The sequence below is a fragment of the Cryptomeria japonica genome, chromosome 9, assembly GCF_030272615.1.
Source record: "Cryptomeria japonica chromosome 9, Sugi_1.0, whole genome shotgun sequence".
Taxonomy (NCBI): domain Eukaryota; kingdom Viridiplantae; phylum Streptophyta; class Pinopsida; order Cupressales; family Cupressaceae; genus Cryptomeria; species Cryptomeria japonica.
In genome coordinates this window covers 214,595,915-214,668,003 of record NC_081413.1, presented here as the reverse complement: position 1 = coordinate 214,668,003, position 72,089 = coordinate 214,595,915, and positions in this window count along the sequence as shown.

Sequence of the window (72,089 nt, the reverse complement as noted above, 5' to 3'; positions counted from 1 at the left end):
TTAAAGTTTTTCATCCAACCAAATTTGAATATTTTAAAACTAAAAGGCAAACAGATTTATTTCTTTCCCAAAAATAATAATTCTTTCCAATGATTAAATTAAAAAGGCCAAATGGAAAAATAAAAAAGGGAAGCTTTCATTTATTTCTTTTTCCACAAATACTTCCTTCAACATAAGCATTCTACCTTTTTAAATGGCTAGGCAATTTATTTATTTCACAAAAATATCAATGCAACTTTACACAATAAATTAAACCATTCAATCATTTAATCTAGCAAATCATCAATTTAAATAAATCAATAATCACAGAGCATATTAATTAAATGATTTCACCAACACAAGATAGCATCATCCATTTAAATTAAATAACCATTTAAATAAACGGAAACACGCAAAACCAAGATAGATCAAATGATGACTCTCAAATGACCAAACCAAGGCACCATGACACGCATAACAGGTAGACGGGGAAAACACAACCGACTGACAACACTCACACGAGTGTAACTGTGGTCAAGCTAGGGTACAACAACTATCTCCTCTACTCCCATCGGATATATAAGGCATGCTCAGACCTGCGAAACCAGGTGGAGTCAATACCCCGTACCTACCCGGTACTAGTACCTGCAATGTCTTGCACCAAAGAACCACACGTGCATATAGACCAATATATATACAGATACGGTAAACACACCGATGAAGGAGAATTGTGACGCTCCCTGTCTCAATGGAGTGAGTGAAGGAAAATCATCCCCTCGCATCCCAATACACTTGCAAACACGCAACATATAAATAACGCATCGCAATAGAAGGGAAAAGTGTCAGTCCATGATAATGATCCATAAAATAACATTAATCATAAGCACTGGAATACTGCATAGATCATACACCATAAATCTAGATAAAGCATGAAATAACGTCGCATAATATCCTAATCAAAATACAATAATGTTCCACAGAACAGTCACCGAAGTAACTCAAAACATACAAAAGAGGTTGATCGAGGAGGGGTACTACATGCATTATATTGAACAATATGCCAACATAAAGAAATGTAATCTCTTAAGAACAAGAAATTACATAATGAATCCAAAACAATCTAAGTATAGTTTGTCGAGAATGAAGCAATGTACACTAAAGAGTAAGATAATCTATCTATGTAACATAACATGCTTTAAAGAGATGAAAATTCTATCATACCATTCAATAAAGGGATAGAAATAAAGGAGTAAATTAGGCATAATATCTATGTTATAGGTTCATAGCATTAATGAATCCTTGAGAGGTGTACCTTCTACATCTAATATTTTGTAAGCACCTGATCCATAGACTTTAGTGATGATGTATGGTCCAAGTGAATCATACTAAACTTCCATTTTTCTTTTGGTAGAGAATTTACATTGTGTTGATTCTCATAAAGCACTAAGTAACCAATTGAAAAAGATCATTGGATTACTTTATCATTATAGCTTATTTGCATAGCCTTTTGGTAAGCTTGAATGCGTTCAAGAGTATTTATACGCTATTCATCAAACATTTCAAGTTATTGAAGGAATTATTATCTATAAGAATTGTTGTCAAGGATGCCCTTGAGAGAAATTCACAATAAAGGAATCTCTAACTCTAAAGGCATAATTGCATCATCACTATAAATGAGGTTATAAGGAGTAGTACCCATAGTTGTATGAATACTAGCTTGGTAAGCCCATAGAGCGTAAGATAATTGATTATTCCAATCCTTACCATGTTTATTAAAAATTTTATGAGTAATTTTCTCAATTATCTTATTAGAAGCTTTGGCTCGACTATTTTATTGAGGATAGTAGGGAGTAGAAAAATGATGTTGAATGTGATATTTCTTGAGAAACCTCTTCACATATATGTTCATAAATGAAGTACCTTTTGTGGAAACTAAAGTGGGAGGTATACCAAATCGAGAAATAATGTTGTATAAGATGAATTGACAAATTACTTCTGCATTTGTGGATCCAAGGAGAACTACTTTAACCCCATTTAATAAAGTAATATATAGTTGTGATGATGAAAGTATGTCCTTGATAAGAAGGAGATATTGTGCCTATAAGATCCAAATTCCATAAGGAAAATGGCCAAGGAGCGACTTCATCTCTAAGTTCATGGGAAAGGGCATGAGTCAAATTGTTATGTTGTTGACACCGATGACACTTTTTGATAAAGGTAAAGGAATATTTTTTCATAATTTGCCAATAGTATGCCATTGAGAGAAAATTTTGGAGCAAAGACTTACCACCAAAATCCCCCCAACAAGAACTTGAATGTGCTTCATCAAGAGAAATAGGGATCTCTAATTTTTTAAGATAAAGAATAAGGAGACCATTATAGCCTCTACTATAAGAACATTGGATAAAATGATGTAATGTACAACAAGTTTGCAGATTAGAGTTCTAGTGTACTTACTTGTAGGATTAGGAAAGGTACCATCATGCAAATATCAAATAATATGAAAGTACCATTCGTCAAAATCCATGTTATGATAACAGGAAATCTCATTAAAATTGTCAAAAACAATAGGAGAGGTAAGGTTATGAATGATAAATTAGTAATCCACAAAAGGGTCTTCAAGTGATATAAGGGAAACAATGGTTGCCATTGCATCCTCATGTAAATTATCTTTATATGGAATAGGATGTATGGTGGAAGACTAAAACTTCTTTAACAATGGAAAGACCAAGTCAAGATATTGAGAGAGCTTAGTTTGTTTTGCTTGATATGTTCCCCTAACTTGTCTTATAATAAATTATAAATCACCAAAGATATGTAGGTGTTGAATATTGAAAGATAGAGCCACACACAAAATAACGATAAGAGCTTCATACTTAGCTATATTATTGGTACATAGGGAGTTTAGATAATAGGATATAAGAATCATCTTTCTTGAAGGAGGTACTAATATGAAACCAACACTGGAGCCAACTCGACATCTAGATCCATCAAAGAACAAATCCCAAGCTTTTTTTACATCCAAAAGATGGACAAGATCATCAAGAAATGAGTCTTGATTAGGAAGAGTGAAAGGTGAAGGAGCATCGGCTAAATAGTCGGTTAAAGCTTGGCCTTTAATCTCTTTTTGAGAAACAAACACTAAGGTCAAACTAAGTTAATAACTTAACCCATTTTGCTAAACACTATGAAACATTAGTCTTAGAGAAAAGATCCTTTAGCCGATCAAATTTAATGATAACATGTGTTTCAACATTAAGGAGGTAATGTCTTAACTTTTGAGTGGAAAAAAAGAGAGCAAGACATTGTTTTTCTATTGTAATATATCGAACTTCATATTTGAGTAAGGTTCAACTTATGTAACACAAAGGACATTCTTTACCGTCACTATCATGTTTTGCCAATAAGATCACAACAGTATTAGAAGAAGCAATAGTATAGAGAAGAAAAGAATGATTAGGAACAACTAATTGTAATATAGGATGATTAGCTAAGTAACGTTTCAATTCATCAACAGATTTTTGACAATCCACATTCCAGTTAAAAGTATTATCCTTCTTGAGAAATTGAGTGAAACAAAGAGCGCAATCCATGAGTCGTGAAACAAATCAACAAATATCCTAAATTTTTCCTTGTAAGCTGTGAAGTTGGGAAATGTTTCTAAGAGGTGGCTTGTTGGCAACGACATTATTTGTATCCACCTCTTGACCATGATGCAAAACAATGAAGCCTAATAGTTTTTCTTTATCAACACCAGAAAAATACACTTTTGGGGATTCAAGCGCATGTTATATTTACCAATACGTTCAAAGATTTAATAAAGGAATTTGACATCATCTTAGAATGAAATAGATTTAGCTAAGATATCATCAACATAGTCTTCCAAAAATTTATGCTTATAGTCACGAAAGATAAGAGTCACAACACGTCGATAAGTTTCACGATCTTTTTTAAATCTAAAAGGAATGACAACTCAATAAAACATACCCCAAGTTATTATGAAAGCTATTTTTTATTGATAGTGAGGATTGATAAATATTTGGTTGTATCTAGAAAAACCATCTGTAGAATAAATTATCATATCAATATTTGGAAGAGAAAAATCATCTTTCAAAGAAGCCTTGTTGAGGTCACGAAAATTAGTAAACATTATGATCTTGTTTTTTGGTTTAGCAACAACAACAATGTTTGAAATCCAGGGAGAATAATCAATAGGTTGATTAAAACTAGCTTTTAATAAATTTTCAATCTCAACTTTAATGAGTGACACAATATTGGGATTCATCTTTCTAATCTTTTGCTTAAAAGGCTTAGCGTCAACAAGCAACACAATGTTATGAGTGACAATTTTAGGATCAATGCCAAGAATGTCTGAATAATTCCAAGCAAAGGGTTCATGAAATTTATGTAAGAGAGAAGAATAATCACGTTGTTCATCAACTTCTAAGTGTTTTCAAAGTTTAGTAACCTTTTCATCGTTATGGGGATCCATTTTGACATCAATAATATCTCCTACAAGGAGGTTGTTTTGTTGAGGAACATCCATCGGTTGAGGGAATTATTGACTCATCTCTATAGTACCATTTGGTAATTCAACATCTTTACCAAAGTATGCTTTAGTATTTAAACAATAGGTAAATCCACGATTATGGTGATATTGAGGAAGATTATCATAAACCCCTAAGAACTCGCTAAGGAATCATCGGTAGAAAAGATGTCAAATGAAGGTGTACTAGAAGCATAATAAATGTTAATTAGGTTAGGATTGAAAATAGGAAAATATTTGGAGGAAAAAATGATATTCACATTGAGGGATGGTCCATGGGATGGTTTGGTGGGATTTGAAGGATTCTATTCAAGTCCAAATGAAGCTTCTCCTGTATATATTTCTAATGGAACTTTAATCCCTTATTTGTTTGCACCACAACCCTTGCCTTTATATCCACTCTTAGCTAAGATGTGAAAATCAAGACCATAAAGAGATGCCATTTCAAAAAGAGACGGTGGAGCCTCACACACCTCAATGTCATAAGTAGATGAAGTAGAAGAAATATTTAAAGAATTAGAAGAATTAGCAGCCACAAAGTTAGTATTACGTTGCTTTTAAAGAGAAATTGGTCCTTTTGTATATATCACCATGTCACCCTCTTTAGTCTTAAGTTCTATTGAAGAGATTTTATATTTTCCCACAAAGGAAGGTTTAAAATCTAACGACCTTCAAACATCTTCTAAGAGTACATCTTTGGGAGAAAGGGGTATCTTTAGAAGGAGATTATACTTTTTGTTATATATTTTATAAAAGATTATGAAAATCTCCTTCTAAAGATACCCCTTCTCCCAAAGATGTACTCTTAGAAGATGTTTGAAGGTCGTTAGATTTTAAACCTTCCTTTGTGGGAAAATATAAAATCTCTTCAATAGAACCTAAGACTAAAGAGGGTGACATGGTGATATATACAAAAGGACCAATTTATCTTTAAAAGCAACGTAATACTAACTTTGTGGCTGCTAATTTTTCTAATTCTTTAAATATTTCTTCTACTTCATCTACTTATGACATTGAGGTGTGTGAGGCTCCACCGTCTCTTTTTGAAATGGCATCTCTTTATGGTCTTGATTTTCACATCTTAGCTAAGAGTGGATATAAAGGCAAGGGTTGTGGTGCAAACAAATAAGGGATTAAAGTTCCATTAGAAATATATACAAGAGAAGCTTCATTTGGACTTGAATAGAATCCTTCAAATCCCACCAAACCATCCCATGGACCATCCCTCAATGTGAATATCATTTTTTACTCCAAATATTTTCCTATTTTCAATCCTAACCTAATTAACATTGATTATGCTTCTAGTACACCTTCATTTGACATCTTTTCTACCGATGATTCCTTAGCGAGTTCTTAGGGGTTTATGATAATCTTCCTCAATATCACCATAATCGTGGATTTACCTATTGTTTAAATACTAAAGCATACTTTGGTAAAGATGTTGAATTACCAAATGGTACTATAGAGATGAGTCAATAATTCCCTCAACCGATGGATGTTCCTCAACAAAACAACCTCCTTGTAGGAGATATTATTGATGTCAAAATGGATCCCCATAACGATGAAAAGGTTACTAAACTTTGAAAACACTTAGAAGTTGATGAACAACGTGATTATTCTTCTCTCTTACATAAATTTCATGAACCCTTTGCTTGGAATTATTCAGACATTCTTGGCATTGATCCTAAAATTGTCACTCATAACATTGTGTTGCTTGTTGACGCTAAGCCTTTTAAGCAAAAGATTAGAAAGATGAATCCCAATATTGTGTCACTCATTAAAGTTGAGATTGAAAATTTATTAAAAGCTAGTTTTAATCAACCTATTGATTATTCTCCCTGGATTTCAAACATTGTTGTTGTTGCTAAACCAAAAAACAAGATCATAATGTTTACTAATTTTCGTGACCTCAACAAGGCTTCTTTGAAAGATGATTTTTCTCTTCCAAATATTGATATGATAATTTATTCTACAGATGGTTTTTCTAGATACAACCAAATATTTATCAATCCTCACTATCAATAAAAAATAGCTTTCATAATAACTTGGGGTATGTTTTATTGAGTTGTCATTCCTTTTAGATTTAAAAAAGATCGTGAAACTTATCGACGTGTTGTGACTCTTATCTTTCGTGACTATAAGCATAAATTTTTGGAAGACTATGTTGATGATATCTTAGCTAAATCTATTTCATTCTAAGATGATGTCAAATTCCTTTATTAAATCTTTGAACGTATTGGTAAATATAACATGCGCTTGAATCCCCAAAAGTGTATTTTTCTGGTGTTGATAAAGAAAAACTATTAGGCTTCATTGTTTTGCATCATGGTCAAGAGGTGGATACAAATAATGTCGTTGCCAACAAGCCACCTCTTAGAAACATTTCCCAACTTCACAGCTTACAAGGAAAAATTTAGGATATTTGTTGATTTGTTTCACGACTCATGGATTGCGCTCTTTGTTTCACTCAATTTCTCAAGAAGGATAATACTTTTAACTGGAATGTGGATTGTCAAAAATCTGTTGATGAATTGAAACGTTACTTAGCTAATCATCCTATATTACAATTAGTTGTTCCTAATCATTCTTTTCTTCTCTATACTATTGCTTCTTCTAATACTGTTGTGATCTTATTGGCAAAACATGATAGTGACGGTAAAGAATGTCCTTTGTGTTACATAAGTTGAACCTTACTCAAATATGAAGTTCGATATATTACAATAGAAAAACAATGTCTTGCTCTCTTTTTTTCCACTCAAAAGTTAAGACATTACCTCCTTAATGTTGAAACACATGTTATCATTAAATTTGATCGGCTAAAGGATCTTTTCTCTAAGACTAATGTTTCATAGTGTTTAGCAAAATGGGTTAAGTTATTAACTTAGTTTGACCTTAGTGTTTGTTTCTCAAAAAGAGATTAAAGGCCAAGCTTTAACCGACTATTTAGCCGATGCTCCTTCACCTTTCACTCTTCCTAATCAAGACTCATTTCTTGATGATCTTGTCCATCTTTTGGATGTAAAAAAAGCTTGGGATTTGTTCTTTGATGGATCTAGATGTCGAGTTGGCTCCAGTGTTGGTTTCATATTAGTACCTCCTTCAAGAAAGATGATTCTTATATCCTATTATCTAAACTCCCTATGTACCAATAATATAGCTAAGTATGAAGCTCTTATCGTTATTTTGTGTGTGGCTCTATCTTTCAATATTCAACACCTACATATCTTTGGTGATTTATAATTTATTATAAGACAAGTTAGGGGAACATATCAAGCAAAACAAACTAAGCTCTCTCAATATCTTGACTTGGTCTTTCCATTGTTAAAGAAGTTTTAGTCTTCCACCATACATCCTATTCCATATAAAGATAATTTACATGAGGATGCAATGGCAACCATTGTTTCCCTTATATCACTTGAAGACCCTTTTGTGGATTACTAATTTATCATTCATAACCTTACCTCTCCTATTGTTTTTGACAATTTTAATGAGATTTCCTGTTATCATAACATGGATTTTGACGAATGGTACTTTCATATTATTTGATATTTGCATGATGGTACCTTTCCTAATCCTACAAGTAAGTACACTAGAACTCTAATCTGCAAACTTGTTGTACATTACATCATTTTATCCAATGTTCTTATAGTAGAGGCTATAATGGTCTCCTTATTCTTTATCTTAAAAAATTAGAGATCCCTATTTCTCTTGATGAAGCACATTCAAGTTCTTGTTGGGGGGATTTTGGTGGTAAGTCTTTGCTCCAAAATTTTCTCTCAATGGCATACTATTGGCAAATTATGAAAAAATATTCCTTTACCTTTATCAAAAAGTGTCATCGGTGTCAACAACATAACAATTTGACTCATGCCCTTTCCCATGAACTTAGAGATGAAGTCGCTCCTTGGCCATTTTCCTTATGGAATTTGGATCTTATAGGCACAATATCTCCTTCTTATCAAGGACATACTTTCATCATCACAACTATATATTACTTTATTAAATGGGGTTAAAGTAGTTCTCCTTGGATCCACAAATGCAGAAGTAATTTGTCAATTCATCTTATACAACATTATTTCTCGATTTGGTATACCTCCCACTTTAGTTTCCACAAAAGGTACTTCATTTATGAACATATATGTGAAGAGGTTTCTCAAGAAATATCACATTCAACATCATTTTTCTACTCCCTACTATCCTCAATAAAATAGTCGAGCCAAAGCTTCTAATAAGATAATTGAGAAAATTACTCATAAAATTTTTAATAAACATGGTAAGGATTGGAATAATCAATTATCTTACGCTCTATGGGCTTACCAAGCTAGTATTCATACAACTATGGGTACTACTCCTTATAACCTCATTTATAGTGATGATGCAATTATGCCTTTAGAGTTAGAGATTCCTTTATTGTGAATTTCTCTCAAGGGCATCCTTGACAACAATTCTTATAGATAATAATTCCTTCAATAACTTGAAATGTTTGATGAATAGCGTATAAATACTCTTGAACGCATTCAAGCTTACCAAAAGGCTATGCAAATAAGCTATAATGATAAAGTAATCCAATGATCTTTTTCAATTGGTTACTTAGTGCTTTATGAGAATCAACACAATGTAAATTCTCTACCAAAAGAAAAATGGAAGTTTAGTATGATTCACTTGGACCATACATCATCACTAAAGTCTATGGATCAGGTGCTTACAAAATATTAGATGTAGAAGGTACACCTCTCAAGGATTCATTAATGCTATGAACCTATAACATAGATATTATGCCTAATTTACTCCTTTATTTCTATCCCTTTATTGAATGGTATGATAGAATTTTCATCTCTTTAAAGCATGTTATGTTACATAGATAGATTATCTTACTATTTAGTGTACATTGCTTCATTCTCGACAAACTATACTTAGATTGTTTTGGATTCATTATGTAATTTCTTGTTCTTAAGAGATTACATTTCTTTATGTTGGCATATTGTTCAATATAATGCATGTAGTACCCCTCCTCGATCAACCTCTTTTGTATGTTTTGAGTTACTTCGGTGACTGTTCTGTGGAACATTATTGTATTTTGATTAGGATATTATGCGACGTTATTTCATGCTTTATCTAGATTTATGGTGTATGATCTATGCAGTATTCCAGTGCTTATGATTAATGTTATTTTATGGATCATTATCATGGACTGACACTTTTCCCTTCTATTGCGATGCGTTATTTATATGTTGCGTGTTTGCAAGTGTATTGGGATGCGAGGGGATGATTTTCCTTCACTCACTCCATTGAGACAGGGAGCGTCACAATTCTCCTTCATCGGTGTGTTTACCGTATCTGTATATATATTGGTCTATATGCACGTGTGGTTCTTTGGTGCAAGACATTGCAGGTACTAGTACCGGGTAGGTACGGGGTATTGACTCCACCTGGTTTCGCAGGTCTGAGCATGCCTTATATATCCGATGGGAGTAGAGGAGATAGTTGTTGTACCCTAGCTTGACCACAGTTACACTCGTGTGAGTGTTGTCAGTCGGTTGTGTTTTCCCCGTCTACCTGTTATGCGTGTCATGGTGCCTTTGTTTGGTCATTTGAGAGTCATCATTTGATCTATCTTGGTTTTGCGTGTTTCCGTTTATTTAAATGGTTATTTAATTTAAATGGATGATGCTATCTTGTGTTGGTGAAATCATTTAATTAATATGCTCTGTGATTATTGATTTATTTAAATTGATGATTTGCTAGATTAAATGATTGAATGGTTTAATTTATTGTGTAAAGTTGCATTGATATTTTTGTGAAATAAATAAATTGCCTAGCCATTTAAAAAGGTAGAATGCTTATGTTGAAGGAAGTATTTGTGGAAAAAGAAATAAATGAAAGCTTCCCTTTTTTATTTTTCCATTTGGCCTTTTTAATTTAATCATTGGAAAGAATTATTATTTTTGGGAAAGAAATAAATCTGTTTGCCTTTTAGTTTTAAAATATTCAAATTTGGTTGGATGAAAAACTTTAACGTAGAAGCTTGGGTTAAAAGATATTTTGGGGTATCCGTTCTGGGCATTCATGACAGGAGAAGAAGAGAATTTTTGGAGAGAAAATTCTAGAAAAACTTCCTGAAGGAGTTGGAAATTCGACCTGGCTACAAGACTGGAGTTTCTTCATCCCTTTTGCTTGCTAATTGCTTCAAGGTGGAAGTTCCCTTCTTGTTTTGAATTTGTTTTTGAAATTTTCAGTTTGCTTCCTGTGTATGGAAATTTATGTATTCTACCTATAGATTCTTTTTGGAATGTTGAAATGGAAGAAAGATTGCCCGATATAGTTGATTGTGTGATGCTATAAGCATATGGTTGCATTCAGGAGAGGAATTTGTTCATTTCTTCTTTGTTGTGTGTTATTTGTTCATAGCAAGCAATTTCTTGATTTACCTCTTCTTTGGAAAGAAACAATTTTAGATTGGGCTTGTTGGGTGCATCCTTGTTTCTATTTTGTCATGATTTGGCTAGCTATTCTTTCCAGTGAGTTTATTTCACCATTTACCTTGCTGGTAAACTCTTCCTTGAAATTTTGGAAATTGTCACTGTATGTGTGTGCCCATGAAATAATTTTGGAAATGGAATGTTTGAAGTGGTAAGTGTTACTGGTTGGAAGTGGTAAGTGTTACTTCTTGGAAGTGGTAAGTGTTACCGGTTGGAAGTGGTAAGTGTTACCGGTTGGTAGTGGTAGTGTTATTGGTTGGTAGCAGCAGTGTTACCAATGGTAGAAGCACTACCGATAAGTGGTGTATGTTGCCCCGACAACAGCACAACCGCGGGTTGGTTTGACCCCCGCTTGATTTTGAGCCCTCACAGGTCTCCAAACAGATTTGTGTTAAGAACTTAAATTTTATAAATGGAATGTTTAAAGTGGTATTGCGTGATGTAATGTGATTTTCATGTGATTTTTATTATGTGGTTAATAAATTTATGAATGAAAATTAAGGCATGAATTAGAGATTCAACTGGGTAGATTTGGAATATTGATTTGGAAATTGATTAGATGTGACTGCTGGAAAGGAGTGTTTTATTTAATTTTCAATCAATGATGTTGCAAGTGTTTATAATGCTGATATTTTCAAAGATTGTCTGAGTGCGGATTTGATGTATTTAGTTGTCCTTGCAAGTGTTTATTGTGATATTTTGGTATGTGGTTCAGTCATCCTGTGGTGGTGTATTGGTACCTTTGACCAAGTGATATATGTTGGCTCCGTTGTCTTAACCATGTAGTGTCTTTGCCTTATGGTTAGTCAAGAGTCAGTATGTCCTTGTTTGACCACTTGTTTTTGATAGTGGTGTTATGGTTGTCTGCTTCGCCATAGGGTCCTCAAGGAGTGACCATGCTTGTGTAGTGTCCCTTGAGAGAGTGGCTTTCACTTGGGGGTTGTACCCAAAGTGGTAGGTATTATGACCCAGCGAAAGTCAGATAATAACTGGTAATCTAATGAATTGATTAGGTTGGTAGTTTCATAACATTAATAAGATAATGTACCTCGCACATAGGTGGGTGCTTGTATTGAGGCTCATAATGTAGTGAAAAGGCCTGGAATGGAAAACCGACCACCTTGTCTTCACAAAAGGATGGAAGGATCTGCATGAGACTTAGTTGGAGTCAAAGGTTCGGGAGAGGTTACCAGGACAGAAATCTGGGACCTATAAAAGCCTACCGAGGTAACCATCAAGCTATGCGATGACACTCTCTCTTTAGGTTCACTTATGTGTGTGATGTCGAATCACTTGTGTTTTTGTGATGTTGAGTCACCTGGATTATTGTGGAGTCTCTTGTGTTGTCATGTGGAGTCGTGTTATTTTATCGACCATGTCATGCTTTTGCTTGCTTGAGGGTCCTTAGCTATCTCCTAGCAAGGTGGGGTGATTCCATTTGGGAATTACATGGTCGGGTGGTAGTGCCACTTCCCATCAGATGTTTGGATTTGTGCCTCCATGTGAGGATTGGCTTCACAGGTGTTCCTGGGGTTCGTGACTCATGCTTCAACTCATGTTTTGAAAATTATTGGTATTTGTAGACCTATGTGGTCATTGTATCATTGTAATATTGATCTTATGTAACCTTGTAATTGGATGAGATCTATCATTTATGTTTATTGAGAAGCTATGTATTGGAAGAGCAATGTAATCCTATGTATGGATGTTTTTATCAGTTTCCTTGATGATGTTAGTAAATGCTTATTGAAGTGGAAATTATATTGTATCCTTTCAATCTTTCTATGATGAATCTTTATTTGCTTTGGCTACTTGTGATCATTGAGTTAATGATGCATATGTGGATTTATGATGTTGTGAAATTTATTCTTGAAGTTAATTCTTCGTTGGTAACCCTTAAGGAATTCTGGTGTAAGTCTTTTGCTTGTGTTATCGTGCATGTTGTGTAAATGCACGTATGATATTTATACTTTTAAAAAAAACTATTTCACCCTTGTTGTGGGTTTTCCTTCGGGGTTCCTGGCGGGGCATTAAAATGCACATTATTTTGCATTAAAGCGACAAGTATGAGAAACATAATCATCACCAAAACATCTCCACTAATATAAAATGTGGTGTCCAATTATATATACTTCTTGTCACCCTATAGATGATGGCTACTAGATCCCTCAAGTCCTGGTCATGATGATGGCATGGAGGAACATCTATGGGATGCCATGGATCGTGAGTGAGATCTAGAAACACTCATCCACTCCATACCATCACCAACACCTCTAAGTATAGATGCCTCTTGTAGACACCTAAAATTTTCCTATCTAATTAAATAAATATCTTTCTTTATTTAATTATTTTAGCCTAATTCTTCCATTAATTAAATAAATCTTTATTTATTTAATTAATTCATTTATCTTCTTCTATCCTTATTTCTCATTTAAATAAATACATTTATTTATTTAAATTGACCTTTTCCTAAATTAAATAAATATTTTATTTATTTAATTGATCTCACTTCCTCTATTAATTAAATGAATCTTTATTTATATAATTAATTCATTAACCTTTTCTACCTATGACACATGTCATTCATCTCTTAATTCCTACACTACCTACCCTCTCATTATTTTCTTATTTCCTTTACCTACCCTCTAATCCTAGCCGACCATTTATCTTTTACACCTCTCAATCTTATCCCTCCATTTATTATAGTGTCTTCTATATAAGGAGATGCTTTCTTCATTATCAACCCTAATCAAGCACTCTACGCTTTTGAACTTTCATATGCGATCAAGTCTACTTGCAACCACATTTTTGTTCTTTGTTGAGCTCTTGTGCACACATAAAATATGAGAGCAAATATATCAAGCAAGATCAATGGAGATTCAAACCCTATTGTACATGTGATTGTATAATCTTTGTGATTTCATTTGATTTGCATTGTCTTAGGTAATCTTCATATGTTATGGTGGATCTTTATTGTTGTTAGGCTAGGGTTTTGTGGTTGAATCTATTTAGTCTTTCAATATTGTTGTTATCCATTTTCATCATAAAAATTTTGGCACGCCCCGTGGGACATGGATTTTTGTTAGATCTATGTTTTTTTTGTAGGTTTTTCTAACCCTATATTGCTATTTTGTAAAACAATTTGGAGAATAACCTTGTGCAGCTAGGGTTTTGGACACAAAATCAAGATCTTGGAGAGATTTGATCCAATCTCACAAACAGTTTGGAATTTTTGCACCAAATTTTATTGACAAGTTGAAGACAATATCAAGGACTCTCAATCAAAAATTTAGATTTTTTGGAGCACATTTTCATTTTCCATGAATATTTTAGCAATTTTCATAAAAATTTAATTTTGAGAGCAAATGAGATTTTTTTAATGATTTTCTTACATTTTTGGAAATATCTCAGAATTATACACAGGATCTGTTCTTTGTGATTTTAATTTTGATGCAAAATATTTCCTTAAAAATCAGATCTTTAAAAATTAGGGTTTTTCAATATTTTGATCATATCTCACAGACGGCTTGAAAATTTTGCACCAAATTGTTTTGGCAGGTTGAAAACAATATCAACAGCTCTCAAACCAAAATTCAGATCTATTGGAGAATATTTTAATTTTCTATGAATTGTTTATGAATTTTCATAAAAAATAATTTTGAGAGAAAATGAGTGAATTTTTCAGATTTTCTTATACTTTTGGAAATCTCTTTGATTTATACACATGATCTGTTCTTTTTTATTTTAATTTTGATACAAAATATTTCCTTAAAAATCGGATCTTTAAACATTAGGTTTTTTCATTATTTTGACCAGATCTCACAAACGGCTTTGAATTTTGGCATTAAAGTTTTTTTGCAAATCAAGAACATTATCAGAGGTTCTCAATAAAAAATTCAGATTTTTGGAAGCATATATGAATTTTCTATGAATTTTTTATATATTTTCATAAACAAAGAATTTTGAGAGAAAATTAGGGAATTTTTTGGATTTTCTTACATTTTTTGAATCTCTCAGAATTATGCATAGGATCTGTTCTTTGTGATTTTAAATTTGATGTAAAATAATTCCTAAAAAATTAGATCTTTCAAAATTAGGGTTTTGCATTATTTTGCTCATATCTCACAAACTGCTTGGATTTTTTGCAGAATTGTTTTTATGTAGGTTTGGAAGACCATTAGGAGTGTCCACTAAAAATTTCATATTTTTTGGATCAATTGTGCATTTTATATGATTTTTTTATGATTTTTCATAAAAAATTAATATTTGGAGCAAATTAGCAATTTTTGGGGATTTTCTTACATTTCTGGAAATTTCTTGAAATTTTACAGGTGTTTTTTTTTATGACGAATCAAATCTTTGAATTGGTCAAAAAAACGCATTGTTGAAGGCCCCTATTTCACAAAGTCTTTTGTATCTAAAATTTCCCTAAATTGTGTGCTTGTAGAAGGGGTATTATTGCAAAACTACTAACAAATCTTTGTTGCAGAATTTTGGCAAGGGTTTCTTTTGATTTTCATTGTGTGCCTTATTTTCATAGATTAACAAACACTTCAATTGGTGCACTAAAATTGAACCAGTGTCTTTTGTGTCTTGGGCAATAGGCTCTTTTGTGTTAATATTTAGAGGGCCTGTCTCCCCGTGTGATCATTAGGACTAATAGTGAGGAGAGAATGACCCAAGTGGTAGCGAGGAAAACCCACCTCTTTCGAACCACTATAAACAACTGATGCATGGTGAAAACCATGGGTAAAGTGTGTTGATTAGTTCATACCGACACTATGTCTCCCCATAAACCCGTTTGATCAAATTTATTTGATCATTTGTAGAGCATAACCCCTACCGGCTGGGAGCCTTCTGTATTTACAGAGGTGAAAGTGCTGCATGTATGGCCAGATGAGCGGATGCCCTTACTAGCACCTTTTTGTTTTAGAAAGCCAAAATCCTTCTAGTTGTTGGGTCAGGAGGTCGGACCTCTGGAGCGACCCACACACATACGGTTCTTAGTAGAGATACAAAGTTTTCCACAGGGAGTTTTCATGGGGACTGATGCTTGGCTGCCCCAGAGAAGTGAGTGCCAAGGGTGGAGCTAGTGGGGTCAAGCATCTAAGTATCTGCTCTGAATAGCGTAGCCTTGGGGGAAACCCCATGTGGGATCAACAACTATTGTCCTGGCCAACCATAAGAATTGTGCTTGTCTTATTTTAAACATTCAAACATTGTGTCTTTTGTGTCTTCAAGTGTATGCAAATTATTTTTACATCAAACAACACACTTTTATTTGAGTCATTTTGAGTCTAAACACTTGCAAACATTGAGTCCACATCAACATTGTGTCATCTTGTTACGAAAAATAGTCAAAAAATTCTGATTTGGTCACAACAAACAACTTCACAAATTGGAAAAATTTACAGTCCAACAAACAAGAGCAATCAGTTTCAAAATTCTTGAGCTTCCTAGGTTATCTCTCCGGGTTTTCATCTAGCATTCAACCTATCTTTGGGTCTCACAAAGTCTATCATTGCTTTACATCTTGCATTACATTCACATTTGTCTAAGCTTGAGTCAAAAGGTCACTTGCTTGTCCTCATCCTGCTTTGTCAACACATTACATACAACAACATTATGCTAAGTGGTCCCTCATCAAGGTCTATCACCTTTGGGTCTCATTTGGTCTTACTTAGAGTCAAGGTCAACTTACCTCATCAAGAGAAACTATCATCTTTTTGGAAGCCACACCTACTCTACTACATACATACTTGGTCTTACACTTTGGAGATTGCAAGTAAACATCAGATTCATTTACGTTTCATCCAACTCTTTGTCTTCCATACTCTTTCCATTTTCATCTAGTCTCGCATAGGTTGAAACCCGTTCCCAAAAATCTAGGAGAGAAACTAAAGAGGCTCAAGAGTCCGCAAACATGAGTGCCTATGAGTATGATAATGATTTCTTTTTTAATTCTGATCATACCACATTACCTGACATGGATGCTTATAGAAACATTCAAAATGTTGAGAACATGGATAACACAAACAACAATGATACACACAATGACAATATGGACAACTTTTCTGTACATTCAGCAGAAGTGGAAGACTCCATTATGGATCCCCGTTTTAATAGATTGGTTGAGGAAATAATGAGGAGAGATAGACAATATTTCTTACAAGTGATGGCACAAAGTGGAGCCAAGATACCTCATGATTTTGACATGTCTCAAATAATGACCTTTGCAAGAACATCAACTCAACATGGATCAAAGGAGGCCTAATAGTGGAGGAAATAGAAGATCACATCTTATGTCTGAATCACCATCATCTTTGTTTCAAAAACCTAAAGTCTCACATACACATGGTCAAGCATATGATACTCACCTTCGCAGACCGTTATGCAAGTCTTATATAGAAAAATATACTCAATCACATACCAATGCTAAGGATCAACCACCAAAGCAATTGTTTATCCAAAGGCATGCTCAAAATTTGGACACAAGGAAACCCCGTGTAAAATTTGGGGGCAAGACACGAGAACAAACTCATGACATGCCGGTGGAATATGATATACATGGACAAAGCAGATATTTCATTCCTCATTATGACTCTATGCCAGGTGGTTCCTATACGCATAATCATTATAGACCACCTCCATATGAATATGTGTATGATCAATACCATCCATATATGCAACATGCTCCTCCTCCACCCGGTGGCTCAGGAATGGGATATGGTCTAAGAAGTCGATCTCCACCTAATAACAATTTGGAACAGTAAATTAAGGACTTACAAAAGAAAATGGAGGACATGAATACATCGAAGCCAGCCTATACAATGAGAGACATTTTTCCCTATCCATTTGACAAAAGAATTCCAATGCCTCCATTTCCTACACACTTTGTGACACCTAAGTTTGATAATTACAAAGACAAAGGAAATCCTAAGGCACATATAAGACAATTTTTCAGAGCTTGCATTGAGGTAGCAGCAGAAGAGACATATTTGATGAGATTATTCCCACAGATCTTAGGTGATCAAGTTATGGAATGGTTCTCCCAACTTACACCTGGAATTAAGTCATGGAGTGACTTAGCAGAGGCATTTATCCAACATTTCTCATACAACATAGAGACAGACATATCAGTCACTACTTTGTGCAACACCAAGCAAAAGGATGGAGAATATTTTTCATCATTTTTACAAAGATGGAGAAATCTAGCCAGCAGATGCTCTTGTGAAATTCCACAAAAACAAATGGTAGAGATGTTCACCCAAAATGTTAACAGAGAAATTGGTTATGATCTGAGAAAAGCTTGCTTGTCTACTTTCAAGGACGTCATTGAAAAAGGCTTAGCAATAGAGAAGGTCCTAATTGAGCAATGCATCATCAAAATATTCAAAGAAAACAAAGAGGACTATAAAGGAAAAGACAAGCCAAGATTTTGGAATAAAAACAAGAACACAGTCAATGATGGTGTTGTTGATGCCAATACAGTACGACCCAAAATCATTTTTTCAGGATCAAGCTCTACAAACAGTCAAGTGAATACTCAAACAACTTCCAAATCATGAAGGAAGTACACCCCATTGGGAGAATCACTTGAGTCAGCTTTCAAGAAGCTAGTGGCAAACAAAATAATAACATTTCCAGATTTGCCTCCATATGAGCCAAAGGTCAAACCAAATTGGTGGAATGATGATGAATATTGTGAATTCCATAAAAGCAAGGGACATAAAACAGGAAATTGTTATCGCCTGAAGAACATCATACAAGATCTTATTAATAGAGGTGACATTGAGATTGAGGGAAATTCATCCAATCAAGAACATGAGATGTTTAAGGAGACATTCCCTAAACATGACAAGGGAAAAGATAAAGCCACAGATGAGCATACCAACTATACCAGAGAGTCCTATAACTATGATTCAACTGTTAATCACATTTCGATGGACAATTACGTCTCTAGCATTATCATAAAGGACAAAACGCCTGAAAATTATACCCAAAGACCCAAAGTTGTCCTAAAAGGCATTGGACCTTCTTTTGAATCTACCGCTGAATGTAATGTTACAACTCATCGAGGTAAATTCACTTTGCAAGGTGCTCCAGCTAAAAACACCGCTTCCTCATCAACCAAACCTGAGTACAACCTAGTAGAACAGTTAGGGAAGACACCCAAGCTTATCTCCATCTTTGAGCTTTTACGCATATCCCCTGCACATAAAGCCATCCTTGATAAAGCTTTGAGAGAAACCTCTATCCCCACTGATCTAAACATGGACCAATTTCAAGCCATGGTGGTATACCTTTCCATTCCACATTCTCTCACATTCACTGAAGTTGATGATGCCTCCATGAGCCAACCACATAATGCACCTTTACAAATTGAAGCCTTCCTACACAAACATTGAATAAAACGAGTCCTGATAGATGGAGGAGTTGGTCTCAATATATGTACATTGAATACTGTTAAACAATTGGGATATTCTGAAAAAGTTGTGAATTCTACACATGCTATCACCATCAAGGCATATGATGATGAAGAGCGTTCATCCAAAGGCACAATCACCTTACCTCTTAGAGTTGGGCCAGTTACAAAGGATGTGGTTTGTCAAGTCCTAGACCTAGATCTCACATACAACATACTCTTGGGATGCCCATGGATTCATGAGATGAGTGCAGTCCCATCTACATATCATCAATGTATCAAGTTTCCACACAATGGAGTTGAAGTGACCGTCAAAGCTAATCCAAATCCATTCATATATTGCAACAATCTGTGACCTAGATCAAAAATAACAATTCAAGTTAACAAAGAAGCTATTCCTTCATTAGCATATGTGGATCCAAAATCCTTGAAAGCTTCTAGTTCAACACATGCAGAGATCAAAGAAAAGTTCAAGATTAAAGACATGGGATGTGGTGAATATATATTTCATGTTGATCAACTCCCACTATCTCTTAAGGTATTCACTCGAGAGGAACAATCTATAAACAATTTTCAAGGAATTGGGTGTGAACCACCTAGTGTTGTGGCTACTAAGTCTGAATGCAAATCTCCTCTAGTGGTGCAAGCAACTCCTGATATCAATAGTCCTAAGAGTGGTTCCAGTGAAGAATCTATTGAGCATATCGCCATCCCTCTTGAGAAATCACATAGCTTTACCATATCATCTACTCATTCCATTTCTACTCTGCTCCTAGACTTGGATCATCAAGAATCACAAAAGCCCTTACTAATCGGGGATCAACAATCAAGCTATGAAAATAAAAATCTAAAAGTCAAAAATAAAGAAAAGTCCTTTAGTCCAAATCAAAATCAAAAGCTATTGGAATTTGCAAAAATCAAAGTCAAGGATAAAACTCCTATGAAGCAAAAAGAACAAGAGTTGATCTCCCCTAATATCAAAATAACGGGGGGCAAAATTTCTAAAATTTTAAGTCAAAAAGCACACTTGTTGATCCTAAGTCTCCATCATGCTATCCTACGTTCACTTCTTTTCACAGTCATAAGCCTTCATAACTCATCCACTTGTTCCACACATCCTTTCCCTTTTGGCAATACATCATGAACCTTTAATGGAGCTTGCTTGAGGGACGTTGTTATCAGGGATGCCCAAACTTCTTTAGGTGACATGCATACGGGCTTGTGTAGTCCACACGCTAGTAATTCTATCTCAGTTCCTTCATCAAGGAAGACAATCACTCAAGCTACACATCATTCAATCAAGGAACAATGTAGCTACAATCATAAGGTTAAGCCTCATACACTTGAGGTGGGTGACTTAGTTCTCAAGGAAAATCCTAAAAATCAGCAAGACAGACAGAAGAAGGGCAAGTTCGAACCAAATTGGCTTGGTCCTTACATCATCACAACAGTTTATGGATTTGGTGCATATAAGCTTTCGACACCAGATGGCGAACCTTTGGAGGATCCTATCAATAGCATGCACCTTTGCAAGTTTTACACATAGCTCTTTAGAATATCCTAATATTAAAAAAATCAAAAAAATTCAAAAATACAAAAAAAACCATAAACATAAAAAATCGTTACTTGGTGAAAACCTAGCAAACAAGCGCCTTGTGACATAAAAAAAATTAAAAAAATAAAAAATAGTAAAGAGAAATAAATTTGTCCAATGGTGAAAACCACTTCGGTGGCACCCTGGGCAAGTACCATGGTGAAAACCGGGTCATTGACGCCATGTGTGGAGACATTGCTCCTCCCTCCTTCAGGATTCCATCTCATCCTTTCACCTTGCACACACTCATGACCTATTCATCTATAATAAACTTACCCATTCCCATCATGGCTTGTTATTGATCTGTCCAAGATTGGTTAGCCATTCATAATAACATCCCTTTTCACCCCTTTCCATCCATAATAAATTAGCTCCTATCTGTGGCTAAGGAAAATCCTACGTCTAGTGATGGGTGTGGAACTGAGAACATCACATGTTCTGAGGAGTACAGTTTCTTCCAGTTTTCTTTAGTCTATCCATGCACAATCTGCAATAAAGCAGCATTTGCATCACCAGTTCGCAATAAAGTTTCGTATTCTCCGCAATAAAGTATCAGTTTCATGGATTGAATCAATTTTAGATGAGACAAGCAGCAATGGGCTTCAACAAATCAATTCTTTCAACAGACTCAGACAACATTATGGTTCAATGCTATCTATCCTTTTGTGAAAGTAAACATTGTGACCACAATCAAATAGAATTATACAAGTGACAAGAGACACTAAAATTGAGGACTATAGTGGATGTTGGTGTCGAGTCTTGGTTTTCTTTTGATTTTGATTTTTTTTGGTGACATGTCTTTTAGCTTTTTTGAGATGTCTCTGACTAGAGATTTTATCTCCAGGATGTCGTTGACTAGAAAGGCGAGGATGGGGTATCGTCACCTTTTTTTTTTTTGCTATCTGTGGATTGTCTCTTAGTAACGCTATGACTTGTCCAAGGATATGAGGACACTGTGAGTCTAGTATGAATTGGGGCATTCCTTCTTTGCAATTGTCTGATCTCCATGCAAATGGGTACAATGACTTTCTAGGTCGAACATATGGCTCGATTGTCATAACCTACTTGTCATAATAAAGCTCAATGATGATAACGCACAAGAAGCTTTTTCACTTTCATATCTTCTATCTTCCATCCCCCTTTCTTGATTGACTTCCATCGTCCTTCTTGAGTCTGTGTAGCTGCTATCACATGACTGAGTATAATGACATGCCAAAAATATTTGCATTTCATGTAGTTGCACCTGCATTACCACATATAAGCATTTCATACTGTTGGTTGAAAATTTTGTACACTTGGAAGAAATATACAAAATTGTGGTTTCAACCACAGCACACGAGTAAAAACTCTCCTAATTAAGGGAAGGCTCCCCCTATCTAACTAAAACTGAAATAAAAACAGGATGGGACAGTGGTCTTCCTTCTTTCTTCAAGAAAGACAATATCCTTTTCTCTTCACAGAAAAGGATAGCGATTGAAAATGAACAACAGTAACTACTTTCAAGTGAAATGAGAGAAAGGAAATGAAGTTTCCTGAAAGCGCAAAGACTTCCGTCACTTCCTTCGGGACGGGACAACAATATCAAGCTCAAAGACTTGACTATTGGAAGTCCTATCTACCCTTTTCTATATTAAATTTTTACAATGAATAAAAGATAACAGCTCAAAGACTGGAATAATCTATTCTTTTAACACAAAGACAAGAACTAATGCAAGCTCAAAGACTTGCTGCTATTTCTTATCAAACAGTAATTTTACCTCAAGAATAGATGCAAGCTCAAAGACTTGCATTAGTTCTTGTCTTTGTGTTAAAAGAATAGATTATTCCAGTCTTTGAGCTGTTATCTTTTATTCATTGTAAAAATTTAATAGAGCAAAGGGTAGATAGGACTTCCAATAGTCAAGTCTTTGAGCTTGATATTGCTGTCCCGTCCCGAAGGAAGTGATGGAAGTCTTTGCGCTTTCAAGAAACTTCATTTCCTTTCTCTCATTTCACTTGAAAGTAGTTACTGTTGTTCATTTTCAATCGCTATCCTTTTCTGTGAAGAGAAAAGGATATTGTCTTTCTTGAAGAAAGAAGGAAGACCGCTGTCCCATCCTGTTTTTATTTCAGTTTTAGTTAGATAGGGGGAGCCTTCCCTTAATTAGGAGAGTTTTTACTCGTGTACTGTGGTTGAAACCACAATTTTGTATATTTCTTCCAAGTGTACAAAATTTTCAACCAACAGTTTTTTGGTGACTCTGCTGGGGACACGGACGCATTCAGAAGCCTCACACTTTTGTTTGAAGACTAGTGTCCTGCTGTTTGTGAAAGAAGAGCTTGGAAATTCTTTTATTTCTTTAAGCTGGAAAGTTTACATTTTTACATTCGTCGAAAGAAAGGTGAATATTCAGAAGAAACATCTATTGCTGAAAGAGCTAGATCCTTTTTGCTCACTAGTACATCTTCCCTTTCACGAACCACAAGTTATCCTCCTTAAAGGAAGAAAAAATCCATCTTAAGTGAAAATTCTTCCTTCTTCTTCAAACCACTGATACCTTCATTACCTAATATGGCTAATCCACCTCCGCTTCCTCCTCCCGGTCCGTGGGGAGTAGCTTTTGGTCCTTTAGCATTAACCCCACCTCTTCATCCGCTTCCCCAAGGTTCACGCAAAAATCTTCCTAAATTTTATGGCGATGGAAAGCAACACCCCGATGAACATGTCAAGTCTTTCTATATGGCATGTGGTGTTCTTGGAGTTGAACATCAAGATGTTGCTATTCGGTTGTTTATAGAGACTCTTCAAGGTATTGCAGCAGACTGGTTTTTCAATCTTACTGCTGGTTCAATCGTTTCATGGAACTCGTTGAAAGACAAGTTCGAGGAACGTTTCAAGCCTGCAGAAGATGAGCACGCCTTGTTGGCCCAGTTGACACAAATGAAGAAGGATACGCATGAAGGCATGCACGAATTCATTGCTAAATTTAACAAATTAGCAAATAGAATTCCTGTTAATTCTAAGCCTACTCCTGAGAACCTCAAGTGTTTTTTCATTAACACTCAGTTGCCCGAGGTCAGTTTCTTCTTAAGACGAGCATCTCCTGCTGATTTAGAAGTTGCTCAATCAATGGCTACTGAAATTGAGGATGATTTGATCCTAGCTGGTAAGATCAAAAAGGATTCTAATTGATCCAAAGGAGGTTCACATATGGATGGTTCATTTTCTGGTTCTACCGATCCTATGGTACAGAAATTGGCAAATGAACTTCTTGCTTTAAAGAAGCAAGTATCTCAGAATTCCTACCCCGCACCGTACAAGGATATTCCAAGAAGGACATATCCTAATACTGCTGCCAGTTATGCTGCCAAAAATCAACCCAAGTTGCCTCCCCCTCCGGAGAGACTTGCGCTTGAGCCACCTCCTTCAAAGGCAGCAGTTGGCTATTATGAGGCTGATCAAAATGAGTCTTCTTATTTTGATTATCAGTCCGATGAAGTTGCTCTTCCTCAACAAGAAGAAGAAGAAGTGACTGGCGACTCTACTATATGTTAAATGCACTATGATGACTCTGTTGCTACCAATAGAGCTCATAGCCAAGCATTTGTTGTAACGACAAGATCCCAGACTCGGTTGGCCCAGCAAGAAGAAGCTACAAAGATCGCAAGTGATTTACAATCACCTGTTGTTATTGCTAAAAGAGGAACACCGTTGCCTTATATTCCAAAGGATGCAGCAAAAATCCAAATAAGTAACAAAAGCCCTCCTCTTGCTTCATCTGTTGATCCCAAGCCCAGTATGCCCAACCCCAAACCATTATCGGACAATGTTAATCCCTTTCTAGCTAGTTCATTTCAAGCTTTTGATATTATTGACCATGCTAGGAAGACTAAGATTCAAATGTCCGAAGTTGAGTATTTACAAGCTAATCCTGATCAATTTGATAGATTAGCTGATTTTGTTAAAAGTAAGGAGACTCGTCCTATACTTGAAAACACTATCCCACAAGAACCCAAGAATTTGCCCAATCATTTGGTGACCATTCCATCTGCCACCCAAGGAAAGATAGAACCTTTTTACATTTCCTTGTTGATCAATGGTTTTCGATTAAGCAATTGTGTTTTGGATTCTGGTGCTTCTGATAATGTCATGCCTACAAAAGTTGCTCAAGCTTTGGGGCTGACCTTGACCAAAACTTTTGGTCATTGTTATTCTATGGAGAATAAGCAAGTGCCTCTTATTGGGCAAATCAAGGACGTGCAATTTGCATTTGCTGCTTTTTCGGATAATAAAATAAAGATGACTGTCTTGGTGGCTGACGTTCCTGCATCATACGGAATGTTACTTGGCCGTAATTTTTGTAAAGATGTTGGAGGTGAACTCAACATGGACATGACGGAAGCAAGAATACCTGTCAAAGGTGTTGTGCAGAAGTTAATTCCTAAAAGAGAAACCAAGTACACAGTTGTCAAGTCCAATGACCCTCATGCTCAGATTCTTTTTGAATCTACGAAATTATTATCTCCATATAGATGAAATTTCAGAATTTGCTAAAGATTATCCTTCTAGCAGCTCCAACATTTCACTACTTTCAGCAAATGAAGAGTTTGTTGATAATGATCAGGACCAAACATCAGAAGATGGGTCATCCAGTTCATATGTTATGGTTGAAGAAGTCACATCTTCACTTGCTGATGAAAGTATTCCATCACCTCCTCAACAAGAAGAGCTTCATTCTTCGTCTATTCAAGAGGAAAGTTCATCTTTTCCTATGGAAGAAAATGACAACTTTTCTTTTCACAATGCGCTCATCTCGGATGAAGTCAGCTCTAATCATTCCAATGAAAACAACAGTTCAAATGATGTATGGACTCTTGAATTTGATGGCAGCTACGCTACGAATGGATCCGGAGCCGATGTAGTTCTTATATCTCCCAAGGGAGAGATCTTCCCTTACTCTTTCAAGTTGCAATTTGCTAATACCAACAATACGGCTGAATATGAGTCGCTTTTGTTAGGGATGAGCGTTGCATTGAAAAGAGGAATCAGAAACCTTCATGCCCAAGGTGATGCAGAATTAATTGTTCGTCAAGTGAGAAACATATATCACACTAAGAATGACAGGCTCAAGCATTACCGCAATTTGGTATGGGAGAATATTGAGGATTTTGATTCTTTCAATATCTCAGTTGTTCCTCGTGAATACAATGATAGAGCTGATTCTCTTGCTATTTCAGCTACTTCATTAATTCCCCATCTTGACTTTGGTCAAGACAAATATATCATTGAGATAATCTGCAGACCTAGTGTGCCTGATAATTGGGATCATTGGCAAATCTTCAATGATGATAAGCAGATCAATAATTTCTTACAAGCTGAGGATGGTTTTAATAACCTGTATTTTGAAGGAAGTAATTCTCCTTCTTCTTCGTCATCAGATTCAGTGTCTGATACATCATCTGAATCAGATGAAAATATCCTTCAGCTGAAAGGAAATAAAATTCCCAAGGGATTGGTTTCTCTTGAAGAACTCTTCGATCAACATGATCGTTATATCAAGAGACGACAACAAGAAAGTACTAATTCTCCTATGGGATATGAGAAATATAATATTGGATCTGATGGAGATCCAAAGTTTGTCAATATTGGCAATAATTGCACTTCAGATGAGAGAGATCAGTTTATTCAGCTTTTGCACCAATACCATGATGTCTTGGCATACTCATATGATGATCTGAAATCTTTTCAACCCAAGGAAGTGCAGCATGACATTCCTCTTAAGCTTGGTGCAGAACCTTTTAGACAGAAGCAACGCCAGTACAACTCGAAGATTTCAGGTACCATTCTTTCTGAAGTTCAAAAGATGCTTGATGCTCGGATTATTTTTCCCATCCATCATTCAACATGGTTGGCAAACATAGTGCCGGTGCGTAAGAAGAATGGAGAAATACGTATTTGTGTTGATTTTAGGAATCTTAATCAGCTATCTCTCAAGGACAATTATCCATTGCCAATCATGGATCAAGTTTTGCAAACGGTGACAGGTTCCGAGATGCTATCTATGCTAGATGGATTTTCGGGATACAATCAGATTGAGGTTAGTGAACTTGATCAACACAAGACTGCATTCACCACTCCATGGGGTACATTTGCATACCGCAGAATGCCTTTTGGATTGATCAATGCAGGAGATACTTTCCAGTGAGCTATGGACTTGGCTTTCCGTGGTATTGTTGGAAGATATATTGTAGTATATCTTGATGATCTTACTATTTTTTCTAAAGATCATGAGAATCATCTTTTTCATCTACAAGATGTACTTGAAAGATGTCGTATGCACGGCATTTCTCTTAATCCTAAGAAGTCAGTTTTTGGGGTGACGGAGGGAAAACTTCTTGGTCACATTGTTTCCAAGGAGGGGATAAAAGTTGATCCTGAGAGGGTTAAATCTATTCAGAATCTTCCTTTGCCATCCAACAAGACTGTTGTCCATTCCTTTTTTGGTAAGGTTAATTTTCTATGAAGATTCATTCCTGACTTTGCGGAGAAGACTCGTCATATTGTGGACATGATGAAAGGAAAGTCTTCTTTCCATTGGGATTCTGAAGGAAGGGCAGCATTCAATGAAATTAAAGACGCAATTGCTCATGCACCTGTGTTGGTTTGTCCCAACTACACCAAGGAGTTCATCATGTATAGTTATGCTTCCGAGCATACTTTGTCGGCTATTCTGATGCAGAAAAATTTAGAAGGGATTGAATCTCCTATTGCTTTCATGAGTTGTCTTTGAAGTCTCATGAACTCAAATATTCCTCTATTGAGAAGAATGCCTATGCGGTTGTTAAAGCAGTCAAGAACTTTCGTTTCTACATCTTGAATTCTCATACCATTGTGTTAGTTCCTGATACATCAGTCAAATCTATCTTAACACAACAGGAGTTTGGTACAAAAAGAGGAAATTGGATTGCTAAAATCCAAGAGTATGACTTAGAGATTAAGCCTACAAATCTTGTTCGAGGAAGAGGACTCTGTCAGTTGACGGCTGAAGGTATTCCAGAAGAGCAAGAATTGAATGATTGTGAAAATCTTCCCAAGGTATTGTTTGTCAGCACTACCGATGAATGGTACTCTAATATAGCATTTTTCTTGACTTATGGCGAATGTCCACAACATTTGTCATTTAAAGAAAAAAGAAGCATCAAGTTGAAAGCTGCAAACTTTGTATTATGGGATACTGGTTTGTATAAGAGGGCAATTGATGGTACTTTCCTTCATTGTGTTGACAAAGCACAACAAACTAAATTGTTGGAATCTTTCCATGACAAGGCTTGTGGAGGACATTTTTCCGCACCAATGACTACTCACAAAATTTTGAGAGCAAAGTATTATTGGCCTACGCTCTTTCAAGATGCTTTCTGGTGGGTGTGTAAATGCATACATTGTCAGCAGTTTGTAGGCAAACCAAAGCTTGCATTGTTACCATTAAAGCCGGTTATTGTTGAAGAACCTTTCCGGCAATGGGGCATTGATTTCATTGGTGTGATTAATCCCTCTTCAAGTGCAGGTCATTCGTATGTCCTTACAGCTACTGATTATTTCACCAAGTGGGTGGAAGCAATACCAGTAAAGAACGCTACTTCTGAAATAGTATGCAGATTCCTCAAGGAGAGTATTATTTCCAGGTTTGGTGTTCCATTCAAGATTGTGACTGACAATGCAGCCACTTTTTCTTCCTCTGAAATTTCACAATTTTGCTTTGAATATAGTATCTTGTTAACTCATTCATCTGATTACTATCCCCAAGGTAATGGTCAGGCGGAATCTAGTAATAAGAATCTGATTACTATTATTCACAAGCTTGTGGAGGAAAATCAAAGGTCCTGGCATAAGGCTCTTTTTGATGCCTTATGGGCAGACAGAATTACACCCAAAAGGGCTATTGGTATGTCACCATTTTAGCTTCTTTATGGGATCGATGCAGAGATACCCATCACTTTGGAACTTCCCGCTCTCAAGTTGGCTAAAGCGATTGAAGATCAAACTTATGAGAATGCTTTAGACAAAAGGATCATGTATCTTTCTCAGCTGGAAGAACAAAGAACACAAGTGGTTGATCGGATTGCTCACCATCAGCAACAAGTCAAAGTCCTTTTTGATAAGAAAGCAAAGCAAAGAGGATTCCAAGTTGGTGATCGTGTTTTGCTTTGGGATAAGCGAAGGGAACCAAAAGGTTTACATGGAAAATTTGATTCTCTTTGGCGAGGACCTTTCACTATTCACCGAGTTGCTGGAGAAGATAGTTTTATCTTGGCTTATCATGATGGTACACCATTTGCGCTACCTTATAATGGTCAGCATTTGAAGCATTACTTTGAATAAAGATTCAAGGTATCCTCTTGTAAATAATGTCCGCATCTTTTTTGTGTCTTGTTATCTTTTTGGTCTTTTCTTTGTCGTTTTGATTTGACTCTATAGCCCAATGGAACGGAAGGCATTTAGAGATCTGGTTTCTACTCTTTCACTATCTTGAAGGATAAATGAAAGAATTCCCCAGTCAAAGCCAGTTGTTGTCCTCAATTTTTGATTTCAAAAATTGGACTATCACAAGGAACTTTTTATTAAAAAATGAAAATTTTCACTCTATGGCATGCTTCTCGAGGTAGAAATTCATCCCATCCTTGGACTGGATCGATTGTTGATCCATCCCCAAGCTACGTTTCAAATTTCGTCGCGTTTCAAGTCCGTTTGCTATGTTTTTGCTTCAATGTAGGGGAATTTTTCGATAATTACCAGTAACTGGTAATTTGTTTTTCAAAACCCCCTTGAAGCTTTTGGTCTTGTAGGGGAATTTTTCTCCAATTACAAGTTTTTGGAAACTGGTAAAAAGGGTTTTAAAACCCCCTTTACTAGTAGAATGACTTAAAGTGTTTTGTAAAACTTGTAAATGGGTTTTTAAAACCCCTTTACATGTTTTTATGACTTAAAGTTATTTTTTATTTTTATTTTTTAATTTTTAAATAGAACTTGTAAATGGGATTTTAAAATCCCTTTACATGTTTTAAGTAAAATCACTTGTAAAGGGAATTCTATTTCCCTATTACAAGTAATTTTACTTGTATTTCCTTTTCTAAAACCCGAAATTTGCCTTAGAGGCAAAAATATGAACATTTTTAAAACTTGTATTTCCATTTCTAAAACCCGAAATTTCTCCCATGCCTTTGCAAATTGATTTGGGTTCGAATTTTTTGGAAGAAAGATAGGGATTCCTTCCAAAGGCGGATTTGCTGCAACTTTGAAGAATTCAAACCCTTGTTCTATGCATCTATCAAACTGATTTTCGCCATTTGTCTTCTTCAACGTTTTTTTTTTCTGAATCATGCATTTGTGCCATTTGCCACGGTTTGGAGGTTCGAATCTACTCTTACCTAAGGCATTTTTTATTTAATCATTAATGCGTTGGATTTCAAGCTGCATTCAAACCGTTTTGTGCGCATTTTGGGGAATCGATTTGCAAAAACGCCCTAAAAACCAGTCACGTTTTTTGCAAGTTTCGCACCTTTTTCATTCAAGGTATGCTTTCAATTCTAAATCATTTTTGCTTTCTCTTGTATGTAATGATGAATCGAATCATTTTTGAATTACTTCCTTGGCATTTTTCATGGCATTTTTATAGCGAATCGGTTTTTCTTTGGTCACCATGCGTGGCTAAGTTTCTTCCTTTGTTTAATTTCTATTTAAAGGGGTTTCATCTTCTATGTTTGGTTGACTCCACAAGCTTGGATCTCGCCTCATCTTTGCAAGGTAATTTTATTTTTATATTTCTCTTTTGTTTCTTTCCTTGCAATTTCCTTGTTTAAGTTTTGGTTTTTGTTCATGTTCGTATTGGGTTTATGAGAGGAAATTCCCCATTTTACAAAGAAATTTGTAAAGAAAAAGTTGTTCTTCCCCATTGAAAATTCTCCTTCTTTACTTGCATTCGGGTTTTAAAAACCCGATTGCAAGTAAAAGGAAAATATGTGTTCTTCCCTCTTTGGACAAAGACTTAACCTTCTTTAGTCCAAAAATCAAGTTTCAAAACAAGAAAGATGTGTTCTTCCAAATATGTTCTTCCCAATTTGCAAAGAAATTTGCAAGTGTGAAAAGTTCTACCTCAAGATGTGTTCTTTCCTTTTTGGACAAAGACTTAACCTTCTTAGTCCAAAAATCAAGTTTCAATGACGGAAAAATCAAGTTCTTCCCAATTTCGGGTTTTGAAATCCGGATTGCAAGTCGAAAGTCCTTCCCATTTTGGCACGACAAAGTTCCAAGTGATCTTCCCGAAATTCATTTTTACTTATCCGCTTCCAATTCCCTCATCCGTACTTATCATCTTCGTCATTTCTCGCATGCCTAAAATACCTTTTTCCATCCATTCCTTCGATTTTCAGTTTGAAAATAAGTTTGCATTTGGATTTAAAACCCATTGCAAATGCGTTCTTCCCAATTTTCAAACTGAAAATTCATTCTCCTTCCATTTAATCATGCTTCATGTTTCGCAAGTATAATTGCATTCGGAATTTAAAAATCCGATTGCACGTTTGTACTTCCCTCTTGTGTACTTGCGAAACATTTTTCAAAACCCGAAATAAGTCAAAAGCTTATTTTTCCACCCCTTATATCTCCTCTCACAAAGCCAAAATACGAAAGTTGAACTTTCTCATTTGGAGGAGTGAAAATGTCTAAAGATACTGACTTTGATGTTGCCTTGATACTCATGGATTTACATTGCAGCATTCCCGGTTGTTTCCAGATGACAGATGTATCATCATCTCCCACTCCAAAAAAGATGAAATACAGGTATGATAAATACCAGAATGAAGTTCCGCAGTCACAGATCTCCTCCTCCCTTGATCATATCAAGGATACTGAGATAGGGCATGTTGACATGTCCGAATTCATACAAAGGATTGAAGATCCGAAGGAGGGGGATATGCAACTGTTGCTGGACAACCATATCCATCATGTCGCATCCTTTCTAGTTGCTGCCCTAGAACCAGAATTTATTCTAGCATGTGCTCATCATTTTGACAAAGAGTCACGAGTCATTAGAAATGATGATGGGGAAGTGATCATTCACCTGGATGCAGAAGCTATAGAGAGGGTTTTTTAAATACCTTTTGAAACCATTTATATAGAGATCTCCAAGCAAAGTGCAGCTGAATACTTTGCCAAAAAGGAGAAAGACTGTAAGCGTCATATCAACAAATGGATTCATGAACCTCGCACTGCGCTTACCAGATGGGCAAAGTTATATCGGTCTGATTTCAAGAATGAGATCGGTGATACTATTACTCTTCTTAGCCGTATGATGGGATTGGAACATTCCAATGTTTTTGAACCTTGGATGTACCAATTTATTATGTTAGTAAGGCAGTCTCAGCACATCTGTTGGGGTGAAATAATCAGTGATGCTTTGTGTGAGCAACTTGCAGTCGTCCCTACTACCTTCACCTTCTACATGAATTCATATCTCGTGTATATTGCTGCATCACTTAGACATTTCCCAGGTCTTTCCACCAAAGGTGACCGCATGCTTGTACCGGTTTGGGAATACTATGATCAGTTGCCTCTAAGATCAAGTAGGTCTCATTTCAGAAGGGTTCAGGACGCTTTCTTTGGTCATTATTTGTGTCAATTTGACAAGAACCTGAAGGACAAAAGGGTCTCAGATGAAGCATGGGAAAAGGCGAAAGAATATGGCTGTTTGTTTCTCCAATTTCCAACTTTTACCTACATGAGAGTTGGATGTTATGGCGGGCAGCCTTACATGCTCCCACGGTACCCAACAGATAAGATTATCCTCATGGAATTGGGAAGGAAGATCATGGCTGTGCATACACACCAGTCAGTTAAGCACAAGGTTGGCATGGGTATTTCTTCCAACAACCCATTGAAGATTGGGCAATATTCTCTAATGACTTCAATCAAGGCCAGGGCTATGGAAACTGAGTTGCAGGAAATCAGACTCAAAAGATTCAAACCTAGAGCTGATTTCGATTACCAAGGCATGAAAGAGAAGATCAAGAAGACCTTCATCCATGTACACCAGATAGAAGATATTTTGGCTGATCTTCGTACCGAAAAGGAGATTCACAAGATGGATTACTGCTGACTCACTGCAGAACAGATTGTGGATCTAAACCTCGCAAACATGCCACAAGGTATGATTGATGATGGTAACGTTCTTGATCCTGAGTTTGTCAATCAGAATGTTGATGAGGCTTCGCTTCCTTCTATCCACTGGTCCCATAAGGAAAGCACTTCTATCTTGGATAGATTTCAGTCAGTTCTTGCCAATACCAATATCTGGCTTAAGAATAATGGTGTCAAGCTCATTAAGATTAAGGTGGGGAAAGAAGATGATTCTACAGGTCCTCTTGGATGGAAGTTTGAAATTCAACTAGACAACAAAGAAGGTGCATCCTCTTCTAGTACGAGGATTAAATTGTGGGTCAGCCGTGCAATGGTGCTTCCTCCTCAGGAAATAACAGTTCAAGGCAAGGAGAAGCCACAGTTGAAAATTCATGTGATTGATCCTGAAGCTTCAAAGGAGGAAACTCAATCTGATAATGCTCCTCAGTCACTTTCTACAAAGTCTCCACATAATTCTCTTTCTTCATTTCCTATTGAGGTACCCATGTTTCCTCCTGTGATAGATGTGAGCTCTCAATCTGCCCCTTCAGTTTCGGAATCTCCACAGAAAGTCCTCCCGCTTTCAGCAGCAGAACCATCTCAAGGCCATCCTCAGGAAAGTTTATTGAATATCTTTTCGGAAGATCCTTCATATGTACCTATGTCTGATATTGATACTTCTATGACCTGTTTTGATGAGTTCATAACATCTTCATCATATCCTGTCGTCACTCAGCAAACTATGGTGGCTATCCAGATGGACACTTCTCCCAAGGTCACCACTGTTATTCAAACAGAAACTGCTTCTCCCTCCATCCCACAATCAGAGTTAATGGCTTTACCTCCATGGGTCAGTTCCTTCACTGCAAAGAGGAAGAAGCAAGTGATCTCACCTGATCCCTTCGACTATCAACAGTTGAAACAATCAAAACCTAAAGCTGTGAAGAAGGCAAAAATAGTTTCAAGGGTGATCGTTGATGAGAACCGGATGAGAGTGGCAGAGATTGCTGAACCAATATCAGATAAACCAGTTGAAGAAATGCAAGCAGCTGATTATCGGATCACCAAAGTTCAACTAGGTAAACAGACTCATGAGGTTGTCAAGCACGATGCTCAACAGATAGTGGCTACATTGGTACAACGATATGATGAGGTGTTGACCAAGAAAGATCAGCTAGAAGTAGAGAATCAAAGACTCATGGCAGCTATCCAAAGTATTACTCAACCTTCAAGTGGAGAAGGCCAAGTACCTATTTCTTCTAGGGTCAGTGAACCAATCCAAGGTATCGAGAGAGCCGCCCAAAAGGTTCAAGCCTTAGACACCTGGGTTGATCAACTGCATGATTTATGCTCACAAGTCATAAGACAAGTATTTGAAATGATGGTTAAATTGGAGATCATTGAAGATAAGTTGAATCAAATCTTGACTGCTTTCAAGCTAAATTTGGAGAGGGTTGAGGGAAATTTAGTTTCTTGGCGAAAGATGCCTCAATATCAGTTGAGCGTTCTTCAAGTGCATGATGTGATTCCTTCCAGAGTCATGTACATTGAATATGAGGAACTCCTGTAGAACAAATCTCTTGTTCTCAAATCACTCATTGAAGAAATTGATGAAACCTTAAAGTTGCGTGAAGCAGTCTTTCAAGATGTAACCTCCCATTGCAAAAAGGCATCGTGCGACATTTTCAATCAGAATGATGAGCTGCTGCCCGAGGAAGAAGTTCTTGCAGACCTGCAACTCAAGATTCATGATGAATGGAGAAGTGATCAATTCTCAGTCGCTTCCATTCAAATATTGATCAAGTATCAAACTAAGTTGCAGGAAATCCAGTCAACATTGGAAAAAGGGAATTCCACGCTATGCCAATGCCATGATGTCATCGTAAAAACTAGGGTGGTGGCTATGAACACTCATGAACTAGATCCTAATGAATTGCAGAAAGTTATTCAGAAGTTCGATTTATTCATATCTTCAAGAGTTGCAACTTAAGTGTTTTTAACACTTGTAAATTTTTAAAAAATTGTAATTTCAGAATTGTAGTTTCCCTTTCGGCAAGTTGTCATCACTTGCATTTTTGTAATTGCAAGTTGTCATCACTTGCATTTTTGTAATTACTTGTAAGGAAACTACAAGTTGTGTCCAATTAGGACTGTAGTTGGAATAAGTCTTAGTTAGTTAATGAAGTCATAATTAGCTGTTGAATAGGTCTTGGTGGTTGAGGGAATTTCTCAAGTTAGTTAGGATCCTCCCATCTTTTTCTCAAGGCTCCTCTCCTATAAATAGAAGAGAGGGTCCTTTGTAATCTTTATCTTTTGGAAAAGCAAGCAAAAACTCTACCAAATTTACAGCAAGAAGTCTTTGAGCCTATGTATGTGAATTGAAGGTTTTGAAGAATAATAAAGAAAGATTACTCAAGTTTTGAGTCTTTGAGCTACAAGTTTGAGTTTCATTCTTTTTATTTGTTCTATGCAAAGTGTTTCTAAAGGAGCTTAGTCCAATCTGATTTGAAGTCTTTGAGCTGCAAGTAGAGAAGATTAATTTAAATATGAAAATCTCTAGAAGGAGCAGCAAGTCTTGGAGCTTGCGTCTATTCTTGAGGTAAAATTACTGTTTGATAAGAAATAGTAGCAAGTCTTTGAGCTTGCATTAGTTCTTGTCTTTGTGTTAAAAGAATAGATTATTCCAGTCTTTGAGCTGTTATCTTTTATTCATTGTAAAAATTTAATATAGCAAAGGGTAGATAGGACTTCCAATAGTCAAGTCTTTGAGCTTGATATTGCTGTCCCGTCCCGAAGGAAGTGACGGAAGTCTTTGCGCTTTCAGGAAACTTCATTTCCTTTCTCTCATTTCACTTGAAAGTAGTTACTGTTGTTCATTTTCAATTGCTATCCTTTTCTGTGAAGAGAAAAGGATATTGTCTTTCTTGAAGAAAGAAGGAAGACCGTTGTCCCATCCTGTTTTTATTTCAGTTTTAGTTAGATAGGGGGAGCCTTCCCTTAATTAGGAGAGTTTTTACTCATGTGCTGTGGTTGAAACCACAATTTTGTATATTTCTTCCAAGTGTACAAAATTTTCAACCAACACATACATACATATAGATATCACAATTGCATCACATCCTGCACACAACACATGTTAGCACATCTTACATTTTTATCATGTAAATAGTTATTTGCATTATCATATTCATCTGCATTTCATACATTCACATTTGCATTGGCATAACATATAAAAACATAAAAAATAAAAAATATTGCATTTCATTATGTACATATTTGCATCCATATCATAAGCATCACATAGAAACAACATCACATAGGTACACATGAGATGAATCATCTTATATATATATCACAAATCATGTGTCATGATACAATGATGTCAAAATCATATGGATACAATCACCCGAAGGTGTCTACATCATCATACAAAAATGGTACAACACTGATACATAGGGATCCCTCTAAGGCTATGATGAACTCCCTCCCTCAGAGCCGGCTAGCCTCGACGAAGTCTGAGCCCTGGAAGGACCCACCCCAGGATCATCTCTCCTGTCTTCTCTATCTAGTGGTGGTGAAGGACCCATAACCCCACAGCTAGATGCTTGTCTCTTGTCTCTCCCTCTAGTGGTCGTCGTCATCCGCGATGGTCTCCAGAAGCTCCTAGCCCGCTGATTTGGTGGCACCACTCCATAGTATAGGTCTCTCCAGTAAGCTATCTCCTCCTTGCCCACAAAATATAGGTGTATCTGGCCCATGTGTCCTCAGTGCTATCTTAGCCTCTGTATAGCATTGAATAGCCTGATCCCTCTCCCGCTCAGTAGCCCTCGGCTGTCTCCTGAGCCTAGTTGTCTCCCTCTCAAGATCCTGGATCTCATCTACATGTCCCTGGTAGATCTCCCTCAAGGATAGTAGCTCATCCTCTGCCTGTTCTCCCCCATCCCATAGCCAACCCTCGTGTTGCCCTATTCAGACATAGGAACCCATTGATCACTTCTGCCAATACTGCTAGTAGCGCCAATCCTGTCCGTGTCATGGTATCCCAAGCCACATGTCCAACCCTCATCTCCAATCCTAGAACACTTGTTTTAGTGCATCCTTGTCTTTGTCTCGATCATAAGAAACTAACTTCCCATCGATCGGTATCCACAGTATCCTGTATACATCCTCCAAGGTGACTGTCATCTCACCCATAGCCAAATGAAAAGTACAAGTCTCCGAGTTCCATCTCTTAGCCAACGCAGTCAACAATCCCATGTTCGCCCGAAACTCAGGCACATACAAAATATGTTGCAAGCTCATAGCCTTAACTATTGCTTTCTCCTCGAGTTTCAGCTCTGCTCGCAAACTCTGAGTCAAATGGAATCTCTCCCGTGACTCCAACATCGGTAGGTCCTCCTGCAGTCAAGCAAATCAACAGTGTCAATCCTAGTAGTACTCCCTGTTCATCACAAAGTGCTGCTTTTTTTTATCTTGGTGCATATATTTATCATATGGCACTCTATCCTAGTGGCATTCCTCGTTCATCACAAAGTGTTGCTTCTTATCCTAGTGGTACTCCATGTTCATCACAAAGTAGTACTTTTTTATACTAGTAGCATTCCCTGTTCATCAGAAAGTGTTGCTTTGATCCTATCTTTTAGGGCACCTACTAGAGTGAATCCTCTTGAGTATTTTCCTAATTGGCAACCTATGTTCTATCACAAAATTGTCTATCCTAGCCCTATTTGCTATCCTAGTCTTCCCTAGAGTACCTACTTGAGTGTATCCTCTCAACAACTTATCCAATTGACAGTATATGTTCATCACAGAACTACTGATTCAATCTTGAAGACATAAATGTGCATTCATGACACAAATGCGCCTAGCCTACCTAGATGCACCTGGCACCAACACAGACGTGCCTTAACATTTTTCTAGACCTACCTAGAGCGCATTTATTGCACTACTTGGCATGCATTTATGACAACAATTAATGCGGCAAGGTACAAGGAGGTTTTGTTGTACTTACCGACTCTCCTGCATCTATTGGCATCTAATATCGACGAACACGATCGAATCTATGCACCAATGTCATCGCTACTGACTGTTGACTGCTATCTACTTTCTATGCACTTTGATCTCTTAGATGTGTGGATGACAATGAGGATGTTTTCCCTTGTAGTCTATCTTATAGACTACCCTAGCCCTAGTATCTCATGTCAGTCTTCTTTATCCTGTGACTTTGTCACTCTATCCTATCTTGTCAATCCTTTCTAGCCTTCATTTCTTATCGAGAGATTGTCTAAGATCTTTTCAAATATTTTCATCCAATCTCTCGAGGGGGCATATCATTCCCATCTTGGGGAAACTTTGTATCAGTTCATCTTATCTTCTTTGAAACAACACGACAAGTTGCATTGTCTCAAAGAGGGGAAAAATGTAGACACCTAAAATTGTCCTATTTAATTAAATAAATATCTTTCTTTATTTAATTATTTTAGCCTAATTCTTCTATTAATTAAATAAATCTTTATTTATTTAATTAATTCATTTATCCTCTTTTATCCTTATTTCTCATTTAAATAAATACATTTATTTATTTAAATTGACCTTTTCCTAAATTAAATAAATGATTTATTTATTTAATTGATCTCACTTCCTCTATTAATTAAATGAATCTTTATTTATTCATTAACCTTTTCTACCTATGACACATGTCATTCATCTCTTAATTCCTACACTACCTACCCTCTCATTATTTTCTTATTTCCTTTACCTACCCTCTAATCCTAGCCGACCATTTATCTTTTACACCTCTCAATCTTATCCCTCCATTTCTTATAGTGTCTTCTATATAAGGAGATGCTTCCTTAATTATCAACCCTAATCAAGCACTCTATGCTTTTGAGCTTTCATATGTGATCAAGCCTACTTGCAACCACATTTCCATTCTTTGTTAAGCTCTTGTGCACACATAAAATCTGAGAGCAAATATATCAAGCAAGATCAATGGAGATATGAAGAATGGAGATTCAAACCCTATTGGACATGTGATGGTATAATCTTTGTGATTTCATTTTATTTGCATTGTCATAGGTAATCTTAATATGTTATGGTGGATCTTTGTTGTTGTTAGGCTAGGGTTTTGTGGTTGAATCTATTTAGTCTTTCAATATTGTTGTTATCCATTTTCACCATAAACACCTCTAACTTGGCCTCCATGAGCTTGTGTTGTAGTTGATCTCCAACTCTACTCTTACAGAATCAAAGATGTCCTTGTGCCTCCCTACACTATGTTGTGATCTAGGAGTGAACTATGATGATCATGGGATGTGCATATATGTGATCATATATTTGATAATTTGATCCACAAGGTCACGCCATCCCCATGTACCAACTACAAGAAAGTAGAGAAGTCAATATTAATGACATCATTGTATATGTCAAAATCATGCATCTAAACATCAAATATATCAAAATATCAAACATCTTATTACCTAGATCTTCCTCTCTCTACTTAGGATTGATAAAATCACAAGTATAGGATACTATGGTTTGCATTACAACTAGGGTCATAGCTCTGATACTCTCTCCATGCTCATGTTGACTAGGTATCTCAACATGTGGGATTGGTGGAGCTGATATATGTGCCTAGGAGGTAGGCCTTTGTGGGGGTACATTATCAACATCACTCTCCTCTGCTTCCTTCCCTCTATCCCCTTTAAGTGGTTGATCAAGATCCTATGCCTGTTAGTCATCATGATATGGAACACAAGCCTCTCCATGCTCCTAGTCCTCATTTTCATCATTCTCTCCATCTATACCCTCATCTTATACTAGTCTAACCCATGGCCTTGGGTCCCCCATAGGATGATCTTAGGGAAGGATGGGTGCAGGACAACATGCATCCCAATATTTTTTCTATACTCATTGAACACCAACATCATCCACATTGGTGAGGTCTAATACATATTTATCCTCGTCCTTTGAATGAAAAAGTGCACAACATCTAGTGTTGTTGGTCTAGGCCAAGCTCCAAGTTTCGCAACACTCTGATATTATTTTAGGTACATCGATAATACAGTGAAAAAACCATGTATATGGACAAAATATTGCATCAATCAATCATAATAAAATGGGACAATGATGTAGATGTGACAACCCTCAAATAAATGCTTTTGTTACATCCCTATCAAGTACCTCGTCCCTCCTATCCATCACATCATACGCCTATAAGGTCCCCATGTGACATTAACAGACTCTAGGCGATCAAATATAGCTCTCCAATGTAACAAATATCTTCTCTATAATAGTATCCCACATGGATTTGCATGTGCTCATGGCTCATCATGTGAAATATCCACAAGAAATTCCACTAGTTTGGTGCATGCTATGTTCTCATATATTCATACCTAGTGAAGAGTGCATGTCATAAAACTCTTCCCCTCATAATACACATACTTACCAAGGTCATGATATATAAGTGCAAGTATACTCCATTCCCATGAGTAAATGGTCCAAATCTCCTCCATCCCTCATATAAAATGAATAAGGCCTCTTGGAAGGTGAGTGCGTCATCCATTTGGTGTGACAGCTAGAGATATGATAGTGATGAGTATCTTTAAAAGAAGAGGAATGTCTCTAGTAGGATGCACCAACCATGACATAAAGATACGACCTCTCGTGTCTTTGGGTGTGGCTCAACCTATTCAATATATTTAATCCTGAGTTATAATAATCACAATCCATGGTCCATTTAGTCTCACGGTCTTGCCTTCTATTGAAAGCTAAAAATTGTGATACAAATCCTTTAGTGTGATTATCATTTCTCTTGTTGGAAGATGGGACGTAGAGGTGTCCACATCCCACCGCTTCATTAGAGCCATGAACATCACATCATTATCTCACAAAGTAGGCATGCAATATACCCAATCAAGTCCTACCTCCTGGAGTAACATCCATTCTTCACAACAAAGACTCCCAATTTGACCTTGAAGATATGTATAAGTACAACCACTTATATTCTCTTGTATCATGGAAGGATCCTATATATAAAAAGATCAACAAATTTTATTAGCATTTCTAGCATCAAATTATTTCCCTCTCATCACACTAGTTTTATAGCCATTGTGAGCTTCATAATGTCCATTTTGGGACCATGGTACCCTTGTGGGAATATGACACCCACGTGGGACCATGACACCTAGATGGGACCACGGCCCTTAGCTATGACCATGGCACCTAGTTTGGGTGGGCCCACATGTCAACATAGGGTTACATATAGATATCAAATGAATCAAATGCAAGGCAAAGCTGGATGTCCCACATCATGTGTCTAGACACCCTCCTCGATTGCTCACTTCATGACCTCCATCCTTGTTGGCTGATGTGTTTGTTTTCTTGAGATATTGACCATGGTAGACCCCTCTACACTAAATAAAAAGTATGAATAAGACAAGTGATTAGTGGTTTTTTTACTATTTAAAGCTATACTTCTCTACAGAGCCTAATTTTGCATAATTCACCAATCCTTTCATATCTTGAGCTAGAAAACTCTGATTTGCATCTTGTCTATTGCATTGGAATCATGATTCAGTCCTCTTTCTTCCCAAAGGCCCTTGATTAGTTTTGATTTTTTTTAGAACCTTGCTTAAAATATTTCACAATTTGAAGCGATAAACATGATACCATGTTTCTACATCCTAATTAGAAAGTAGAAACAAGAGGGCACATAGCTACCCTTGAATTTTATAACTCTTAGTAATAGTTCTAGGTGATTTTGATTTTGACTAACAAAGTTATTTTGTAGAATGTGGTTCCTAGCATTGTATTGTAGGTATTGCTACACTAGGGACTTCATTTAAAACCTTTGGAAATATCATTTTTACATGAATTTTTACTTTTCTATACTTTAGCTTGCATAAGCATGTAGTTTCATACGACCGCTAAAGTGGGGGATACATGTAGCATCATAAATTATACACCTTTTATTTGGGTGTCCAATTTCACACTCTCCTAGCACTCACTTTAGTGTGCCTCATTCTAGTCTGCATTATAGGACCCTCATATGGATTTAACTAATAATTAATTCAAAAATATGAGTTCTTTCTTAATTCAAACATCGCCACACTCTCATTGGGGACCTTGATTATAGGTGTGTGCTTAATATTTTATTATTTTAATTCATTATAAGACCTACCCTATTTCAAATCTCAAGACACATTTCCCCCACTCAAACATTATAACCTTTTATAAAAATTATATTTCTGGTACCATGACCTTATTATCTCACATCCCTAGAAGTTTGGGCCTAATTTTGTGGAACAATGACGCCTAAGCACCATTGTCTAACTCTTTTTTGGCTAAAATTTTGAGAGGATAATATGTTAGTCTTCCCATTTCGAAAACTATCCCCGATGCAAAAAAAATGATAACTCTAAGTTGGCATTTTATCAATTCAAAGTCACCATTTCATATATAAGAAATTTTCCTTCCTCATTTCTTGTATGAATCAATTATGCAAATTGGAGATATCCTTATGATTCAAAATTGTTGCCTTATGTGAAGTTATAGATCTACAAATTTAGAGATAAATTAACAAATATTGAGTCTTCTTTAAAGTTTATTCACTGTGATGAAATCTTCAAGAGATGTTGGAGGATGATAGTGAATCACTAACTAATGATTGGCTTGTAACTCTACCTAAGGGATTAGGTATGATTTCATGTTATACCTAATTTCATGTTATTCTCATATTTCTGCAATTAAGCTTCATATCTAAGTTTTGTCATTTCAAGTTATGAGATTCATGAATTCTTGAGTTTGTTTACAACTTGCATTCAATCATATCATTTAGGGTTCAACTCTAACACAATTTACTAGGACTCTAGTTTAATTTTATTTATTTTAGCTCGTAAAAATCTTAGACATGTTAGATTCTGTGAGAAGTGGAAACCGAGCTAAGATTTGATGTCAATCATAGATCACATGCAACTCCAAGGAACAAATCATCGAAGATAAAAAAAGTTGAATAGAGAGAAATCTAAAATGAGAGAAAATAGAGACAAAGAAAGAGAAATTTGAAAAGACTCTCAATACTCTCACTAGGCTATCACTGAACTAGTGAAGGTGCGAGTAGAGTGCTAATTATATAGAAAAATAATAGCATATACATCGAATGGGTGCATTAAATCCTCCTCCCCCTAAAAAATGGGAGGTTTTACCTACTTGGTAAAATGTCAAAACATATGTCATAACCTCCTTACATGAAGACAAGAAAGAAGTTGTGAATGTTGGCACATAAAGAAAAATGAGGGTGAGAAACTAGACTACTTCATAACCCACTTAGGAAATGACAAAATAGTGGTTATGTAAGTGTAGAGGATGGGCTTTGCTCAGCTCGAAGTGAAGAACTTTGAGGAACAAATTGACCTTCTCTCTACCTACTTTACTAGCACTAAAGGTGAGCCAAGGGATGCAAAGTACGAATCTAAACAACTAACACCACAAAGATCCCTGAAACAAACTCTACTAAGTCTTTGTTCATGGGATGAACCGTGCAGAACTGGGACACCAGGGTGACGCTCTAACATCCTATACAGATAGAGTACAAAGATCATACAACAGACGTGGACGTGGCAATATGACTAAAATATTGATGCTATGCTAAATAAAACAAAAACAATGGAATATGAATAGCTAAAGGAAGACAATGAAAGGTAAAGGAAGCATACAACCGGTCCACGATTGAAACCTCCAATGAAATGAAATCCTTCCCTTGATCGCAAACCTACACACAGAGAGAAGAGAAAATTTATTGGGGTTGTTTGGAGACTTGCCTCAGTCAAGTCCCTATTTTGGTGTTTCCACCTCCACAACAACTAGATAGATAGTTAGATAAATATGTAATTAGAAAATCATATGATTTGATAGATAAGAGATGTGATGAATCCCAATATGATCAAACATGAAAGAGAGGGATATAAATATATTACCAACATGACTTGAGAAAGCTAAGAAAGATACAAAGAGTATTGTGGCAAGTTAGATATATTTGTAGAAAACTAGAGACTATTGTCGCAAGCAAAAGAGAGTAAGAGAAAGTTGTGGGAGCCCAATAAATGAGAGGTCTTTCTTGAGAGAACCAAGAGAAATTACATGGAGCAACCAAAGAGATTGAATGGAGAGAAAATATGGATTTAAAAGAGAGAAAAGGAGGTTAAAGAGGGTTGTCGAGTCGTTTCGGAATATTTTGAGTCGTTTCCACCGACCAAGATAGGTGACAAGTGTCGAAATGCATAGAACTAACATTTGAACGTTAAGATGTCATAGGATGAATGTGAAACATGCGAACATCTGTGAACACGCAAGTGTCCAAAGGAATCACACTAAAAAACAAGTGGCAAGAGAAAGCCACAACTAATGCAAAACAAAAGCTGAAGGTATCTTGAGCATCATGGGAGGGAAAAGGATGATGCAAGGGCTAAAATGAGCCTACTCAAATGCTAGGGGAATGCACACTAAAGTGGATACAAAATTGTAGGTGGAATTGCAAAGGGGTTGCAATCTTTGAGTCTACAACAAGGTGTCACAACAAGCCAAAAGAGAGTGTGTAACTCAACTGCCCATGTGAGGGAGAGCTCGTTACAAATTTAGTTGAAGTATGTCACCATGTGTCCTCATATTTACTACTCCTAATAACCTAAGGAATCTTAAATAATATTTATAGGAAATATACCCCCTAACATAAGGAAAAAAACCCTATGTTAATACCCCCCCTAAGTGCAACTTAGGTGTGTGAAAAGATGAGTTGTGGCAAATGAGGTCATGTTAGGTACCCATGTACATAGAGATCCACCCAAAAGAAGAATCTCCCTCACAAGAGTAATAGCCCCCATCAATAGAAAGATAAAATGAAGGACTAAGAAGCCTATCCTAAAGTAGACACCTATCGCATCCCAATAAAAGCTCACAAATAAAGGAACTTTATTTTGGTGAAGATGTTTTTAGTCTACTCTGATGTAGAATAATATTTATGATAAATGATGCCTTTTGGAATCAACTTCGGAATGTAGTTCATATGTATCTCAATGTGTTTCATCTTCTAGTGATGAACTAGATTTCTTAAGATCTATATAGCACTTTGATTATCACAAAAGATAAGTGTAGACTTTCTCACTAGAATACCAAACTCAATGAGAATATTTTAAAGCCAAATAGCCTTAATGTTGGCATTGAATGCCCCTCGATACTCAACCTTTATCAATGAAAGAGAAATTGTAGAATACTTATTTCTCGACCAACTAATTGGACCAAAACCAAGTGAGAAGCAATACCTTGAAGTAGACTTGCAATATTGAGAATAGCTTTCCCAATCTAAATCTGCACATCCCACCATATTGAATTTCATAATTGATTACCCTGAATGTAGTGGAGGGTCCACTTAGCTACTTTCCAATGAAAATCAAGTGGCTCCTACATAAATCAAGAAACCATGCCCACATCACATGAAATGTTGGGTCTCATATGACTCAAGTAGATAAAATTCCCAACAAGTTATTTGTATAAAGTTCCATCAACCAAGGGTGAAGAGCACTTAGCCTCAAGTTTAACTCCTAGCAAAAATGGAATCGATGTAGGTTTACAGCCAGCCATGCAAAATTTAGAGAGCATATCAAGTGCATACTTCGGTTTTCCAAGTAAGATACTTGAATATGACTAATTGAACTCAATCCCCAAGAATTAATGCAATAGACCCAAGTCTAACATCATAAATCTATCAAGTAGATAAGTTTACACTACAATGGTAGTTGATGAGTGACTCCTTGTGATTAACAAGTCCTCAACATAGAGAACTAGAAATGTAAGTGTGCCATCCTACTGTCGAATGTATATTGTTGGATCATAATAGCATTGAATGAAACCAATTATCAAAAGGAATGGATCTATCTTGGCATATCAAGCTTGAGGAGTCATTTGAGGCCATAAAGAGACTTTCGATGTTGACACACAAGTCAAACATCCTAAAAAAACCCCTATGGCTACTCCTTGTAGATTTCATCCTGAAGGTCACAATGAAGAAAGGTAATCTTCACATCCATTTGATAGATTTCTCATGATGGATTGCAGCTATAATATGAAAATTTTGAATGGAATTCATCTTAGCAATTGGTGCAAAAGTATTAGAGTAGTCAATCTTGGGAACCTGGGAGAATCCTTTTGCTACCAACTGAATCTTATACGTATAAAATAACCCATCTATTACAAATTTTGTTCAATAGATCAACTTGCATCAAACAAGTTTCCTTCCTTTGTGAAAAGGGACTAAATACCATATGTGATTCCTTTCCAAGGAATTTAAATCTTCTTGCATTTCAGCATCCCACTCGGGAATACCTAAAGCTTCTTGAAAATATTGTGGATCAAAAGTTGAAGCAATGAAGAGATGTGGAGCCTACTAAAATTGTGATCATGTTCTTCTAGTATTTTATGGATCACCAAGCCAATCACCTCTTGACTCAAATGGTTCTCAAGACCAAAGAGATACCAAGGATGGAGAGTTTGGGGGAGAATCATCAACCTCTAAATGATGAATAGGAGAGGAATTTGAATCCTCATCATCAATGTCACCATTTGAAGTGGAGGAAGAAGACTCCTCATCAAAGGTAGAAGGATTAATATCCTCTGAAGAACTATTATCATGATGCAATGTCTCCAATATAATGGTTGATGGAAAAGTAGTATGAGAGGAACTAGAAGAGCTCTCCTCGAAATGAACACTCCTCTCAATGAACAACTCATGAGTGGAGGGATGGATAAGTCTATAACATTTGACATCATCTAGATACCCAATAAATATGCAAGGGTTTCTTCGCAAAATAAATATGCAAGGATTTCTTCCCAAATACATAGCCTTGCATTTCTCCATTGGAATGTGGGCCTATGCAAGATAAACACACATTCTAAAGTGAACTATGGGATTCCGACCAATCCAAGCTTGAAAGGAGTTACCCTCTTCATACCTTTGTGAGGAACTTGGTTCTGGATGTAACACACACAATTGATGGCCTTTGCCCAATACTAAGGTGCCAAAGACTTGGAGTCAATCATACAATTGGTTATCTCCTTCAAGGACCCATTCTTGCATTTTGTGACACCATTTTGTTGAGGATTGTATGGAATTGTGTGTTGCATGTTGATACCTTTTGAAGAACAAAACTATTCAAACTTATAATTAATATATTCACCCCCATTATTTGTACATATAATCTTGATGAACTTCTTAAATATTTTCTCTACAAAAGATTTGAAATCTAGAAAATTATCAAAGACCTCAAACTTTTGTTTGGGAAAGTAAATCCTTGTATATATATAGAAAAATCGTGAATAAATGTCAAGGCATATCTAGCCCTGCTAAAAGATGGTTGTGGAAATAGTCCTGCGAAGTCACATTGTGCCAACTTAAATAGTTATGTAGCTCTCCATGATTTTATTTTATCATACTTCTCCTCAGGGTGCTTATCAAGAATGCATAGCAAGAAAACTCCATCATAAACTCAAATAGAAGGTAACCCTAAAACCATGTCATGTTGAATGAGTTGTTGCAACTAATAGTAGTTCAAGTTGCCAAATTGTTGATGCCACAAAAAACTCACCTTGTTTGCATGAGTCAGTATGACTGTTGAAGTGGAGCCAAGAACAAAATGAGAAAACTGATATAATCTGGATTCATGATTTATTTTTTCCACAATAATAGTAGACCCATTATGCATTTCATTGATTATCATTCTATCTAGTGTGAACTCAACTTGCTTTCCAGAACCAGTGTGAGTAATCTAATTAGTAGATAGGAGTCTAGTTGATAAATATGCAACACAAAGGACATCCTTAAATAAAATAAAAAACCTACACTAACAAGACACACTTAATATTCAATAGCACACATTATTCCAATTTCAATATTGGTTATTTGTGGAGATGGAAATCACCAAAGGAAAGGATTGACTAAGGAAAACCCTCATATAGCCACAACCACACCTTCTCTTTGTTTTGTAGTTTGAGATACAATTTAAGACTAAGATAAAAGATCACAAAGTATCGGGATCTAGAGATAGAATAATCCTCAAAAATTCATCCAAAATCACATGGACAAGGGTGTTTGGGTGCCATTGTCCCACCTATTCTTACTAAAAGTTAGCAGAGACCTGATGTATTGTTTTAGGGACCCAAATCCTGATTAGTGCTCAGAAATTCACCAATTGGACATGTGTTCCTAATCAACATTGTCCACCCAGTTTTAGCTCAATTTTTAGACACAGGTACACTTTTGAGTTTCCAGTTAACTTTTGTACTTGATCTACAAGTTTTGTTTCTATTTCAAATAATACAATTAGTTCAATTGTTAGTTGTACTTGTTTAGATCCTATTCACTTTACATTTCAAATCAATCAAATAAAATTTTAGAGCAACAAAGGAATAGAATCCCTTAGGGTTGGTCAAGCATATCCCCCCTTAGTGGTTTTGTATTCCAATATTTTGTTGAAAGAGGGTTTACTCCTAGCTAAGTTAGAGCTAGTGCTATCCATCACTAATTCACACCTAAACAAGAAAATCTTCACAAATTTATCACATAGTTACACTTGATAAGTACGCCCTTCAAATATAAGAGAACACTTCTTGCATGGCTACCTAAACATTTTTTTTCAACCATAAGCTAGATTATTACACTTTTGATTGAAAATCATGCACTCAAATTTTATGATATTTTCTACTTGTGCCATTTTGAGAGATGAATAATTCCTAGTGATTATTAGGTTATTGGTGTATAAAAATAAAAGTGAAATCTCATTATTAATATGTAATGTAAAGTATCTAGACAATAGGATCAAAGTGATAAATTTGAAAAAATAAAAAGTTAAGGAGTGAACAATGATTGAACAATAATGATTGAACAATGTTGTGTACCTTGTGCCATATATATCTCCTCTTGTCGATCACTGCGTATAAGGGCATTCCTCAAAATTATTGCACTCTATTTTTTCTTGAGTTCAACAAAAAAGTTGTCTAGAAGTTCATGTATGCACAATGGTTTACATTCTAAATATAACATGTTGTATATGCACTCTAGGAGTGTCCAATAAATTAAAAATTAATACAATTTATTTTTGTGCACAACTCAAATCAATACGGTAGATCTTGGCCTTTGGACACAATATTGATGCTAAGATTCAATGATTGAGATTGATTTTAGTTGACCTTTATACCACAGGGGTTTATAGGACTAATTGTGAGAGTATTATAGGTAGATTAGATCACATTATACATACACTAGGGGGTGTCCATGCCTATTCTAGTGAGACTTTACCCATCATTCGTGCACAGAAGTCGCAAGAGGTCACTAATGACATGCCTCTTAGTATAGTGCAGTATTGTGTTTCAAAAGAATTTATCAAAATATAATGTTTTTCATAATATGGCAACAGATCTAAGGTGAGGGAATATCAAGTCACTATATGTGTATGCCCTTTGATGGCCCCTTGATATACCCTTGATTTCTTGTTTTACATGGTCATTATCCAAATAAGAACTAAATTTCATTATATATTGTATAGCACTTATACGTCGAGGTTCACTTAGGCCTCAATGTGAATTACTATGATTTATCACCTTATTTGGGGTAGGGATGTGGTAGTGTTTTCAATAGTGTTATTTATCATCGTCTAGATTGAAGCATCTATATTTTAGCCTTGGTTGGGGAAAGAACACCTATTATTTCTCCATCATCAAAGCCTATTGTATATCAAGTTGTCCATGCTTCCTGAAGAGAAGCAATCGATAGTATTGTTGAGATTGCAGTGCAAACATAGAGGATATTTATAGATCATGTGGGGTGAAACTTGTTGTTTCATTCATGATACAGATCATCAACTCAATTTGATCCCTTTATCATTTCAGGCATCTCATCACCCATTGATATAGAGGGTATTACAAGTGAGGGTTAGATTTGAATAACAACTTATTTATTTGAGGACATGTTGCTTGTATACAGTGTGATTTTATCACAACATGAGATCCCTTTATTAGAGGTTAGTTCATATGTGGGTCACCTATGTGGATATTCAGAGAGCCTTCTAGGATAGTTATAGAATTCTGACCACTATGCCAACATTGCACAGATTGATCTACGTATTGATCATTTGGTTGCTCAAAGGTGGATCATCAATGAACTGATCATTCGGTTTCTAGACAGACAAATCTACATTTGATCATTCTGCTACTATTGCACAAGTTGATACACCCACATATCCTTCTACTAGTGTTTCTCACACATCTGGTCATTCGCTTGAAGATTAATTACGGATTATGAGAGCATCAAGTTTTATGGAGATGCTAACTTCAAACTCATTGATGTCATCTCACCCACATAGTCCATTGTCTATGGTTGTAGCTATTCTGGCTCCAAAACGACATGCCCCTACATGATGCCGAAGGCATACCATTCAAGTATGAAATGTCATGAGACTGACATTCCTGGGACCCACAGATGACATGGAGGTATTTGCGTGCGTGATGACATGGATGATGTTGCCTTTTTGCATTTGAGAGAAAAGCTTGCTCGTGGTTAACATTTTATCGGTCCATGTCACAATGATGGGATGGTTACATCGGGTAACGTGTCCAACATCAAAGCTTACATGTGGTTAACATTTTGGCATCGACATGTTTAACATTTTTGGCATCCACGAGGTGACTAGCATCGTCGGTCACGTGTTATGTGCACAATTTAAAAAAAAAAATTCAAAAACATTTAAATGAAAGCTCGATTTCAAATTTTTTGGATATTTTTCGTATGGGAGATGCATGTCAAACTCTTCTCATAGAGGAGGGGAAATAATTTCAAAAAATACATTAAGATCGTTGTGGTTGAAAGTCCCTAGTTGAATCACTGAGCAAGGGAGTTGCGCTTCCATTACAGTTATAGGTAAGCATTGTCAAAATATATGTGGCTCCAAAGGGGAGGGCAAAGTTGACCACATGTATAACGCGAGTTGAATGGGTATATTGTTATCACCTATGAACATGCAAGTTTTTTCATGTGCAGGGAGGAGGTATCGTAGTGCACAGGTAGGTGGGACGTTTGAAGATTGTTGTGTAGGGGTATGGCGACATCGGTAAATTCAAACCCTAAAAGATAACACAATAGTTTTTTATTCCTTCCTCAACCCTGTGTTTTCCATTGCAATTTTTTTTATCATTTTTGTATTGCAGAGGTGGTTGTGAGGGGAGTCGTTGGGAGGTGTCAAGAGGACAACGATTTGGGTGGAGGCTTAGGTGGATACGGTAATTTGAAACCCTAAGACAAGATGACAATTTTTTTAATTTCCTGTGTCATTTTGTGTTTTGTCTGTGAAAATTATTAATCATTTTGCAACATGGTCATGACAAGATGCCAAGGTTCGTTGTTTGTGGGTTGGCTGGGTGAAGAAGATCTAGAATATTTTAAAGGTATGTGTATTTCCATAATTATATGTGTCAGTTTTCCATAGTCAGCAGAGCTGTTAAATATGAAATGCTCATTCTTTTTCTTGTCTGTAGAAAAATTTAGAATGGTTAGGAAGTGTCCACTATTTTGTTGCTCCAACCAAACACATTTTGTTGTTTGATTTGTCGAAAGGTTGTGTTTAGGGGCAAACGTGTTAAGATCTAGAAAATGCAGCGAGTTGCTTGCTTTTTTAACTTTGCAATCGTTTGAATGCATCACATTTCTAGTGTTCTATTAATTTGCAAAACAATGATTATGACTAATACGGTGTGTTATGAAAAAGAAAAATGCAGCTTGTTCTACCAAGCATGAGCAACATCTATATTTTTTTACTAACGCACATATGTATGCATAGAAATGTACAGACATATCTATGTCTATACTATCACACACCAAACCCCTATGTGTGTGTGTGTGTGTGTGTGTGTGTGTGTGTGTGTGTGTGTGTGTGTGTGTGTGTGTGAATATGAAGCAATACACACACACACACACACACATATAGAAAATGTGATGCAGATGATCCTCTGACCCTGCAATTCAACAAACATGTCCTCTACAATACAAAGGAAAAAGACATAATAAAACAAAGAAAAAAGAAACTATGGAAATATTATGCTTTGTTTCCATTATGCTCAGCTGATCATTACATCAAAAAAAGAAAACCTCTAATCTCCTCATTAGCAACATTCCTCTTTATTCCATAAAAGCCCCTAATCAACTCCTACAATTTACTGCCAATAAACAACAGTCTAAAACCCTTACCAATTCCTACGAAGACTGCAAAGTAACAACACTCCATAACAGATCAATCAAATCTAAATTAACTCCTATGGAGATTACAAACAAATAACAGATCAACTCCTAATTGTCACAAACAACAGATCAACTCCTAAATAAGAGCAAGTCATGCACAGTTAAGGAATGGTTGCATCAACCAGTCAACAACCTAATTTTTCAGGAGTCTATTTGTATCAAAAGGAAAACCATAATGATTTTAAACACAAAATGCAAACCATAACATGTAAACAAGGTCAAGACCATGTAAAAGAAGCAAAACATTTTACATGACTTTCTCTTTCATGTAGCTATTAGGTGCATGCCACATGTATTTGCATATATATTTATTCTCGAACGTGTATGTTGATGCATGTGATTGGTACGATAGGTCTTCTTTAGAGCCAAAATAGACGTGTCCCATGTATTTTAATGCATTTCATTGGCACAATCACATTTTGAAGCTAGAATAGACATGTCCAACACAAGTTGGACGCACCTAATCTCACTCGAAAACTGCAGAATAAATATATATGCAAATACATGTGGGAGGCACCTAATAGCTACATGTATTTTGGCTCCACAATGGACCTATCCTACCAATGACATGCATCGACATACATTTCTGAGACATGCATACCATGTCAACTTGTCATGGCGCTCGGATCCACGGTATATGACGTGGAGTTGTCATCGAGTTGTCGGTTTCACTCCTCGAGGCCCACGCGAAATTATGTGGACATGTCGGAGGACGGTCGTGGCTTGCTTCATGGTTACCAGTGGTTTATTGTGCATAACACGCACATTAAAATCTTACGAATGAAGGAACCACGTTCAGACGACATCCGGGGAAGAAAAAGAGGCCGCGGGCTCCAAAACTTGCTATGTTTATCAGAGAAAAGACTAACATGAAACTCAAGTTATTCTCGCAGTGGGATGCCTCTATTGTGGCTACAAAAAATGGTATGGGGTGACTAACACCCCATGTTTGTGGCAGGTTTTTAATCATAGGTTTTGTATTCGATGGCTACTTTAGTCTAACAAAGCACTCTTAGTCTGTATGATTTGTCTATTTTGGAGCCAAAATAGACACAACCTCTCACAACATTGATCATGTACGGTTTGTGATTTGATGTAGCTAATAGCGGTAAACCCAAAGGCTAACACACGATGCAATTTACAATAACAAGGCTTGTTGGGCAGGTAAAGCCACTTGGTGTTGGAGTTGGAGTTAGTCAATAACAAGGCTCCAGAATAGACAAATTGTACTACGTGTTAGTGACATGGTATTCAATCTCATTCGTTGAATGTAAAATATATGGTGTAAAACGTGTGACTAAGTTGCATGTTAGTCGCACCATAGTGTTGATTTTGAGTCAGAACAGAGGCATCTGTCCTTGAGCGCATAACAATAGTACCAAAATAGGTGGCTGATATACATAGCTCTGGCACTATGTAAAATTGACACATAATTTAGGTGATATATATTACTTCGTGGTAGTTTACATTGAATGTTAAACTGCATTTTCAAATATGAACATGTAGGTTCCTTTTATGTCTTTTGAAATGCATTTACTTCCCAATGTAGACTACTACTAATATTAGTTATCCATGCAGATTGTTGATTTTCAAGGACTATTGAGCAGTCCCCCTACAAACGTTCAGACGTTCCCAGGTTGTTTCTCTCTCTCCCTTCTTTAATACTACTTGCACTGTAATGTCCCCTTATTAATAATCTTGGGCTTGTACAACTTTTTGAAAGGGACTTGTTATATATATACATGTAATATTAATTTCCTTACTTTTACTGAATTTGATAATGATGAAAATGAACAATGCAATTGGTTGATGCCTTATACTCTATGCTATAGATGCACCATATTAGACAATAAGATATTATTTTCCAACCTAAATGCAGTACGATTGTTATTTATGGATCTTCAAGTCATGAAACCACTTTTGAATATATGAACCTGAAATCCTGATTATTGCGAACTATGTGTTATAAATTTATAAATATTTTATTAATTTGCATGAGAGTGTTTATGTTCATTCGAGTGTATTTGTATATCTAGATTATTGATGTTTGTGATGTTTGAGAACTACATGTGTTTGATGATCCAACTCCTATTTGAAATGTTATTTGGAATTTTGTTTCAGATGTCTCTGGTTGGCATCATGAACTCCTCACGTGTCTATCCTTCACAGTGTTTTTTTTCTTTTGGGAACTTAATACTAGGTTATTAATAATATTCCCATATCAACAAAGAGATGGAACCTTTAGAATAGATACTCATTTTAAAAGAGATGTGTCTTCCGAATAATGAATTGGTGGTCTCTATACACATTAATTATCGTTGAAAGTCTTTCTTAATGGTAATGAATCCATGTGTATTGTGTGACATAGAGTGACCATCTTAATTGTTGCACACTCGATTGTGATTGATGTGTTAGGACGTGTTTATTCAGGCTCCAAAATGATAGTACGAATTGACTAACACACGTGTTAGTCGAATGTTTTACACCGTCGATTTTGCAATTAACGACTGAGATTGACTTAACCTGTCGCTAGCATGTTGTATGAAAGGTCCGTTTTGGAGCCAGAATAAACGTAAAGATGCATTAAGCGTGTTCTTCATCCTTCTTTATCAATCCTTAATAAAGTCTAGTTTTTGTGTTGTATTTTGGATGGGGACAAAACATGAAGCCTTTTTGACAGTGTTGGCGATGGATCATAATCATTATGATGAATACAAAGAAGGGGGGGTGAATTAGTATACCAAAAAATACTGAACTCAGACACTCAAATAGTTTAGCAGTAAACTGGTATAACACATTTACTAACAAACCGGTTAAAACAAATGCAAACCAAACAGCAAATAAGGCATTCACCCACAGGAGCACAATCACCATAACACAAGAGATTTTGACGTGGAAACCCAAATGGGAAAAGCCACGGTGAGATGAAACTCATAAGTAACTATCTGTAGAATAGTAACCAGACCGGTTAAGGTCAGACCGGTTAAGGTCAGACCGGTTAAGGTCATACAATGTTCTTCACCAGAACAGATCTTGTTAGGAATCTCAATCTCTATTAGGAGATAAGTCCAATTAAAGACTACCTTGTGAGAGGATTTCAGATCCACAGTTGTGAACCACCTTGTTAGAGGATTTACAAAGGCTTTGTCAGGCCTACCCGGTTAAGGGTTTCAGACTTGTCTAAGATGTGAGTAATCAACAAGTGAGTGATCTAAATACTAGTACAGTATGCTTGGTTAGATCCTTGATAGCTCATTGTTAATGCATTTCAGCATTACTTCAGTCTTCAATATCTCCACACTCTATTTCTTCACACAAACCTTATCTTCTTCTGTGATCGCACATACAAAAACCTCATCAACCACCTAAAACCCTAGCAACACCTAAAACCCTAGACATTATGTCCTTATAAAGGAATCTAATTTCATGTCAGTCCAATAGGATTATATTGCAAGTTCCTAGGTTTAGTGCATCTAGACACATTTGGTAACACAACACAAAATCACCGCCAAAGTGTCGGTGGATGATAACTCATCACAAAAATATCGGTTGGTAACTCATCACAGAGTAATACCGGTTCATACATTTACTGATTACCGGTTCACACATTTTACCAATTACCAGTTTGTCAAAATGAAGACTGGGAAAAATGATAACAACCGCTTTGTTCCTTCGTACTGCTTTGGGATCCTCAAACCGCTTGAGGTCTTCATACCGCTTGAGATCGGTAAACACTTTCTGCAAAACACCGATAGTCTAAAGACTATAGTACATAATATTGGTTGGAACAAATACCGGTTGAGCATAACTCATACATACAAAAAGTGATCTCAAAGCAAGTGTGTGTCCATCAATGACAATCACAACATCATCATCAAAAATGCCAACACATTATTTCGTTGCAATTGCAATGAAATATATTCTACAGTGGAATGTCATGAATATTTTATGGCTAACCGTTAGTTGGGTTATACATAACACAATAACATGTTGACTTTATATTGCAATGTGTGAATAACCGATTGTGTGTTGACTGTGTCATTTGTGGTGAATGGGTGGTGTTATTGATAGTGTGAAGAATATTAATTGCATCTTTTCTATTTTTTTAAATTCAATCATGTCAAGTGTGTTGAGAAAAAGGTTGAAGGAAACTATTGATCTTGATTATGGTTTACTGGAGCTAAAGGCAGATGATCTCCTAGGAGTTGGCCATGTTCGCTTCTGAGTGACATGAGATAAGTATATTTAATGGATTGTACAACACATAGTATTCCTTGGTTTTGTCACTATTTAATGCTTGTGATTGGAGATCCAATTTGTATACCCAGGAGAGAGTTGGGCTTTCAGATGCAGGACCGGTTGGGAAATCAAATCAGAAAGATTCAGGAGTTGGGATTTCACATCCAAGACAAGTTGAGGATTCAAATCTGAAAGAGTCAGGAGTTGGGCTTTCAGATGCAGGTCTAGTTGGGGATCCAAATCTGAAAGAGTCGGTAGATGGGCTTTCAAGTCAGGGACTAGTTGGGGATTCAGATTTGAATGAGTCATGAGTCGGGTCTCCAATTTTAAACCCATTGTCAATTAGACTTCTGAGTGACTTCACAACCACACTAGTAATTATTTATCATCATTGTATTTTTTTTTTTCATCATTGCATGGCATGGTTGCTGGAAGTTGGGACTTATAAGTGGAAATGTAGATATATATATGGGCATAAAAAGCATTGATGATGTGTGCTATTTTATTTAACATCATTATGATAGTGGATCTGCTGGTGAGGAAGATGAGGCCATTGGCAATGTAGACTAGGGCGATTATATTGATGCTCCAGGCGATGAGAGTGAAAAAGGGGATGTTCGTAGCAGGCACGAGGTGATCATAGAGAAGGAGACTGAAGGGCAAGGTGATTCTGTCAGTGCTCAGGAACAGGAACAAGGAGGAGGGGCGAGTAATGAGGAGGTCCACTATTAGTCATTATATTTGGTATTGTCTTTATAATGTTTGATTAGTGCAAAATTGAATGTGATGCTTTATCTATGTTGTCTGTGTCCAACAACAACCCGATCACAAAAAAGAACAAATTAATGGTAGGTTGCACTACTTTTGTCTATTCTGTCATTGTTCCTACAATGGAGGCCATATGTTTTGGGAGCTGGGGAGGCTTAATATGCATAGAGCCAGAGTGAATGATCTTCCATTATTGGGGGGTGTGCAATGCAGACATGAACTGCATGGTAGTGGAGAACGCAGTGCAAATCATACGAAGAAAGTGCAGACGTACTTGAAAAAGAGGGACTCTAATATCGAATACCAAATGAGTGTACGATATAGTATGCAAAAAAATGTGCCACTGAATGGGTGTGCATAAAATATGGCAAGAAAACACATGATGAGCTTCCTAACAAAGGGAAGGAAGAGATAAAGGAAGAAATGCGAGTGTACGACAACAGTCCGGTTAGGGAGGAGAGAAGGAAGAAGGTTTTAGAGTTATTGGAAAGAAAGAATATTGGAATAGAGGTAATTTTTAGTGATCATATTGTTTTACAATTTACTAAATTCCTTTAAACATCTTAAGAATGTCTTATTAAGCTATCTTATCCTACTACCCAAAGTTTATGTGACAGTGCAGGCCACGGCGAGGAGGTTCTGGAATTGAAGGTTAATCGCGAAACAAATGTGTCAGTCAATGAGGTTGCATCTATTTCATTGGGGAAGAAAAAAATAAGGCCGACTTCAGATCCTAAAACAAATGAGGTTGCATCTATTTTGTTGAGGAACCAAAAAAAGAAGAATGATGTGGAAAAAACAAGGCGGACTTCAGATCCTGAAAAAAATGTGCCAATCAATGAGCCTGCATCTGATTCATCGGTGAAGCAAGAAAAGAAGAATGTCACAACAAAAAACAAGGCCTACTTCAGATGAGGCCACACATTTGTCATTGAAGGTGATTGTATGTTGGCCTGTTCATATGTGTGTTTTCATTGCATGGTATGCTTTGCATTTCACTGTGTACTATGTTGACTATTTCGTCCATGTCACTGTAGGTTGATTTTGATAGGGTTCATGGAGGGAGCATGGAGTGTCCCGTGGTATTGGATGACATGGAACGTAGTGTGCCCAAAAAAGAAAGTCAAAAACCTCGGTCGTATGTTAGGTATTTGTCTGTTAGGACGAAGAAGGTGAAGGAGACGATGAATGAAAAATTGGGTGCATGCAGTGACAAGAAGATTGTGGAGCAGTCTTCTGAATTGGGGTAGACGTTGGATGATAGGAGAAAAGAATAGTCAATGTAGTTTCCTAATGACACCATGTGTAGTGTTCCCCAAAAACCACATCCAAAACCTTAGATGTTTATTAGGAGGAAGAAGGTGAAGGAGATGACGATTGAAAAATAGAGTGCATGTAGTGGCGAGACAATTGCAGAGCAGTCTCCTGAACTAGGCCAGAGGTTGGAGGATAGGTGCAAAGATGAACAGGTAATGTGGCACATCATTGTGCATTACATGTAGTTCTATATCATCACATGTTGTGTTATAGTATAGAGTAACTCTTTTTTGTATGTAGTTGGTCGTGGTATTGGACGAGACCTATTGTAGTCTACAAAAAAAATCAAGGCAAAAACCTCAAAAGTTTATTTGGAGGGAGAAGTTGAAGGAGACGTTGAATGGAAATTTGAGTGCATGTAGTGGCAAGAAGATTGTAGAGGAGTCTACTGAATTGGGGTAGAAATTGGAGGATATGAGCAGAGATGAATAGGTATTGCATTGTTATTGTGCATAACGGGCGGTGAGAGGCAGTGTTATACTGCAAAGCATTTTTTATGTTGTTGTGGTTTGTGTTTGTTATATGTGTTCATGTTATTGCCTTAGTCATGTAAAATACATTGGCTTTGGTCCAATAGTGTTCGTAGGCATATGGGTTTAATGTGTACTTACACTCTTGTACATTGTGTCACATTTTCCAGTATAATGTGATAGAAGAAAGAATTGAGAAAGAGTCTAGGGGAAATGATGATGGATATACAAATGCAGACCATGACCACGATGGGGGTAATGGGTTGAGATAGACAGCTATTTCGGTACTGTTGTATTACATTGCCATGAATTGATTTTCCTATGTTTGATGGTCAGCTATAAATAATTCTATTTAAGAGACCGTGTCCACTCGTTACTGATGCAGGCAACTGTGGAAGACAAAGAAGAGTGTGCCAATGAATATGCTCATGTTGTTGTTGTTGGAGTTGAAGTCCAGCTACTAGTGGATGGGGCAGTGGTTGGGGAAGGGGTTGTTGATGCGCTCGGGAAGGGTGTAATGTGCCATAGTATTCCACTCCCATGAGATTGTGCTAAAGTTTGCATCATGAAAGTCTTTGATGCAAATGCCCAGCTGCCTTGCCTAGGTCCTTTCACCGATGTCTTGTCGGATTTCCTAAACTCATGGGCGGTGTGGCCTATTGAAGACCTAGTTTGTTCCCCACCTGCAGTAAGTTTTGTAGATGACAAGATCCCTTCCTTCATCTTCTCATTTCATCATTTATCTTATTCCAATCAAATGAAATAGGTAGCACTCATATGATGTCGTTTGTAGGTGGCAGGATAAAGTTGGCGAAACTACCAAGCCAAAAAAAGAGGAGGTTAAACGCGACCCTATGATCAGACGGGAAATTCAGAGGCTATGATCACTTGACATCACCCCTCCTGAGATGCATAAGAGTGAAAAGAAGCATAAAGAACTTTACGGTGTTGTCAACTCCATTGCGCAAACTAGACAGTGGAGGTGATGATATTTTTTGATCTGTGTTGTTGTTCCTCTTTCCACCCTTAAAACATAAGCTTCAACTAAAGTAATATCTACAGTGAGATACTGTGGTGTAAGATCAGTCTTGATAGACTATTCGGATAGGATTTGGAGATCTTATATTGAGATGGCTTTTACCTTACCATAGTTTAAAGCCTCTCAATTATTGTTTTCATTTTAAATGAACGGTACTTTATTTTCAACCTTTCGTGTTATTTTAAGCAACCTAACTGTAAAGGATTGATTTGTTGGATTGTTTCATGGTAATCCTACACCAAATACTACCCTTTAATAAATTCAAAAACCTGTCTTTGGTGTACAACATTTTTAATAATGATAGTGGATGGTAGAATAAAGTTGATGATAGTTGATTATTGTTCAAGTTTAGGTCAAGCTCTCTTACTTATTTCATATTCATATGTTTTGTTATTGTGTATCGATAGGGTTCCTGCAACTCTTTTACATATACAGATCAAGTCGAATGTTTGATTGAAATTGTGAACCATGTGCTCTTTCCACTATAACCTACGATAGTTCAATATACCATTGTTATTGTTTGCTTTTTAACACTGAATCTGAAATGAATTAATAACAAAAAAATAACAATATCAATTAAAAAAATCAGACTTGTGTTATAGTTTCATGTCAGATGTGTAATAAGTTGGATGCAGGACGATGAGTGGTGAGTGATAAAGTTATCTTCCCAAAACATGGATTCCCAATTGGCAGGTAATGTGCCACCCAAGTTCCCTCCCACTTGTTAGTTTAGTGAACACGTTAACTTTTGTATTCTACATAATGTTATTCGTGCAAAAATGTAACAGAAACCTATTCATTTCATGTTGGCATAAACCATTGTTTCCTACATTTTTCATGTTGTCTTGCCTTTCTATCTACTAATACTTCTTTTTTGGCATTGTTTGCAGGGATGGCAATCAAAAAAGTAGGGACAGGAAAAAGAAAGGGTGTTGAAACATCTGTTTCGGGGAACAAAATGCCTGCTAAGACTTCACAGGTGCATGGGACGCCCGATGTTCTCACCTTTGACAATGGTTTAGGGAATTTTGCAAGACAACCACCACCACCCTTTCTAGACTAAAATGATGGGATGGATAGAAATAAGTTTGAGGGCATGCATGTAGAACAACTAATGTAGAAGGTCGAAATGTCCCACGCTGAAAATGAAAGGTTGAAGGGGATTGTTTCTGACCTTGAATGGAGATGCACTGAATTGAGTAAGAAATGCATGGAACTCAATAACAAGGTCATGGACCTCGACGATAAGAATACAAACCTTGAGCTAGAAGTGCATAGACTGCAGATGGCGAATGAGAGACGGGAGGTAGTGCGTGAGGCATGCATTAAAAGCGGCAAAATCATAAGTGACCAGATGCAGTGCATACTAGATGTTTGTGTGCAATGTGTTGAGTACTGGAAATGGAGGTTCAAGGAGGTGTCTTCCTTGGTAACCGATGAAGATGATGGGAAGGATGTGCCTCCCCTTACTCCAAGCACTAGGGGGAAGAAAAGTGATTTAAATACTCAACCTCTACCTCCATAACAGGCTTGTACTATTACGAAAGTTTTCTAGATGTATATTGCTGACCTCTGTTGAATAAAACGTCAACAATGGTGCAGACTGTTTGCTGTCAGACATATTGGAATTTGATCCACTTGTTTCAATAAATGTGATTGACTTCACTTAAACAACTTGAATGGTTAGACTAGTTTCTTGTACAATTTGTCATGCTTTTTGAATGGTTGTATGTGGCTTTTCTACACATCTTCTATGATGAATGGTTGAACAAGGTGATATGTGCCTCTTCAATTGGTTATAGGGTTATATATGTTTTCATATGAAGAATAGTTATATGTGGCTTTCTCAAATATCTTTGATTTCATATATATGTTGGGAATGTGTTCTAAACTTACTTCAGTTGATGTCACTAGAATCGGGTATATTATGTGATGTCCCCTTCTTATTCTACTGTTGTTACAGGGAGTGTACCTTAATATAATTAATAAAATATTCATCATTAGGTGGCACTAACCCAGAGAGAAATGGATGTTCAGGGTGAGCATTTTCACACCTAAGTCACGTTGGCAGTACTTCCAAAGGCATTTTCAATGAGTAATTTGATTAAATGAACATAAAACTCAATTGGGATGTGTGTCAGATTGAATTAGAGTTGTCTTGGATGTGAATAAACATACTTAAAACCCTCTGTGATAGGGTAAGAGAAGAGGGTTATGTGACAGGGTTAGAGAAGAGTAGGGACAATACATATTAGACAAGATCACATAATTTTTCAATCAGGAAATACAAAGTATGTTAGTCAGGAAGACAAATATGTGTGCTATAAAGTCATACCAAAGTAAATATTAAATATAGATCAATGAGTATTTAACTATTTAAGCTTTACCTCATGAATAAGATGAAGTATAACATGAAGGTTAGTTATACTTGTATTCTTGAAATGAAGAAATTGAAATTGAAACTAACACTTCAAACGAGCAGAGAAGTTTTCATATTCTTCTATTGATTTTGCCACTCAAATGAGGTACAACATACTATTACAGTATTCTCAGAAGATCTACTATATTTTCTATTGGTCTTGGTTTCTCTCTTTTATACAAAATCGGGAGAAGCAACAAGCTTCAGACCATTACAAGACACCTCTTCATAACTAATTGACATAGTGGAGAAATAAGAGAACAAATTTGTGTAAACATAATTCAAAACATAAACAAATTTGAAGGCGATTTCAACTCTCAGATTCCACACCTGGCAATCTTTGTTATCAGTTTGCGGGCACATTCAGATGAATCACTTCCCATTGTTAAACTTCATAATAATTGGGACACTGAAAGTTGAGAATGATGGGCATGTTCATCAAATGATATTTCTACTTCTTGTTTGTTAAATTCCTGACCTCTACAGCAAACCTGGCGTAACCAAAATCCACATTTATAATCCCATCTTGAAACACATGAAAGCTCTCAACATTGATATCTCCTTCCTCCTTCAAATTTCCAAGGACATTTTCTACAGTCTAGGTGAACTCGCTCTTCCAATCATCGAAGTCCCAGATATGCTTCTCATTGTCCGTGATACGAGGGATAGTCCAATGCTGAAATGTGTGGAAATAATCAATTTTCGCTCTCACCTTTTGCTCCATACTTCTGACATCATTGAGTCCACTTTTGATCATTTGCACCATTTGCCAAGTTTCTTTTATTTTTGGTTCAGCATCAAGGTTTCCCTGAGTCACCTTGCGTAGTGTGTCCAATGTCACATATGCAGGTTGCCACCTGTTTGACAAGTTTTCCAATTTGGGCCTATTCTCTTCAAACACTTCTAACATTTTTTAAAAAGTGTGATAACTCCCATATATCTCTTCTAATTTCTCAACTATAAAGTTGACCCTGTGTAGGAGAATTTGTTCAAAAATTCACAGAGTTTCTTGTGTCATTTTTTGCAGGATCTCCTCATTGTTCGCCCTCATATCCTATATCTTTTTCTCGTATTTCTTGTTTTCTTTAGTCCACTCTTTGTTGGCATTGTGTTGTCATTGATGCCAACCGGTATAGGATGGCTACTGGTATAAGATATGTATGTACATCACTGTCATTGATACATACTGAATGCGATGTCTTTAATGTCACCTAGTATTGCAGGTCACCGGTAAGGGAAAGAATGTCTTTCAGCACAATGGCCATTGGAGTCATCGGTACACAAGTTAGTGTTTGAGTTTGACTTGTGTTGAAGATATGGACAAGAGACCGGTATGATGTAACAACCGGTAGATGATGACACCTGTAAGAGAGAAAGATCTTGGTCGGTTGATTATGATAAAGAGGGGAAATGTTATCTAAATCACATCAACACCGGAGGTGAAGGATGTATAGGTCACCAGTATGTTGTGTGGATGTCAAACAACAAGACTCCCACTGCATAAAGATGCAGCCGCCATTTGAAGAGATGACTGACAGTGAATGTGCCCCGGCCAAATCACATGTGCATGTTTGAAGATATGATGCTCAAACAAGGAAGCCACATTGGTGCATTGCAGGATGCATATGACAAGAATCCACTCCCACCAATAAGTGGAGTTTATCTCCTATTATGCATGGATTGCATCATAGTTCTCCAAGATAAGAGAAAAGAGTTAAAGGCAGGTGATTGAAGGCTCACACCGGATCTACTAGTGAAACAAAATGATGCCTCGGGTGCATGAGATCAGGGATGTACACCAGATCAACATGTGAAGGCATGTTGTGCTACCAGGACAGAAAAGAAGAGTAAAGAAGTGATGGATTTTTCACCTTGAAAAATCGGTTGAGATATGGCTCGTGCTGATGATGAAGAAGGAAAGGTTGAGCACTAGTAGATAGAGAGTGCAACCAGTATGCAGATGCCTCGATGGAAACAGTTGAAGGTTGATGACATGGTGTCATCAAGGGTGCCTATTGGTAAGTATGAGAACCAGTAAGGGAGAAAAGAGGCTAAGTGATGTGCTCCTACCAGATGAAGATGAGAATATTGTGGATTGATATGTTTGGCAACTAGCAAAGGTGCTCCACCAGAAGAGATGCCAAGTGCAAGGTGATGGCAGACCATTTAGGGTATAATTGGCAGGGTTAGTATGTCGTAGATGAATCCGGTAATGGTGTTTGTTGGTGACCAAGTCTAGCCAACATAGAGGTATTTACTGAGATGGATATCGACAAAGATACCACGTGGAGTTAAGGTGGCATGCATGCATAGGTCAATGAAGTGTTTGTCCGCGAGGTAGATGGTGGCAGGTTGATATTTATGTTGACTGCGTGATTCATGGGATGTGTAGCAAAGGTTTGCGACTCGAGGTCAAACGGACAACAGAGATCCAGGACAAAATGTTTGAGTAGATCGTTGTAGGTGAAGGAAACCGCGAATCTATTCCTAGTGATTGACCAGGAGATCAACTGACAGATTAAAAATAGATTTCTATATATGGATGGCATATTCTGGAAGGCACGACAATGGCATGGTTGATTGATTTGTTGCAGTTCATCAATCAAGGTGATCAGATCTGATGAGATTTGATTGGATTTTTCTTGCCTCGAGGTCAATGAAGAAACCCTAACAAACCAAAGTTTGAATTGTTTTATGGTGGGAAAACCAGTTTATAAATACGCAAGACAAAATCGATGAAGGTAACCATTGAATGAGAGGGTGTCATTGTTGAAGAAGTGCTCAACAACAACAACAACAACAACAACAACAACAAGAGAATGAGTGTGAGAGAGAACGGGGTTGAAGAGTTCAACTGACAACAATGAGGAAACCGACAGTCAGCCATTGAGTCTGACAGAGGACAAAACCGATAGTGACAGAACCAGTAGAGAAGAGTAATAGAAGATTGTAGAGAAGACAAGCTGAGAATCGACAGAATTTAGATGGTAGACACCTGCCTAAGTTATCAAGACCAGTGGTCAAGAGCAGTAGTGTAGCAGAGAGAAGAGAGAACCGATAGAGAGAAAAACTGGCAAAGAAGGAGAAGACGTTGAACCAGCAAGGGTGCAGCAGAGTGTGGGTTGTAGCAAGAGATAAGGTTATTGCGGTGAGGAGAGAACGGACAGAGGATTGAAGAGAGAAGAACCGATCAAGAGATTTGCATAAGAGTTACAAAGCTCCTTTTGTAACAAGGCTATTACTTTTGTAATTAATTATGTTCATTTAAGATCACTGAGTTGGAGCTCGGTGCAGGGGTTGGTGCCCTAAATATTGTACTCAGAGTTTTATTGTGAGGCTAGATTGGAGTAGTAGACTCCAGCAACATTTCTCACTGAGGTTTTTTCCATCTTGGGTTTTCCTCATATATACTAGTGTTATGTGATGTCCCTTCCATGTGTGATTGCATTTGTGACAGTCTCCCATCTAATTGGTAAGTCTTCTTTCTGTTAGATCTGATAACCAATATACACACATAGCATAGATAAAAGGAAAATTTTATAAACCATTTATTCACCCCCCCTCTCAGTGCCACATTGTGTCTAGTACTCTTTGTTGTCACCTATTTTATCAATTTTCTTTGAAGGGGCATGCGTATGCAAAATGATTGCTTTATTTTGATTGTTAGGTTGACCTTCCAGATTTCCTCTCAACATAGCATTCTCAATATATAACTTGTTTATTTCATCATTCATATCCTTTTGCCCAGCCTCTAGTTCATGTAACTTTCCTTGCATTTTCTTTATTGTGTCCCTCATAAACATTGCAGAGTGCATGGTCATTGTAGCCACCTCTAATGGAGATGTTTCTTTTTTGTTTTTGAAAAGTGATGCCCCCTGAGTTTCCTTTACCAAATCAACCAAATTTGGCTTACGAGTACTTTTTGAGCTCGCCCATAAGTCTAATATCTCAATTTTGGGATTATACGTTGTTCCATTCACCCCTTCATTTGAATCAAATTCAACAATTAGCATGGGATAACCATGTTGCCTGACCTGATCCAACAAGAACGTTTGTTTCATGGTCATTCCTAGAATTATGAGCATGCTACTGTTTAAAACCATTTCTCTTGCTTCTGCAAGGGTCAAGTCTATTTCATCCTATCTCATTTCTTTCAAAGTTTGAGCAATCACCTCTTCATGTTTTGTTTCCTCTACTCCCGCGAGGTTCACTTGTTTCCTCTCTTCAAATTCCTTCATTTTTGTCTTTAACCATGAATATTTAAATTCCTAACTATGGATGAAATTGTCATTATCAAGGAACCTCATTGACATGGTCAGTCTTTCATCACTAGTATTGACAGGCTTTGCCTCTTTTGTTACTTGGGCCTCATAGACATGTACCTCTTCCTGGTACCTGGGTGGAGCCATATTTGATTGATCATATGGCTCCTCTCTCTCTCTAAGGCCCTCAATGCAACAACAACTTCAAGTTTATCATCCTACTCTTCAAGCACTTCTCTTGTGGATTTATTATTCGTTACCTCTTGAATTACAACCCCTACGGGTTTCTTTGGTGGAGTCTTGACCTTTTGCGGTAGGGCTTCCACACTAGATGATTTTGATACACTTATGAAGCACTAAGGGGGGGTGAATCAGTGATAGAAAAAACAATAACACTTTAATCCCAGATCGGTAAAAACCTTTAACCAGTTTACTTAAGACTTTGCATGCAATCCAAAGTGTTATAAAAGCATTCACAACAAGTAAAGCATTCACCATAACATAAGTGTTTATACATGGAAAACCCAATTAGGAAAAACCACGGTGAGATGGAACACACAAGTTAATTATCTGTAGAAATAGGTAACTAACCGGTTAAGGTCTACAAAGTATTATGTTAGGAGCAGATCCCGTTAAAGATCCCAAACCCTATTAGGAGCTATACCTGGTTAAAGGTAACCTCAGTGGAGGATTTAAATCCAAGTTAATGAACCACCTTGTTAGAGAATTTCTACAGTGAAGCTTGTTAGAGATTACCTGGTTAGGGGATTTAACTGTTTTAGTGAATAGAAAACAACAGGTGGTATGATCTAGGAATAGCACATTTTGCTTGTGTAGATCCTTTTCTGCTCACACATTACTACATCACCGACATACTCTACTACTCCTTTAATAAATCGCATCAACTCTAACTCATAACATCACTTGTATCTCGCATATAAAAATAACTCATCATAATATCTTTTTATAGACATTAGATTTTATGTCGGCTCCAGATTCTCAACACAATTTCCTAGGTTCAGTGTATCTAGACAATCTTCCATAACACATCACAAATCACCGTAAAAAATATTGGTTGATGGTGACACATCATGACCAGTGATAACTCATCACACAATCAATGAAATCAACTGGAACACCGATACCAGTTGAGTGTTGACTGCTTCCAACTCACATACTGATTGTCTCCATTCACCTCCTAGTCTTTCTTTGTTGCATCTCTAAACTGGTAATAGTGGAATTGAACAAAATTGATTCCATATATCGGTTGAGTACATATATCGGTTTAGACACCTTCATACCGGTTAGACTTACACTATACATATGATACTGGTTTACAATACAAAGACTTAATAGTAGTACCCGTTTGACTTAACTAAGACAATCAAAACATATGTGTTTTCCATCAATGACAACATGTAAAGTCATCCAATACAAAAATCATCATCATGCCAACAAATTTGCCATATATCTTTTCAAAATTTTTGAAACACAATTCTATTTTCTCCAACCCATCAGTCACAGCAGCATAGAACCTAGGGAAAGATGGATCCTCTTGTTTCTTTTCTCTTCAACTCTTGCAATGATTTCCCACTTCTTCCTTCTATCCATAATTTCTCCATTTGATGTGAGATTTCTGACTAGGTCTTCTTCTATCAGTAACTCATGTGAAACAACTTAATAATAGAGCCGATGTGGTTTTCAGGATCACACATTCTTTCCTTGCCATGTTTCAGCTTGAAATTGATGTTTAAGTAATATTGTAACTTTTCCAGCATGTTGGATCCAATTGAGAATCCACCCAATGTCACATGATGAGGCATACATGTCCCTTTCTTCCTTGGAGCAATTAGCTCTCTTTCCAACCATAACATCTTCCATATAAATTCCAAAAATGCAAGACTGACTAGTACAAACATGGGTAGTAAATGGGGACTCTAGGGACAACCATAGACCCTAATAATAGTATATTCCCCCATGTAAAACCAATATGAAAAATTGTGAGTGTAACCCTTCTCAGGGTCATAGACCAAAGGTATCAATACTTTCCTTATTTCAAGACACAATTTGTCAACCACTCTATGGAAAACAATAACAATACTGGCAACAAAGGAGTTGTGTAACACCTTGTAATCTGAATGCCTACATCTTATATCCCATAGGTAACACCAAAGCTGAACTGGGAGCCTGTATGCATTTTCGTCCACTATTCCTAATTTTGATCTTTCTCCAAATTCCTGCCTTTTTTGAAACAAGATAAGATAACATAATAAGGAATAGTGGTGGAAATCACTGCTGTTCTTCTCCTTCCATGCCACCAACTGCCCTCGTATTCTCCTCTCAATTTCCAAAGAAAAATCAAACTCACGATTGACTAACATTGCGTGCTATCCGCCTTCGTTGTTTCATGGACTGTGTGGCTGATATTTTCTTTAGCCTCGTGAAACAGCGAATGCGACTAACATAGCATGTTGTGTGCCTTCTCTGTTTCAAGGACTACATGCCCAACATCTTTTTGTATCCTCATGAAACGGTGAATGTGACTAACATTGCGTGCTATCCGCCTTCGTTGTTTCACAAACTGTGTGGCCAATATTTTCTTTAGCCTTGTGAAATGGCGAATGCGAAAAACATAGTGTGTTAAGCACCTTTGTTGTTTCGCAAACTGCGTGCCCAACATTTCCTTTAGCTTTGTGAAATGATGAATGTGACTAACATAGTGTGTTATGCGCCTGCGCTGTTTCGCGGACTGCATGGCCAACATCTTCTTTAGCATGTTTGAGAACTTTGTCGGTAATTTCTAGTATGTGTAATTTATGTTCAATTTTTAAGTTTCCTTGTTGATCACTTATGAAATTATTTTATACTATCTTCTAATATTATACATAGAATCTAGGTCTCTCTTCAATTATCTTGCCCCATTCCCTTTGATGACATGTAATGGATTATTTATATTGTAATAATAATGGATTTCTAAAACCTAACCTCCTTAATTAATCTTGTTGATCTATCTTAAATGAATCATTGACATACTTGCATCATCATGAAGGAGAGAAAATTGTCTTCAATCCAAGTCTTCACAATTTACACATATGCATTCCATATCTCACATTAATATCTCACATCTCACTCAATTTCATTGCATATCAAAATTTCATTATTATAGAAATCAGTACTATTCCTTTTAGAGTAGACTTAATGATATGACATGTTTAGAGAAAGGATTAGATTTATTAGATTTAAATTAACATATAAAGTGTATTGGTTTGTAGACATATAAAGTGTATGGAGACAAACATATAAATTGTAAATATAATTGAGACAAACGTATGGAGATCGGCTTTGAAACCATAGAAATGAACTATTTTATAAAAAGAGCATAGTCATACAGGAACTGTTATACAATTTTAATGAGAGGACCTCCTTTGCATTGGGAATCTACTATGTATCTTGACAAACCTCGATGTTGGCCAAGGACTATCATAACCAGTGAAAAAGGGGGCGTAATATAAAAAAACAAGGTTCCATGGAAAGAAGGTCGTGACATCGGCGATATTGTCATCGGGGTGTGGCACCAAGGCCCATCCACGTCTCCAATGGGGTCTCATAGCACACATGATGTGAAACCGAGGGAGAGTCATTGACCAATACGTAAGGGCAAAATATATTGGCCATAGTCGCCTATACAAACTGACCATCCCCCGAATCGTGATTCGAGTGAACAAGTACACCTCATCTATGTAAACGGCATACATATAATCCCTTGTATTATATCTTCCCATGAGAACTTCCCACTCACCAGCCCGTTTGTGAGTTATCCTTTGGATAATATCTGCAGTAATGATATCGGGCAGGCGTTGAAATAATGCAAAATCTTTGTGGTTCTCTGCCATCGTTTGTAGCAATCTGCAAATACATACGATAAGGGTGTTAGTAATATAACTATAGCATTCAATAAATATAAGATGTAAGAGTGTTATGCACTAAAAAAATATAAGACATAATCATACCATAAGAGTATTAATTATTTAACTAGAGCATTCAATAAATTTAAGACATAAAAGCGTAATACTGAAAAATTAAGTTGCATAAAACCTGCACCTGTTGCCTGATCTGTATATCAATGCCATTACCGGAAGAACATGGTGACAAATGGGACCTGCATACAAACATAGATTATAAAAGATGGTTAGGGATAGTAATAGTCAACATTACAACGGAATTACAATTAAAAAAAAGTTGTTCCATATTATACAACATGTTGAATGAAGAATGGCTAAACATGAAGCACATATATAACTTACTTACAAACAGAAAGCTTAAGCAGAAAAAATAATACCAAAATTTGTATCAATAAGGATCATTCTATGATCCTTGTCCATGTAAAAGACCATCAAAAGCCAATTGTCGACAAGGACTCCTATGGCCAAGTGTTGAGGGTGTTCCGAACACTGTCACACATATGTGTGGATCACTTTCACCGACTACAAGACATGAGGACTAAATAAATGTGTGCACCATTCACATGTTTAGAAACCACTTAAAGGTGACACTAGAGTACCAACTTGTATTAGACACAACCGATGCAGTGGCAAGGACATGCGATTTCGGTACTTGGTCCAATTACCTGTTTCCCTTTCTCCTCCTAGAAGTCTCAAAGGAGAACTCAAAGGTGACAGGTTGTTGAACATCTTGAGAGATCTTAGTTGTAGTAGTCTGCCTATGTTGTCGCCGAATGTGACATTGGACCCTACTTGCACTGAAACAAGGCTGCATACGAATGGTGGTTGTATTGGCTGGATCGCTAGAGGGACTAAAATCAAATGCCATGGCACCTTCATTCTCAAGATCAACCATGAACCTATCCAAAAAGCCTACAAATGTCATTAGTTTATCACCTGAAAGTGGCATTGTTTGCAACATCTTTAACTTTGTGCTTTCTTCATTCCACATTACAGTGTCAACATCCTCTAAATTTGTATCTGCATTTCAAATGCAATCAATGACAAGTTGAGGTGTTTGGTTTTCATTAGCATTAGCAGATGTTGGAGTCGACATAAGAATA